This window comes from Lonchura striata, chromosome 4 (genome assembly GCF_050655825.1).
Source record: "Lonchura striata isolate lonStrDom1 chromosome 4, ASM5065582v1, whole genome shotgun sequence".
Taxonomy (NCBI): domain Eukaryota; kingdom Metazoa; phylum Chordata; class Aves; order Passeriformes; family Estrildidae; genus Lonchura; species Lonchura striata.
Genome location: NC_140706.1, coordinates 49,783,120 through 49,855,208, shown reverse-complemented (window position 1 = coordinate 49,855,208; position 72,089 = coordinate 49,783,120). Strand labels below are relative to the sequence as shown.

Here is a 72,089-nt window from a genome sequence, read left to right as displayed (position 1 = left end):
GAAAGAGATAAGAGGGGTGATTAAACCAGGAGTAGAAACAAAATTAAGGAATTGAAAGAATTTGATTTTAGATCTGGTAGAAAGAATTAGCCATGGGTTCAATGTGTCGAATTGCTGGATATGTGGGGATACCAGGACATCAGAAATATGGCCCTGGGAAGGAATCGCGCTCAGCCCTCAAGAAACTCTAAAACTGATGAAGAATCTAAATAGACACTGACAACCAGACATCCGAAACGAGGAAGAAGTTTGGAACTTAAAGTCCGAGGTAATCGGGGAAGAATGTATATGGAGAAGTGAACTGAAATTTCTTTCCTATGCAGGTGAACTGTCTTGTAAAAAGTATCTAACTGCTAATGATACCCATGAGTGGTGGATTCCCCAGAGTAAACATCTGTATTGGGCGCGAAAACAAAAATCTTATATACAAAGAGAATAACTGTGTAAGTGTCTAGCTAAAAAACCAAATCCATATCAAGATGAACCTAAGTCATCTAAGTTTTGGAATAAGACTGAAGTTAAAAACACCAGATCACTAAAATTCTGGAAAGCCCCAAAAGGATTGTTCTGGATTGCTCTGGAAAGATGGCATATGTGATGCTATCAAAAGACTAGAAAGGGAGTTGTACATTAGGTGTAATAAGACCGTCATTCTTTCTACTCCCAAAAGAGGACCATCAAGGTTTAGGGTTACCCCTCTATGATGAGTTAAAACGTAAAAAGAGAGATCTAAGTGGAGGAACACAGAGTTGGGGGGAGGAAGATGGCCCCCAGAGAGAATTATTGAAACCTATGGCCCTGCCACCTGGGCACAGGACGGTTCACGGGGGTATAGAACCCCCATTCATATGTTAAACAGAATTATAAGGTTACAAGCACTTCTAGAGATAATTTCTAATGAGACAACTTTAGTTCTAGACTTGTAATCAGTGCAGAGCCGCCAGATGAGGACTGCCATATATCAGAACGGGCTAGCCTTGGACTACCTGCTGGCTGAAGAAGGAGTGGTATGTGGAAAGTTTAATTCATCTGAATGCTGTAGAAAAACTGATGATCATGGGGACCTAATTAAAAATATAACCACCAGGATCAGAAAATATGCACATGTACCTGTGCAACGATGGACCCCATTAATAAAAGCTAATTGGTGGGATAACATCTGGAATAGAGAATGGTAGAAAAAGATGCTACTTATAGAGGGAGGGGCACTCATAAGTTTAATTTTCCTTCCTTGTTTAGTACCTTGTCTTATCAGAATGATTAACAATATTGTCCAGACTTCTCTTGAAAGGTTAACAGATGAAAAAATTATGGTGATGAAAGAAAACCAAGAAGAAAAGGAATAGAAAGTGCAAAAGAGATGTATGAGAAATACCAGAAGTTAAAAGAGTTTTACAGAAACTATGAAAGTCCAGTTTGATGAGTTAAGGTTGATGCAGGCTAAAGCTTGATCAAAGAATTAGAGGGGGGATTGCTATGAACAACAACAAAAAAAATTTAAACTTTTGGGGAATGTTGTTAACAATGTATGTATGAAAAGGGATGTTGTTGATACAAGTAACAAGTTATAATTGGATATGTAGTTAACAGGGTGTGGTGCAGGATTGGATGTTGTGGGTACAAAGTAAGGTTTTATTAAAACTCAATACTGTTGTGTATACTTAAAAGGGGACTGGAACCAGGCAGGAAATGCCAATCTTTGTGGAGGGGGGGCAGAGAAGCTTCTAGAAGTATAACATCGTAGAACACAGCCACAGCTTGGATTAAGACTGGAGGAGAGACCAACCACTAAGAAGCAAGAATCTCAAAATGATTGGCCAAGACGGCGCCAACTTATGGGGCCAGTCAGCAACAGAAAAAGAAATTTATCACAGCACGGATCCTGAGCGCCCCAATAAGGGAAGAAGAGGGAGACTTTAAAAGGCCTGGCGTGTGTGACACCCAGGTCTTTCCTTGGAGCTGGTATCCTTGGAAATGCCCCTAGGTATACAGTTACTAAGTTATTGAAACAGTCTACGGACTGGCCGGAGGCTTTGGCTTCCAGTTGTTCTTTCAGTAATAAACAGGCTTGCTTGTTTTTAATTAACTGGCCTGCTTTTTATTTCTTACTTTAAAGTTTTCATTGTAAGCCTGTCCATAACACCAGGAGCAAAGCAAAACTCCTCAGCCCTGTTGGGAAACTCTGGTAGAGGAGCATTGGACCCCTGAAAACGTCAAGACTTCAGAGACTTGAAATAATGAGCTGAATTGTTAGACTTTCCATAGTCTGGAAAAAAACCCAACAAATTTTGATTCTTTTTTAATGGCTGTTTATTAGGGTTAAAGTTCAAACACTCGGATAAGAGTTAAAAGAGCAACAGACTCATAGACCAGAAGGAGGAGGGTTAAGGAAGGGTTTAAATTTCTTTCTGACTTGGGGAGGTGTGGTGTGATGGGGTTTCTTTAGCCGCAGAAAGGCTCCAGTGATGCTCGGCTTGCTCAGGCTGAGGGCGCGGGAGGTGCAGCTCTGCCCCTGCTCTGCCCCTGCCCTGCCCCACGTGCGGAGCTGTGCCCAGCTGTGCCCAGCTGTGCCCAGCCCAGCAGGATGTGCCTGTGGAGCAGGGCCGGAGGAGCCGTAGGGAGGTGTGGGGGCCTGGAGCACCTGTCCCCTGGCCAGGCTGGGAGAGCCGGGGCTGTCCAGCCTGGGGAGCAGCCGGGAGCGGGGAGGCCTCACTGCGGCCTTGCGGTGCCCAAAGGGGGCAGAGAGCCATGGGGAAGGGGAAGGGCTTCAGACGAGAAGGGGAGATTGGGATCGGGTGTTTGGCAGAGCTGAGGGGGCGGTGAGACATTGGAACGGGCTGCCCAGAGAAGCTGTGGCTGCCCTGTCCATGGGCCGCTCCAGGCCGGGCTGGGCAGGGCCCTGAGCGCCCTGACCTGGGGGGCGGCAGCAGCAGCAGGCGATGGCTGAGCTGCCTCCATGGCCTTCTGGAACTCCGTGGGTGAGCACTGCGGCCATCAGCTCCCTGGGCATGGAACGTTGCCACCGGTTGCCAGGGGCACTCCTGGTTCCATGTTCTGTTGGCACGGAGTCTGTTGAGCCAGTTGAGGGATTCTCTGCTGCGCAGCAGACGCAGAGCACCCCTCTTCTCCATCCCACAAGGGATTAGAGAGCGATTTGCTGACTTTTGCGAGCCAAACTCTGGACTGACCGTACAGGTGAGTGCAGACAATTCTTGGAAAGGCTTCTGATGCTGAGGGGCTGGGCTGGGCTGCAGGATGGGCTGCAGGTGGGCTCAAGTACCAGAGTCATGGACTTCGCATCTAGCTTTGGACAGGAACTGGAGACTTGGGAATGGGAATCCTAGGGCATGGGAGTGTTCAAGAAAACTGGCAATCCAAATGGATAATCTCGCCTCTACTTTTCTGATAGGTTTGGAAGAGCAGTTTTCTGTCACGCCAAAAAATCTGCAGTGGGCTGCCAAAAGGAACCGAAGGGATTGATCACATCCCTGGCATTCCTTTTTTGGAGTTTGTCCCGCTTATTTTGGTGGTTGTTTTTGATCACAAAACACCATGAGCTCAGTAAGTACTTTGCAACTCAATGCAAATCTGATTCTTGAAACGTTTTCCAGGGTAGGTCTAGAAAGCATTTCAAGAGTTTGTAGCAAATGCAGAGGAACAGAAACCTTTGAAATCTTCATGTAACTTGATGTTCTGGAATTGGGAAGGTTTTGGATCTCTGTGGGTGTTAGCAGTAGTGCAGAAATGCTTACGGTGTGAGCAGCAACCTGCTGGAATTGGGAACTGGTGACCTCATTTTCAAGCCATTGGGACAGGCTCTTTCTCGGGGAGGCGGCTTGTCAGAGATCAGGGGTGCTGTCTTTTCCCTGATGTGATGTGCTCGGGTGGGAATGGCCCATAGCAGCATTTGGTGTGTATTCCAGCCTTTGCAGGAGTGTTTTCTGTATCCTTGTGTGCTGCCATTGGTGTTGCAAAGCCCAAGGGCCATGTTAATATTAGTGGCAGAGAAAATGCTAAGGCTTTGTTCCCTGTCAGCGTCAGCGAAAGCGCCGTGGAGGAGCAGTTGATTCCAGACCAGCTCGGAAACGGAGCCGGCTGCTGCCCTCCAGCGCAGGTGGAACTTCACAGACGGAGCCAACAGACCTTGAGGAAAGTGGCACACCTGCTTCTGAGCCTGGTAAGAACAGAAGCGGCTTCTGGAGGGTGGAAGACCATCTGGCCATGTGCTTTTGCCAGTTTCTAGGCCCTTTACTAGGGAGGAAGGGAAACCTTGGGATTGGGGAAGCTCCTGGTATGGCATCCCTAAACAGCAAGCCTTCTGAACACTGTTTTGGTTTGTTACTGAGATCATTATTGCTGCTGCTTGTTATTGCTGCTCTTAGTGGCTGCAAGTGGGAGTTGAGCTGTGTAGGAAAGGTCCTCCAGTGCTGCTCAAACACCTGAACGTGTGTCCTGATGAGCTGGCAGTCACTGCAGCTGCCACAGTGGAGGGTGGCAAGCTGAGTTTGAGATCTCCCAGGCTGGATGGAGATGAGGAAAACCTGTCATTAGCTCTGCCCCATCCTTCAAGGAACCAATCTACAGCATGGTGCCAGAAAATTAGTAATTGCTGTGGTTTGTTTGTTTGGTTTTTTCCACTGTGTGCTAAACATTCCCCTATATGAAATGAATCATCTGTTGATGTGAACCTCCTGTAATCTGTTGTCATCCAATAGAACCTGTGAGGAGCTCAGCTGCCCTTCAGCTTGTTTTGCACAGAGTCTGCCCTGCTCCCTGTGCACTGTTGAGGGCAAAGCTTGAGTGAAATGTCGGACACCTGAGGGCATGGAGAATCCAGCCACAGCTGTTCTACAGTGGCAGCCCATTGCATTGCTCTGCAAGCTCTGACCATGGTTCTCATGTTCTCTCTTTTCAGCTGTTGTAGAAGTCATAGACCTCACAGGTGAATCTTCTGAGCCTGAAGTCATAGATCTCACAGGTGAATCTTCTGAGCCTGAAGTCATAGATCTCACAGGTGACTCTTCTGAGCCTGAAGTCATAGATCTCACAGGTGACTCTTCTGAGCCTGAAGTCATAGATCTCACAGGTGAATCTTCTGAGCCTGAAGTCATAGATCTCACAGGTGACTCTTCTGAGCCTGAAGTCATAGATCTCACAGGTGAATCTTCTGAGCCTGAAGTCATAGATCTCACAGGTGACTCTTCTGAGCCTGAAGTCATAGATCTCACAGGTGACTCTTCTGAGCCTGAAGTCATAGATCTCACAGGTGAATCTTCTGAGCCTGAAGTCATAGATCTCACAGGTGACTCTTCTGAGCCTGAAGTCATAGATCTCACAGGTGAATCTTCTGAGCCTGAAGTCATCACTATCAGTGATGATGAGTCTTTTATGGTAAGTAATGCCTGGCACACTCCTCTCCATCTTGCATTCAAATTAATTTTCTTGCTTGTCTTCTGAAATCTTACTGAGTACCCTGGCCTCAAAGGTTGAATGATGGCTCTGATTGGCCACAGTTTAGTCAGCAGTTCCCAGCCAGCCACAAACACACTCATAAACACATCAGCATGGCTGAGAACTGCTTGAAGAGAGTGGGTGAGCAGCCTAAGGGTTGTTCCTTCTGTGGTTTAAAGGAGAGCACAGGAAGTCTTTGACTTCCCAAGGAAGAAGTGTTTTAGCTGCAACCTCAGTTTAAGGTACCTCTGTCACTGAGGTGTAAATGCAAATGTGGCTGACTGGGGTACACAATAATTTGGTTTCTTATTCCAATAAGTCTTTAAAAGGGTCACATTTGGTATTTTTTCATTTTCCCCTACTATTTGGTAAGAATATGCTTGGATCCAGCCCACAGTGCAGTGTATCTGCTCAAATTTGGGTTGCCACTGCTGCTGTGCAAAACAGAAACATGCAGCAAACATAGCACGGGAGTTATATCCTGACAGGGTTGTTCCTGAACCTTTGCAAACAAAAGGCCTCAAATTTTACAGCAGAATTTGCACGACCCAGCTCCACATGTACCAAATGCAAGGGCAGGGCTGGGTACAGGGTATTTCCCTCTTCAGCAGCTGTTCATATACATAATAAGTAGTGTTCAGGCTATCACAGGCGAAATTGCCAGTTTGGGGGAGAAAGAGAGAAAGAAATGGCTCCATCCCAAATCCAATTAGGGAACGGAAATAGGGACGCAGGAAGTACAGCGTTCAGGTGGTTCCTAAGTGGTGGTTCCATTTCTACCCCATTTCAGGACAAGCAGCAGAGCCAGCAGCAGCCACATCTTCCCAGAGCATCAGAGAATCCAGCCGAGCCACTGGCAAGGAATGATGAAGAGGAACCTAGAGCATATGATGGGTATGTGAGAGTGAAAGTGTCTATCAAAACTCTAATTTCAGAGAAGTGGTCAAAAGAGGTTTTAGCCAAGCTTTTGGGTTCCGCCTAACTCTGTGCAAATACTTCAGACCTGGCATCTAGTGGCCTGCCTGGAAGAGAATTAAAATAAGCCCAGCAAAATCCAGCAGAAACCTTTATTGTCTGTTTGTGAAGCCTTAGCTTCTTAGGAGCTGTCCATCTAACATCCAATGGAAGAGGATGGCTGGACACACCGTCCACAAAAAAATCTTGGAATGATTGTGTTTCTGGGCTGGGATGTTGCTTAATCAGAAGAGGGGATGTTTTAAGTACCAGTGTTTTCTCTGTTAGTAACCCTTGATGTCCAGTGAAATTAATGGCTGTTTTTTCTTGTGGTTCTCCTCTCTCTAGTTACTATCTATTTGATTTTGATCCTCCATATTGGTCAGATGAGGACTCAGAGGTGAGGATCCACATGTTCTTGTCCTTTGTGGTTTGTGGGAGGAAAAGGGACAAAAGGGGAGCTGTACAACTCAGTTGTTTTAGATGGGTGCTATGGGCAGCTGGCTGGAAGCACAGCCCTTGCTGGGAAGCTCCAACTTGCCCATCCCTCCAAGTCCCTTCTTGGTGATGTCTATAGAGGGAGAAATCCCTGCCAGGATGACACTGTCAGATCTCTGTGTTCTTTGTAGTTCTAGCAGGAAGTAGCAGATTTCACATAGTCCAAGTCCAGTTTGCCTGGATAGAGAAATAGAGTAGCAAACTGGAATTCTTTGCACACAAATTTCTGTTTTGGTTTCAATTCTTCAGCAGCTGTTCATCCAACATGAAGTGTTTAGGGCTGGGACTGCAGAAGTTGCCCTTTTTGGGGCTAACAAGCAAAAGAAAAGCTTCTAGCCCAAATCCAATCAGGGAACTGGTAGAGGGAAGTAGGATAGAGTTGTTTTGAGTGGTTCCTACTCTGTTTTCATTTTTAATCCACTGCAGTCCAGGGAGCAGAACCAGCAGGACTCACATCTTTCCAGATCACCAGAGAATTCAGCTGGTTCACTGACAACCCATGATGAAGAGGCACCAGGAGATAGCGGGTATGTGAGAGTAAAATACCTCTCTAAATTCTGATTCCTGATATATAGTAGGATCAGGTTTTTCCAAGCTTCTGGGTTCTTCTGAAATCTGTGCAGAATCTTCAGGCCAAGAGATAATGATGAGTATGTGACTGATGAAGTGTCTCTGCAAAGTGTAATTCCTGATATGCAGTAGACACAGGTTTTTTTTGCCAAATTGCTTGATTCTGTGTGATGAAATCTGATTTGAACCATAGTGGCCTGTCTAGAAGGGAACTAATGGAAAAAAAACCCAACAACAAAGCAAAATCCCAGAGAAACCTTTCTTCTCCATTTAGGAAGTCATTATTGAGTGTTTCTTAAATGATGGATTGCAATACACTGTAATGCTTGCAGTACATAAAAGTTCTTGCACTGGTGTGTTTCTGGGCTGGGATGTTGCTAAATCAGAATGAGGGGTTTATTTCTATTTTTGCAATTTTATGTCTTGGTAGCTCTCTTTGCACTGTGAAATTGACAGCTGCATATTCTTCTAGTTCTCTTAACTCTGATGAATGGCCAGATAGTTTTGAGAGTCCTCCGACATGGCAGGATGACATTACAGATGTAAGCATAATGTTCTTATCACATCCTCTTGTCCTTTCTGCTTTGTGGGAGGGGAGGAGTGGGAGCTCTGTCTCTGTCTCAGCTGCCACTCTGTCTCCTCAGATGTCCTAGGTGGGATGCCACATGCAGCTGGCTGGAAGCACAGCCCTTGTTGGGAAGCTCCAACTTGCCCATCCCTCCAAGTCCCTCCTTGGTGGTGTCCACAGAGGGAGAAGCCCTTGCCAGAATGGCACTGGCAGCTCTGTGTGTTCCTTATCGTTTTATAGCATTGAGTGACAGACTGCACATAGTCCAAGTCCAGTTTGCCTGGCGCCAGTAGAGCAGCAAACGGGAATTTTTTACTCCCAGATTTCTGTTGTGGCTTCCTTTCTTCAGTAGCTGTTCATCTAACAGGAAGTGTTAAGGTTATCATAGCAGAATTTGCCAGTTTTGGGAGAATGAGGGAAATAAAGAGCGCCAGGTCAAATCCAACTAGGGAACAGGAACAGGGGAGGAGGGTGTTCAGGGGCTCCTAAGCTGCCCCTGTTTGTACCCTGTTGCAGCAATGAGAGCAGAATCAGCAGCACCCACTTCTTTGCTTTTCAGGGCAGCAGCTCTTTGTGCTACTGCTTTGAATGCTCTTAGGCAAAGTTCGAGGGTGATGCCCTACCCTTGCTCCCCTCCTCTGCTGTAACTGCTTTCTGAGCTGGGGTTTGTGTGCAGCACCAGGGGGGCTCACCAAATCTAATTGTATCTTCTTTTCTCTCCCTTCCCATGTGCATCGATGGAAGCTTCTTGAAGGTGAGTTGATGTTTCACAGTAGGTAATGGACTTTTATCTAAAATGTGATAGCTAGTTTTGTTGTACTTTCCCAAGAAAGTTGAGCAGCAGGGATTGAAACTGCTCTTAGCAAAAGGCAAGGGACAGGGCTAAAGCCCCTGGCCTGTGTCTTAGAGAACGGATGCAATGTGTGTGCGGTGGCCTCTGTCAGTCACAGTGGGAAATCCCTGCAATAAAAGTTGTAGCTGAATACTTATGCAGAAGGAACTTTAATTTGGTAACACTTTCTGCAGTTTTGATTGATTAGTGATAATTAGTGTTACATGGACACTGGAGTTGCAGAAGTCATTGCTGCCTGCGGTTTCTGAGAGTTAAAAAGCATTTCTTGACCCTTTTGCTGTTACAGAGCAGGCCATTAAGAATGGTTCTCCCTGTGACTTGATCAATATGTTGCCCACAAAAATAGGATTGGTTACTGGGGTGTGACAGGTAAATAATCATACACTTGAGAGAGACATTGGTTGTTTATTTCAGTGTTTCACCAGTCTGGGTGCTCAGTGGTATTTCACAAATCAGACACAGCCACTATCAAAATAACTTCTATTATTTATAGATGTTATCAAACAAAGAAATTAGCATTACAAGTGACATGGTTATCTCCTTAGCTCGTATTCTGTCTTCTTTTGGTTAATGATTTTCTTACTTCTCACTTTAATTAGTCTACTCAGTCCATTGCTCAGTCTCCCTCTTCTTTTGGGCTGGGAGATTCTTGAGTTGCTGCTCCATGAGTTGGGGGCTGCAATCTCCCCCTGGCAGGAATTATTTTCTACCAGTCAGAGCTGCTTTCAGGAGAGTTGGGTTTCTTAGTTTCTTCCTTATCTTGGGAGTTGTGCCAGATGTCCTTTTGGCCCCTCAATTCTGCATTTTTTGCGTCCACTCTCAGTGGGCGTCCTTCTCCCCAAGCTTTGTTAACCCTTCCCCAAATCTGAGCTCCTTCAAGCATGTCAAGCCCTGAACCTTTACAAGGCAATTCTACCTACAAGGGATTTGTTTTTCTTGACCACTTAGAGCTTGTTTGTTAGTTGCTGTCTATTTAATGGAATAAATCTCCCTTGCAGGTGATTTGGTTTGAAAGTATAGAATGATCAAATATAGCAATACAAAGAGCATCCTTCCTTAAGAAATCTTTCACATATTCTACATTTTGCATAACATATAACTTCATTTTCAAATTATCTTAATTCAGGAGGATGCTAATGGCAATTTCTAAGGGGATACTGCTCCGAGTAATTTTATTGATTCCAGGGACTTTCCTTGAGAATCTCTTGGGTCATCTTTTTTAGCTGTGTGTAGGCTGAACAAAGCAAATATTTTATGTTGCTTTGTAGCAGAGTAGTCACAATGTCTGGAAGAGTCCAGTCAGTATTTGGGAAAGTAGTTTGTTTGAGATTGTTTTTAACCCAGCTGAATATTGTCCATTTAAAATAGGAACCATTGCTGACTATTTATATAACTTGTTTCAAAGGTAGCTCCAGGGAGAGAGAGAATAATAGATCTAACTTCTGAAAATTAAATTACAGTGTATGGACAGGAAAGGAGAAATGTTACGCTGAACAGCCAGGAACAGGTGGATGGCTCTGGTAATGGAACAGGAGCTAATGATGCACCTGTGGCTGACTCAGCCCCTGCAGAACAGGGAGCAGAGGAGGAGGACACTCAGAGTTCAGAGTATGTATGCCTCATGCCCCACCACACACAGAATTCTGTGCCTTCCTTTCTTTTCTGTGTAGGACTTAGTAATACTGCTATGCCTGATTTATCTTTGACGCCTTCCCTACTCTACTTATTTCCCTCCTTCTGCCATGTTGCAGGATGATCACATGATACTATTTGAATTTTGGGAGAAAAAAGCAGCCCAAAACAGATGTGCATCTTTGCATAGAGCCTTAGAGATGAGTGTTGGGGGTATGGCAAGGAATGGGGATTGGTCACAGGCCAAAGCTCAGTATTGCATTTGCTTTTTCTGACAAGCTGTAGTAGTGATGTTAGATATGGAAATGCTTCCATTGTAATCACTGGGGCTTGGCATCAGGGGGCCAGCAGGCAGCAGCTGGGCAAATTCCAACAAAAATTCCCTGCTGGAACGGTGCCAGCTGGTTGCCTTTCTCCTGGAGCTGGAGCCCTTCTTCCCAAGGTAGACTTGCACACAGGCAGTTGTGGAGGTCGTGCTTTTATGGCCAATGCTGGATGTCACAGGCCCTGATTTACTTGCTTCTGTGATGGAAATCTTGCAGTTCAAGTTGGGTGCCTGCACAGTAAAATTCCCATTCTGCAGGGGAACAGGAAAGTCCTGCTGTAGGAGCACTCCATCAGGATAAGAAAGATACAGTTCATTACACTGATTAATTTTAACCAAGTGTCTGTGTCACTAGGGAGGACAAAGAATATTATAATTATGGTATAAGGTTTTCAAAGTGTTTTTTTTGGGGTGGGGGAAAGACACTGCTTTGAGGCTTTAGGAAAGGCAATGTAGGAGATAACTTGAGTATGGAACTTTTAGGTGTCAGGTCTTAAACATGCCACCTAAAGGGCTTCTATGATTCTAAACCTTAATTTGGCATTTTGCCAATGAATTTGTAGATGCTTAAGTTTTGATTGTTAAGTCTGTAGGTGAACAAATCCCAACCCCTGGTTAATATAAAACAGGAATACTTTGTCCCTCCAGTCTCAAGCTTCTCAGTTACTGAATGTAACTGTTCTGTTTAGTTAAGGCCGAAATAGCTCAGTGCTGCAGCATTTAAAATTGACCAAAGGCTCCTTCCCAGGGCTGGATCTTGCCAGAGCTGTATTACTCTGTAGTTTAAAACTGGGTCCTGGAATGAATATTCTGGGGTGAATAATTCCCAGAGGACAGCTGATGCTGTAGTTACAAAGCTGTCACTGATGACCTGCTGGAAGTCAAGGTTGCCATACACAAACTGGCCCGTGCTAGACACTGCTGCTACTTCAAAGCCCAGAGCAGGGTGACTGACTGCACCATTCTCCCAGTGAAAACCAGGACATCCTTTCCCTCAGGGCAGGGGAGATGGGAGACCCAAAATCCTCATTAAATGCAGCAAACAGAGCCTTAAAGACAGCAGGGATCTTCAAAGGAAATGTGTCATGGCTAGTCAGTGCAGTTGTATGAATATGTGAGCTTTTACATATCAATAGCCACTGAAGTGTGGTTATATTAACAGCTGCATGCTCTTTCTAGTTTTGTTTCTTCTAGTGCACAGCAAGGAGTTGTTATTAGGTGTCCGATTTGCAGGGAATTTTACTCGGAGGTAAGGATCCACCCGTTGTTGTCCTTTCTGCTTTGTGGGAGGAGAAAGCCAGAAGTGGGGAGCTGCACAAGTCAGTTGGATGATGTGGGATGCTGTGGGCAGCTGGCTGGAAGCACAGCCCTTGCTGTGAAGCTCCACAAGTCACTTCTTGGTGAATGTAGAGGCAGAAGCCCTTGCCAAGATGGCACTGGCAGATCTGTGGGTCCCTTGTAATTCTAATTTTAGATGCTCAAAATAGAGCCTGATGCTAGTTGAGCAGCCAAATCAAATTCTTTCCTCGCAATAAATGTTGTGATTTTCTTTCTTCCAGTTTATTCAACGTGGACAACAGCTTGTGGCAACCCTGTGTGGCCATGTCTTCTGCAGTAGATGCCTCCCTATTGCCCTTGAGGCCGCTCACATGTGCCCAACCTGCTGGGTGGAACTGAATGCAGCAGTATATTTTCCCATTTATTTATGAGTGCTTCTCAGGAAAGACTGAGATGGATCTTGGACAATAGGCAGTGTAGAGGCTTGTTTCTTTATATATATAGTTCTTCCTCTATATAGTTTCATTTTTGCTGAATTCAATTTAAATAAAGTTTTGATTGATTTAAATATAGTCTGTCTGCTCTTCTGTGCTGGACTGTGCTGATTGTAGTTCTTGTGGCCAGTGTGTGTTGTACAGGGAAAAAGAAACACAGCCTGCTTGGGGTGAGAGGGATTCAATTTCTCAGGCCAGACTCTGGTGGACGCTTTGGGGAAAATGTCATGACTTTATTCCTCAGAAGATGGAAAGAGTAGCAGGTTGTGCACACATCGAAAGAAAGCAATGTTCTTTGACAATAACTGCTACATTAACAAACTGCTGCATTTAGTGCTGTAAGGTTTCATTAGAATTAGAATCTGGAGGCTTTCAAAGGAAGGTGTTTTTGAATGTCTGAAGTTGGTTACCATCTTTGAGCTGTTGGCAGTACAACTATGTTGTAGCTTCCTTCAATCACAGCAGTATAATCCTATGTTACACTGAAGAGGAATGCAACTGTCCAAAGATTTAGAAATTGGACATAAGAGAGGAAAGAAATGACTTATGTTATACAAAAGTAATAAAGAGGCACAGGCAGATCTCAGGTAAACAATGGGAGAGTAAATTCATTGTGCCACGAAAGAGAAAACTCAGATGACCAAACTGAACTGAGGTCCTCTGTGTGTTAAAAGTTGGTCATCTGTGTGGACATGAATCCTTAATTTTGGTTTTTCATCTTTGTCTTTATTGTATTATTTATCTGCTTCCTCAGTCATATTTCAAGATGTCCTAATATTGCCATATTTAGGTAGAGGTAGTAATAAACAAGGTTCAATGTAGCCCCTAATTTTTATGTGGCTTGGTCTTAATAAAAAAACGAAAACATTAGTATTAGCCTGATAAAGTGATTTTTTGATTTTTGTTTTTAATGAAACCTACTTGAGTTGTCAAAATTAAACTCAAAGATAATTCTTCAACAGACACAAATAAAATTATTTAATTACAAGACGGCCATAAATTTTAGACTGATGTTTTTTGGTTCTCATTTTTGCTAGACTTTTAGCTACTTGGTGGATGCAATGACAGTAAGCAGAAATGTCTTGTTAAATGATCTATATGTCTTTCTAAAAGCTATACTCCTAGGTGACATGCAATGCCACGTATTCTCATTAAAAGGAGCATTTAAGGAAACGATTTATGGTCAAGTAAATTTAAGTAATGAAATGGCACTCAGCTGATTTTATAATAGGTTTAAAGAGATGTTAGTATGGCTCAACACTATCAGCTGAGGCAATTTTCTTTTAAAATTTTGGTATAGGGTTAGGAATTAAAGCATTCCGTGTGTGTGTGTGTATATATATATATATATATATATAAATATATATATATATATATATATATATATAATTTTTAGAAGGTATTGATCTAGAAATGCACTGATTACCAAAAAGAAACTGAATAGTTAAAGCATTGGTTTCAGTTGTGGTGCATAGTTGTCAGCAGAAGGAAAAGCACATTTTCAGCTCATTTCATCATTGATCTGTAGGCATAGAAGAAATGGGGTATTTTGAGCTTTGAAGGCCAGACCAGAAAGACAGCATATTTGAATTGTTCATTTCTCATAATCGATGCTTTCGGATTCATACAAGGTGCTTAAATATTCATCTATTAAATGTATATTTGGAATTGCTTTAGTGTCTTTGCATTTTATATAAAGTATTAAATCTACTTTGGGATTCTTCAAAAAATGGAAAAGTCCCTACCCATTCTTCAACACCCAGCATGTTGTCAATTACCCAAAAGGATGAATTGCAAGAACAGAGAAACTTTTGTAAGAAATGAGCCACCTCATGTAGAGCCGGAGCTGAACATATCCTTGTGCTCTCCAGAGCCCCGGATCAATTTCCACCATTCTCCCCACACCCCAGAGCACCCAACAGGACCAGGGGCGGAGGAGCAGCCCTGAACCTGGCAGGGCTGAGATGGGTTCCCTGCTGCTCTCAGGAGCCACAGCCCTTCCTTCTGAACACAGGTCCCGAGGCAGAGTGGCTAGAAGGAAAAGTGAATACTAATTCTGCTTCTTCTGCTCTGTCACCTTCCGTAGTGGAGCAGGGCTTCAGGAGGAAGGTGTAATGAACAAAAAAAAAAAAAATTAAACTTTTGGGGAATGTTGTTAGCAATGTATGTATGAAAAGGGATGTTGTTGATACAAGTAACAAGTTATAATTGGATATGTAGTTAACAGGGTGTGGTTCAGGGTTGGATGTTGTGGGTACAAAGTAAGGTTTTATTAAAACTCAATAGTGTTGTGTATACTTAAAAGGGGACTGGAACCAGGCAGGAAATGCCAATCTTTGTGGAGGGGGGGCAGAGAAGCTTCTAGAAGTATAACATCGTAGAACACAGCCACAGCTTGGATTAAGACTGGAGGAGAGACCAACCACTAAGAAGCAAGAATCTCAAAATGATTGGCCAAGACGGCGCCAACTTATGGGGCCAGTCAGCAACAGAAAAAGAAATTTATCACAGCACGGATCCTGAGCGCCCCAATAAGGGAAGAAGAGGGAGACTTTAAAAGGCCTGGGGTGTGTGACACCCGGGTCTTTCCTTGGAGCTGGTATCCTTGGAAATGCCCCTAGGTATACAGTTACTAAGTTATTGAAACAGTCTACGGACTGGCCGGAGGCTTTGGCTTCCAGTTGTTCTTTCAGTAATAAACAGGCTTGCTTGTTTTTAATTAACTGGCCTGCTTTTTATTTCTTACTTTAAAGTTTTCATTGTAAGCCTGTCCATAACAACTGGGGCCTCGCCCTGGAGAGCCACACCCAGAGGCGGGTCTGGTGTAGGACTTGGATTTGGGAGGTGCACCCGGACGATTCCAGCTGACTGGATTCCTGAGGAGTACATTGGATCCACAGAGGGGCTGCTGTCTTGATCCTCAGGAACTCCTGGAAGCCTCAACAACTTAGAGTAGCCTTCCAGGCAGCGGGAGAGGTCCTCGCAGCACTTGGGTGAGCGGCACTTGGGTGAGTGTGCGAGGGGGATGGAGGGTATGGAAGGGTACACCCCGAATGGTGAGAGAGTGTGTGTGAGTGAGACGGGGCCGGCAGGCCAGACTCCCGGAGCGATAGTGGAAGGAAGCGAGAGGGCAGAGGACTGAGTGTGGTACCCTTGGGGCTCAGCCATCCCCAAGACCCCTGGGGTGGGCTGGATTGAGGGATTCGGTCCCAAGAGCACCCAGGGAACGCCTCGGAGTGAGGGGATACCCCTAAGAGGGCCACGGAGGGCTGAGTGCCCAGAGCTTCCCAGGGGTGGGTCTGGGAAGACCGTCCAAAGCCATTAAAGGTGACTCCCGTGGGTTCCCAGAAACCCAGTGCCTGGAAAGGTCCTTTGGAAGCAGGACCTCAGCGTCGGTGGTAGAAAATACTCCTAACCGGAGACCGACGATAGGGAGCCACCGGTTAGGGGAGTGTCCTCCTTTTTGGTAGGGGGGGATCGGAGTCCCGGACGAGGGGGGTAGGACCCCAATTCTCCGCACGGCCGGGCACGCGGGGCGGGCACGCACCTGGTCCTGCACGGGGTGGGCTGGGCAGGTGGATGCACCTGGTTTCGGCCACGCCAGGCAAGTTAGGGGGATCCTCCTGGCCTGGTGACTCGGAGCTGGGATCTCCTCCTACCCTGGCGAGCTCGGGTCAGGGAGAGGAGAACCTGCCTGCCGCAGGGAATTTGTTGTTTCCTTTTATGTGGTACTTCAGTTACATAGTTTTTACTTTTGAGTCCAGGACTACCTGGATGTAATTTATTGGTATCATTGCTTTTCTAGGTGCTGATTATTTGGGGATAGAAATGGTTATTGTTTAACTGTTTCAAGCTGAGTTAATTGTGTGTGTGTCGAAGGTCAGAGCACGGTGTAAGTGAGGTTCTGGGGTGAGGTGGTAGCCAAGAGTCCCCAGACCACTTACCGGACAGGGAGAATGAACTTAAAAAGCATTTTGTTAGAGAGAGAGTATATCTGTTTAGCGTACTGTTAGTTTGAAGGTAGAGGTATTAAAAATTATAAGTTGCTAAATTTTATGTTTGAGTTCAAGACTACTTGAACGCATTTAGTTGGTACAAGTTGGCTTTTGGAATATGTAGAAAGTTTAAGTCTTCATTTTGCAGCGAGTGGTGCTGGCAGCCGCGAGGCGCCGTTGGAGTGCGAGGCAGCGGCGGCTCAGAGGAGCCACTTTGCGGCCGGGCCTCCCTGGGAGGGGCCGCGGTGACGGGCGGGCATTGCCTGACGAGAAGGGGGCGGCCAAGGGGGCTAAGCCTGGCAGAGGGCCCTGGGGCTGCTTGCTAGCAGTGCTCCAGCTTGTGACCCTAATCATCAAGTTACAAGGAATGTAACCTATTTATTTATATGTGTGACTTGATTGCGATCGGAATCTTGTGGTCAGTTATAGCGAGTTATTTTATTCTTTTTGTTTCTATAGATTGTTTGTTTTATTGGATAATTTCATTACTTTTGTTTGTTGTATTAATTTCAATTACGAGAATGCCAATTTGGTATTTTGGATCATTACTAGTTATATTTAGTTTGATCTTTTTATTGTAATCTATTCAGATTGTTTGATTTAGTTGTTTCTGTTAGATTTATTTGGTACTTTAATAGTATAGTTTTATTTTGATTTTGCATTTTAATGGTTTTATTTCAGTTTATCAATTATTTTATTCAATTGTTTTACTAGACAAAAATTTGCCCAATTTAATTATTTAATTCCAATAATTCCATTTAATTATTTTATTTAAATTTGACAGTTGTGATTTCAATTAGTCTAATTCAATTATTCTCTTTCAATTGTACTAATTATTTCATTCTATTTCAATTATCTGAATTATTCTCATTTAAATCTGAACTAGGTTAAAGTTGCTATTTCAATTCCATTTGTTTTATTTTAATTGTTTTATTCTGATTTGTTTATTTCAATTGTTTTATTTTAATTGATTAATTATTTGATTGTTTCTATATAAATATATATATTCTATTTTTTATTTCAAATATATATTTTAATTGTTTTATTCCAATTGTTTTATTTCAATTTATTTCAATTGTTTTATTTCAATTCATGAATTAATTCAATTTTTGATATTAAAACAAAAACAAAACAAAAAATGATTCCAATTGTTTTATTCCAAATGTTTATTTTAATTGTTATGAAGAATTGTTTGTTTAAATTGTTTTATTTTAATTCATTTATTATCTTTATTAAGATTAATTATATAATTATTCAAAATTAGATCATCCTATTTTGTTCTGATAGTTTATTTCTAATAATTTTATTGAATTTTAGTAGTTTATTCCAGTTGTTTCTTTATTGCAATTGCACAATTTTAATTTCATAATTCTAATTAATTTCATTCTGATTGTTTTTCTTGAAATTCAATTATTTTATTTTAATTCTTTTATTTCAATTTTTTAAATTAAATGTCAACAGTTTTATTTTTGTTTGTTTTCAATCACTTGATCATTCCATCTGGTATTAATTACATTATTTTAGATTGTTAAATTCAATATTTTGGATAAAAGTTATTTTTGACCAATCAAGGTTCACATTGCTATATCAGTTTATTCAGTCAAGAGTAATTTCAATTGTCCTGTTTCACATAAGTGTAGATCCTTTCATTAGCTCATTTGACTTACTGCTTGCTAGGTTAGTTCGTTGTCCAGTTAATTTATAAAATGGGGCAGGGTACTAGTAAGAACTCCCGCAGGGGAGGGATTAAGAAGGGTAAGCTGAAAGAAATTCCACCCAGTAGCCCTTTAGGAGAAATGATTGAAAAGTGGGAAGGTGATGAGAAGTTTAAAGGATTATCTAAAATAAAGATGATACAATATTGTGTGGAAATATGGCCAAAAGAAGCTCTCCAGGAAGGGTCAGTTTACTGGCCTTGGTATGGTTCAAAGGACAGGTGGTTGTGTTTAGCTTTAAACAAATATGTGAATTTGAGGAAGAGTGTGAGTGAGGAAGAAACTAAGTATGCAAGTTGTTGGTTAGAAAGTGATACCCTGGAGGAAAAAACAAAAGGGTACAAAGTGTCAAAGGACATTAAGAATGTTAAAGACTCAAGGGAAAAGCCCGCAAGAAGGTGGGACCCTTTATCTTCCACCCTCTTCCCCTCCTGTTCCTCCGGCACCTCCTCTTGTCCAACCTGCTCCTTCAATACCTGCACCTGTCCAACCTACCCCTTCAGCCTCTCCGACTCCTCCCCATATTCTCTCCACACCATCAACAGGAAGTACATTAACAGCCCCAAGTCAGGTGGTTATAACCCCTGACTCCAGGATTAAGGTTTCGTCACATCCTCCAAACCTCCTCATAACCAGTGCTAACCAACCTCCTTCACAGAGTGTTGTCTTAACACCTCCAAGACACATAAATGAAACAAAGATTGAAGGGAGAGGGGGATTAGTAGCGAATAGTGATTGGCAGAATAGTGTGCAAGGAAATAAAGTTCAAGGTTGTAATTGTGGTAAAGCTGAAACAGCTAGTCCAATATCCCACCATTGTAACACTCGGTTTGAAACCAGTGTTGCTCAGGAGGAGAAAGGGCAGAAAGACTATTTCCCCTAAGGGAAGTTCCCATGGGAGGAGCCAATGGAATAGGGTTTGTGAATGCCCCATTGACAGCTTCCGAGGTGAGGAATTTTAAGAAAGAAACAAAGACCTTGGTAGAAGAATTGCACACCAGCTAGATCAATTCCTAGGTCCTAATATCTATACCTGGGAAGAATTAAATTCAATAATAGGAATTTTATTTTCTCCCGAGGAGATGCAGCTAATACAAATTGCAGGAATAAAAGTGTGGGAGAAATAAAATAGAACGGGCCACCCTGCAGATGTTCCCCCTGGGGAGGTTAAAATGCCCCTAACACCACCGGATTGGGACACAAATAATGAAGCAGGGCAGAAGAGTATGGGGGAGTATAGATCTTTGATCATAAAAGGAATCAGGAACGCAGTTCCGAGAGCAAACAATGTAAAGCTAACATTTGATAGCCATCAGGAAAAGGATCAGGCTCCAAGTGCGTGGTTAGCCCGGTTAAAAAGAAATTTTCAACTTTACTCCAGTGTGGATGCAGAAAGCCGGGAGGGAAAGGTACTCATTAGGGTACACTTTGTGGCGAGGCCTTGGGATGATATTAGAAAGAAACTGGAAAAGCTTGAAGATTGGCAGGAAAGGAGTTTAAATGAGCTATTAAAGGAAGCACAAAAGGTGTTTCTAAGGAGGAAGGAGGAGAAGGCGAAAATGAAGGCAAAAATCATGGTAGCAGTAGCAAGGGAAAGTCAGGGAAAGCCGGAAGAAACCCAAAAGGAGATAGAATGGCATAAGAGGGAGAGAAAACCAGACCAAAGAGGAGAATTTGAAAAACGAGAGTGATTTTATTGTGGTAACAGGGGTCATGTCAAGAAAAATTGTAAGCAGTTCATGAAAGACCAGAAGTTATACAGAGAAATTGAGATAGGAGTTGGAGAAGGAGAAGATTAGGGATGTCAGGGGCTCTGTTCTCTGAGGGCAGTAAAGGATTTAAAAGGGGAGCCCTTGATAAATTTAGAGGTTGGTCCTCAGAGAGAAGAATTTGAATTTTTAGTAGATACAGGAGCTGATAGGTCATGTGTTTTTAAGATGCCAGAAGGTAGTGTGTTGCTTCTCTTTGGACCACCACTTGTTGCTTTCGGTGGTCACTCGCCGCTGTCCCCCGTCCCTCCCCAGCCCCCCGGGACCCTCCGGCTATCTGTCCCCTTTGGGGCCGGGGTTTGCCGTGGTCCCGCTGCCCTGGGCTTACCAGGCAGCGGCTGGGTTAGCACGGTCCGAGCAGCAGCGTTGCCTCGGTCGCCGCTAGGATTCGAGATAAAGAGACCCAGAGAGACCAATGGTATGCTTGTCCAGAGAGATTGTATTGCTTGAACCATAGTAGGGACCAAAGGCCCCGGGCTATTGCCCAGATACAGTTTTATACAGCAAAAATTAAGATATAAGGTCTAAACAATAGAGACAGTGTTCAGCTAAGGCACATCAGAACCACCCCAGGGGCCAGGCCCAATGGGAACTGCTCAGGGGTGGAAAGAAGGGGGTTTACAGAGGAATGCTGAAGCAGGACGTTCCCGAAACAGTGGAGCATACATAAATGTATCTTTTCCCTCAGTTTACCATTCCCAAGGCCTTTCTAAAACAATGGGGCATACATGAATGTATCCTTTTCCTCAGTTTACCATTCCTAAGGCCTTTCTAAAACCTTCCTCCACACTACCATGCCAGCATGATAGCTACAATTCCCTCTTCTTTACTTAATAAGAAGAACAGTGCCTTGGGAGAAGGTAAAACTGTGGCTCTTAAACTGCAGTGTCTTTCTGCTTGTCATCTTCCCACCAATCGCTTTCTGTGGCGGCAGCAGCGATGAAAACCGGTGCGGAAGCCTTTGGCTTCGAGGTGATGACCTTGGAGACGATCCGCTTCAGAATCCCTGTTAGAGGGGAAATGCCGCGGGAGACAAGACTCATGATATCATGATCATCAAGTCTCAGTTTATTGTGACAGATTACACAGTTTATATATGTTTGTTAATTAGCTCATACATATTGCAAAAACCAAGCTCATGATTGGTTGCTATGTGACTTGTACTATTATCTTAAAACTATCTTTGTGAAAGATACATGCCTGTCTAGCTGGCCTTGCAGTTAGAACAGCTTAGTACTCCTTTGTTCTTCTCTATCTACTTCTACATACCAAGCAGTTTCAATATCCTGCTTTCTGCACATCATCTATTCTTCAGGGCCATGCGAACTTTGCAGCAGTCACGTAGCCCTCCCTATTTGGATTAATTTTACAGTATCATGTCCCTTGTCGTTCAACCATTCCTCTGTCAGGCTCTCTTCATATCCCCCGTTTTCCTTTTGTACAAGAAGGTGTGCATTCAGCATTTTCTGCAAAAGCTGCTGCATCAAGCCTTGCAAGCAAGTAAACACACAGGGCAAAACAAGCAAAAGTATCACAATTATGCTTAGAACTATTATGCTGTATTTGATAATGTCTCTTAACTATGGTCCGATCCCCAATCCTTTTAGCTATCTTTTTATATCTAATCTATCTTCTACCTTTAACTGTTGTGTTAGCTCGGTCAATTTTCTTATTTGCTTATGGATAGATGTAGAGTGATCAGATAAGTTCATACAGCACACTCCTTCAAATTCTTCAGAACTATGACCTTGGGCTAGAAGAAGTAAATTAGTGGTAGCTGCTCTGTTTTGCAGAACTGCATGACAGATACTACCTATATTTGTGGCAAGCTCACTTAACATTTTAGATGAAATATTAATTTATTTTTCTGTCCAGTAGGCTAGGATTTTTAATTGTGTGAGAGCTTGCACTGAAGCAACTCGTGGGGTGAAAAATGAGGTTAGTATTACAGAAGTGCACCCCACTTCATATTTCTCATGGTTTTGATTGTTCTGTTTAACATGAAAGGAACAAACTTAATTCTAAATACAAACTATATTTATGATAAACTTAATGTTATGCTTTTGATTATCTAATTGATTGTCCCTCTTTTTCTTTTGCCATTGAAAAGCAATGGTAAAATGAACAGAAAAATCACAGGCATTACTAAAACTCATTAAAACTTAGTAAAAAACGTCTATAACATAATTAAAAACACACCTATGAAAAAACCCAAAGTCTACAATCTTCTGTGGGTGAAACACAAATCTTTGCACAATCCACTTTTGCTGTGCATCCTCTGATTTACTTGTGGAGAGATTAGTGTTCTCTTGAAATTGATAAGTTTAACATTCTTCAATGAAATCTATCCAGATTCTGCACCTGCTAAAACACAAACAAACTCAACACTCCCCACAGGGACTGGAGGGTCCTCTCTCAATTCTGTTTCCTAAAATTTGCATGAAGAAATGGAAATATCAACATCTTTATAATAAACATGAAAAAACATCAAGAACAAAACAATGCATATAGTAAAGAAACTAACAACAAATAAAAATCAATTAGATAATACACAATTAATATTACATATAAAATCACAGTTACCAAGTGCTACACTATCAAATTGTCATCTCAGAGTCTGCAGCAGCTGATAAACCTTAAAACAACAGAGATTTGGATAAAACATGTCCGGATCATGTTTCTCCAAAACTCCTTTTGAGGCTCAGCTGCCTTATATGGTCAAATTGTCAAGCCAAAAGGACTTGAATACTTTTTGATGCAGAAAACACCTGGGTCAATCACACCATCCACGCAGAGCCAGAGCTTGGCCAGAGCTCAAACTCTAATTGGAGGATATGTTTTAACACATTATAAAACAAAAGTCCTAGAAATAACAGTTATAAGTAAAAAACCTTATTATTAAAAATTTATCAAACTATTAAATAATTGAACCTGTCTAAAATCTCTTTCAAGACAAAAATTCTCTAAATACAACAAACCCTTTCTTCAGAAATCTGAAAATTTGAAGTCTGAAATTTTGAATTAAAATTTGGATAATGAATTTTTAAAGGAAGATGAATTGCAGCTGCATAAAAGATTGGATAAAGAAAACACATGAGTAGTTAAAAAATCAAAAACACAGGATCCTGAAAAAATATCTTGTAATCAATCACCTAAAGAGACAATAAAACATATGAAAACTGACTGTAAATACTATAACAACACCTTAATACCTTAATACCTTAATAATAATTCTTATCACAAAAATCAGACAACTCGCATTTTATGATCAACCTATTAACAAGAAATGTTTAAAATAGTTTAAGACAATCCTTTTAAAGCACTCATATAACATTAGTAACAATCACTACTTATCATTACTTACAAAAACTTAACAATCACTATTTATCGTATTATCTATAAAACTTAAAAATCACTATTACTTATATTATTATCTATAAAAACCCAAAGACGGAGATTACAAACTCAATACTAAAATTCCATCAGATGACATTTTCTCAACTCTTTGTTTTCAGAGACATTTTTGGTAATTAAATCATTACTAAAATTTCTATCTTTATACAGTGATTTTTATCTATATCATATTTGAAATAACATTGATTCACATAATGTTCATCCTTCTTGGTATCTTGGAAAACACTCGGTCCTGCTGTACTTTTTCATTACGTCTCTGACTCTTGTAAGAAATTGGGAAGATGCTGTTGAAATTTTTGCTGTAGTGTCGCGATCCCGCCACCGGCGGCGCTGCTGCTCTCGGCGTTGTCGCTGCCATGGCAACCAGGACTGTGCCGCCATCTCCGCCGCCATTGCTGGGCGCTGCGGGGCGATGAGGGGCGGCGCCGCCTCGCTCCCGTCCTTGTTGTGTCACCTTGTGGATGGGAGAAGAGACACCCCCGCCACGGCCGCGCCCCGCCTGCTCCGGCTCCAGCGCGGCTGAGCCCCAGGAACGCCCCTCTCCCCCCTTGCGCTGCTGCTCGGCAACAAGGAGCCTTCCGTCTCTCGGCTGATGTCCGCTCCGCCCCGGGCTCGCCTCCGGCTCGGTGCTGGCCGGCCCCGCTCTGTCTGGCCCCGCGCCCGCTCCGTTCTACCTGATTCCCGTTCACAAAAAGTGAATTTGGGATCCCAGTCCCATTGCCATAAAGCAATTTGGATCTCAATTTCCAGCACCTCAATGCTACTAGTGTCTATGGGAGGTACAGGCATTTCAGAAGCAGAGATGGGAATGGGAAAATTTGTGAGAACCGGAGGGTTTGGTTCACTGGAGAGAAGCGAGGATTTACATTCCTTATTTTTCTCCAGAGCTGTCCGTATCACTTCCACCGCCCTCTTTTCTGCCTGACACATTAACAATTCGTTATCAACCACTCTCCAAAGTTTACTCATTTTCTTGCCCGGTTTATCCTCATCTAACACTAATTCCCACAACTTATCCCTATATCTTCTCCATTCTGAAAGTTTAGGAACACTATGGGGGTTAACGAAAAAGCCGTAAGACTCAGCATGATGCAATAGCGAAGGGAGATCCTTATCTAAGTCAATCCCCCTAATCTGCCTTTTTATAAGAGAAGCACTAAATAAATCATATGCTGCTTGCCTTTCCATGATTACGTCGGTACCGTTGCTGGCTCCTTCAGGCTTCGGCAGCACGTATCGGCTGAGCCCGCTTCTACGGTCACTCAGGGCGCGGAGAAGAGCGTTTTGCCTCTTCTCTTTATTTTCGCCGTCCTTCCAGCCGCAGGACCCGAACTCCAACGCAGCACCTCTCTCGCCTTAGGCTCGGATCAGGTCCCAGCTTTCGGGCGCCAGTTGTTAGAGGGAATGCCGCGGGAGACAAGACTCATGATATCATGATCATCAAGTCTCAGTTTATTGTGACAGATTACACAGTTTATATATGTTTGTTAATTAGCTCATACATATTGCAAAAACCAAGCTCATGATTGGTTGCTATGTGACTTGTACTATTATCTTAAAACTATCTTTGTGAAAGATACATGCCTGTCTAGCTGGCCTTGCAGTTAGAACAGCTTAGTACTCCTTTGTTCTTCTCTATCTACTTCTACATACCAAGCAGTTTCAATATCCTGCTTTCTGCACATCATCTATTCTTCAGGGCCATGCGAACTTTGCAGCAGTCACGTAGCCCTCCCTATTTGCATTAATTTTACAGTATCATGTCCCTTGTCGTTCAACCATTCCTCTGTCAGGCTCTCTTCAAATCCCAAATGCTAACAGAACTAAAAACAATGCAACTAGAAAGTAAAAGATGTCTTTTAAAAGAGACACTGCCGACCCAGAAAGATCCTAGTCTTTGAACAGAGTTTTAAACCAATCCTCATTTTCTTGCTTCATACTCCCAGTGAGGCTTCTCATTTTCTGAATGGACGAGTGGACACTCTGACTTTTAGATGACAGATCAAAACAACACAACCCATATAATTCTTTACATCCATGACCATGTGCCAACAGCAGGAAATCAATAGCTGTCCTATTTTGGAGGGTAGCCTTCCTGGTTATTTCCTCATCTTCTAGGAGGTCACTCAGGGCTGCTGATGTTAAATTTGCCTGCTTTGTCACCCAGCATTCTAGATTGCCTAATTCACTCAATGCTTTGGCTGCCGCAACCCATGGTAAAAACACAGAGACGGCAACTCTTTTGGATTTTGCCCAATGGTAAATTCCTGCATCACAATGTTCATCAAATTGACTTGCACTCCGCTTAGTAATCTTTTTCTCACCTTTTGCTTGCCCAATTGGAATTTGGGTCAGGTTGGGGGAAGCAAGGGTCAGATGCCCAAAAGTGCATGGACCTCCAATAAGACAAGAGGGGATTCCTGGGTATGCTCTGTCCCCACAGATAAGAAACATTCCCTTGTCCAGCTTGCGTGGACGGAAATCAGTGGTGGATGTAAATTTCAGCTTATAGACAGCTGTGCACCATTGACCTGCTCTGAATTCTACCTTGTCCTGTTTGACATGCTCATATAATTTTACTTCTTTGGTTGGGGAAAAATCAAATTGAATGCAGAATTCAGCTTTTGCAGAGCCTAGGAGTTTTAATTCCTGGGGCTCTCCCTCAGCAGTGGGCAAATGTGAGACCCATCCTTGCCACAAAATGAGGGGATTTCGCACTGGTGCTTTAACTTGTCCTGCACCTTTAGGTATTTTATTTTCGTTCACCTGCTTTTGCAAATGGACCAGATCAATTGGGAACTCATCCTCCTTACTTGGCACCCCTATTAAACATGTGGACATTGGATTTTCTGCTGAGGCAGTGGACAAACACATAAGATCTTGTTGCAAGGCTTGGGCTAGCGTGACCCACACATTTTTCTTGGGCTGTGGAACAATCCATGCATCCACCATGGAAGGGTAGATGACCATTCCCTGGAACTAAACGATGAGCAGGAATGTGGAAATTGACATTCTGCTAGTCTGAAAGAAAGATAAAATCATATAACAAAGTAAACTAACTCTGAAAAAGATACAATTTGCTCTGCCAGTATAAAGGAAAAATATTCCCCCCCCTCCCACTTTCCCCCCTTGTTGAGGAGGCCCTTCAGACCCTGGAGTCCTCGGGGTTGCTGCTGCTGTAGCAACCACCCTTTCCCGTGGTTTTATCACTGAGTCCTCTGTCCTCAGCACAGCTTTCCTGGTGCACTCCTCGATGAGCTGATCGAGTGTGGGGGGAGGCAATGATGGAAGAGCCAGGATGACTCGCTGACAGACTTCATTTGCATTTGTGGTGACAAGTTCTAATATAAGCTGGTCTTGGAACTCTGGATTTTGCACCCTTTTTTCCACAGAGGCTCGCACTCGATCCACAAAATCCAGGAATGGTTCTGCAACAGACTGCTTCAAAGCACTATAAGAAACAACAGGTTCTTTAGAAGGCATGTTAAAAAATGCACGTTCTGCTGCATCCCTGGACAGGTCCAACACTGCCCTGGGAATGCCTGCTGCTTGCTTTTCAGCTTGGCTCCAATCACCCTCACCCACTAGATGTTCTAAAGTGATTTCCTCATCCTCTGTATCTGTGGAATGACTTGGATTTTGCAGAATCTCTGGGAGGAGATGTCCTGCAAGCCTTTTCCAGGTTCTTTCCCACAATCTAAACTCAGACTGAGGGAGCAAGCAACTGAAAAGACGTTTCAAGTCAGCAGGGACATATGTTTTAGAGTTTAGAGTAGCTTTTAAAATGCTCTTAAAAAATTCACTTCTTTCCCCAAACTCACGCTTTGTTTTGCAAAGTTCCCTAATACTATCATACGAAAGGGGCTCCCATTTGGCGTTCTGTCCCCTGGCATTATAGATCACAGGGGTCAGGAACGCACGGTCGGTGTCTCTGACCAGTTCCCGGTTCCCCGCGCTGACAGTGTCGGTGCTGCCGTTGCCAGAGAGACCGGGAGAGGGAGAGGGAGGCGGGCCGGCTTGTGTGGGAGTGGCCGCAGCCGGCGGGGCCGTGTGGAGCGGGGCAGGGGGCAGGGGGTGGTGATGCAACTGCGAGGGGAGGAGCTGAGGGCTGAACCGGGGGCTGGAATGTGGGCTGGAATGTGGGCTGAACCATGGGCTGAACCGGGGGCTGGATCGCCGCAAGGGAGGAGGGGTTGGGATCGGGGACGGGCGAAGGAAGGGGTATGTGGGCTGGCACAGGGAGCACCGGGAGCACCGCGTGGCCGCCTCCATGTTTTGGTGGCTGCACGAGGGGGATGGGGGGTGCAAAGCATGGATTTTCAGCTGCGGGAGCGAAAGCAGGAGGCGGAGAAGGGTTAGAAACTAAATCTACATCTGCACGGTTAGTTTTTTCACCGCAGGGGGCGCGGGGAGACACAGGGGACGCAACAGGGCGCTTTTCTGCTCCCCGGGCGCACTGAGTGTCTGCACTCTCTTTCACAACATTGTAAATGAACAAAAACATTCTCATAAAACCTTCTTTCACTGAGGGATCTCCTGCCTTTGTCCTTTCACTCAGCACTGCACCCACACTCTTCCAAAATCGTCTTCTCTCACTACTTGCTCTGTTACCTCGGGAAAACTTACTGATAACCATCTGACAAACTCTTTCACAAGGCTCTTAGGAAATTTGACACCTGCACTCTGCAGGGGCTCCTGAACTTGCTTATAAATCTCTTTCTGCTGTGTAGTCAGCGTAACACCCATCGCTACCTTCACAGCAAATCTCAACCAATTACTGCAGCAAACCCCAAGTTCTAAAGCTACGACGGAGACTCCCGTCACACCTGCGCGCTGGCGTGTCCCCCCTCGGGCACAAGAGAGCCGATGTCTCCTGGCCGGGCCCCTGCCCCCCAGTACCGAGACTCACCCACTGCCGTCCTTTAGACACCGCTGCAGCAACGATTCCCGACTCCGCGGGCGGTTTTCCAGGTGTTGGGAGGTGCCGTCCGACCCGTGGAGACCGCGCCAGACAGAAATCGGCGTCTGTCTCCACGGCAACAGTCCCGCCGGGCTGTGTGGAGAGGCAAATGCCCCACCACCAGCGTGATCCAAGAGCTTCTCCCCGCGGAACTGACAGCCTGCGTGGCGGCTTATTCGCACCGCTCTCCGCTCTGTTGCTCGCGGTGACACTGCAAAGCATCTGGAAAAGCTCCTAGCCAGTGGGCTGTCCACGACGGCTGGGGCCTCGCTCGCTCAGACCAATGCAAAGCCCAACGTTGGTGCGCCGCTTGTTGCTTCTCTTTGGACTGCCACTTGTTGCTTTCGGGGGTTCCTTGCTGCTGTCCCCCATCCCTCCCCGGCCCCCCGGGACCCTCCGGCTAGCTGTCCCCTCTTGGGGCCGGGGTTTGCCGTGGTTCCGCTGCCCTGGGCTTACCGAGCAGCGGCTGGGTTAGCACGGTCCGAGCGGCAGCGTTGCCTCAGTCGCCGCTAGGATTCGAGATAAAGAGACCAAGAGAGACCAATGGTATGCTTGTCCAGAGAGGTTGTATTGCCTGAAGCATTGCAGGGACCAAAGGCCCCGGGCTATTGCCCAGATACAGTTTTATACAGCAAAATTAAGAGATACGGTCTAAACAATAGAGACAGTGTTCAGCTAAGGCACATCAGAACCACCCCAGGGGCCAGGTCCAATGGGAACTGCTCAGGGATGGGGAGAAGGGGGTTTACAGAGGAATGCTGAAGCGGGACTTTCCCGAAACAGTGGAGCATACATAAATGTATCTTTTCCCTCAGTTTACCATTCCCAAGGCCTTTCTAAAACAATGGGGCATACATGAATGTATCCTTTTCCTCAGTTTACCATTCCTAAGGCCTTTCTTAAACCTTCCTCCACGCTACCATGCCAGCATGATAGCTACAGTAGTGAACTTGGTAGAACAACTTGTAAAGTAAGAGGGGCAAGCAGTAGTCCATTTGAAGTACCCATAATTAAACAAGTAATAGTAAGAGGAAATTCAAGGGTAGGATGTGTTGATTTACTATTTATGCCTAATTTGAAGTGTAATTTACTCAGCCGTGATTTACAAATAAAGTTCTTTAGTTCCAAAAGAAGGGAAGATGGTAGCAACAATTATGAGATTAAATACCAAAGATGAGAAAGAAATAGATTCCCAGGTATGGGCAGAAGAAGGTGGTCGATGCTTATTAGATATACCGCCGATAAAGATAAAAATGAAACCCGAAATTACAACCATTCGAGTCCGTCAATACCCCATCTCAGCTGAAGGAAAACAGGGGTTAACTCCCATAATAAAAGGATTGATTCAAGATGGGACATTAGAGCCATGTATGTCACCCCATAATAGACCAATTTTACCAGTTAAAAAGTCAGATGGAACGTACCGATTAGTACAGGATCTAAGAGAAGTCAATAAGCAAACTGTAGCCAGATATCCAGTAGTGCCTGACCCTTACACACTGTTGAATAAAATACCACCAGAACATTCCTGGTTTAGTGTGATAGAACTTAAAGATGTGTTTTGGGCATGCCCATTAGCAGAGGAGAGTAGGGGGTGGTTTGCTTTTGAATGGTATGATGAGAACACAGGGAGAAAACAATTATATCAATGGACGCGATTGCCCCAAGGGTTTACTGAATCACCAAATCTGTTTGACAAGCATTGGAAGAATTATTAGAGCAATTTGAGTCAAAACAGAATACCCAGATTTTACAATATGTGGATGATCTATTCATTTTGGGGGAGCAAAAGGAAATAGTACGAGAACCTACCATAGAACTTTTAAATTTTCTGGGAAAAAAGGGCTTAAAAGTGTCAAGAGGAAAGCTCGAATTTGTAGAGCAAGAAGTAAAATATTTAGGACATCTAATTGGGAAAGGTTATAAGAAATTGGCAATGAGTAGAATTGAGGGAATCCTATCCTTGCCCTCCCCAAAAAAGAAAAGGGATGTAAGACAATTATTTGGCTTAGTTGGATACTGTAAATCCTGGATAGATGGACACACCAAGTTAGTTAAATTCTTATATGATAAATTGGTTGAGACCCAGACTTTTGAATGGACTGAAGAAGATGAAGGGAAATTAACAGAGTTAAAGGAAAGACTGATGAAAGCTCCAGGTTTAAGTTTGCCCAATTTGGAAAAACCTTTTGAACAGTTTGTAAATGTAGATGAAGGAATTGCTTATGGTGTATTAGTGCAAGAGTGGTGCGGAGAAAGGAAACCAATTGCTTATATGTCAGAATTGTTGGAACCTGTGGTGAGAGGCTGGCCCACCGGCCTACAGTCGGTGGCCGCTGCTGTGACTCTAATTGAGGAAAGCTATAAACTAACCTTTGGAGGTAGAATTAAGGTACATACCCCCCATGATATAACATTAATATTGAGCAAAAAAGCTAATCAATGGATTACGGACAGTCGATTACTTAAATATGAAATAGTACTAACTAATATTGATAGCATAGAACTTACAACTACAAAAGTGCAAAATCTTGCACAATTTTTATATGGAAAATCAGAAGGCCACCTTGAACATTGTTGTGAAGAATTAATGAATCTGCAGACTAAAGCAAGAGAAGAGCTACAAGAATTACCTTTATTAGAAGGGGAAGTGTTATTTATAGATGGCTCTTCTCGAACTGTAGAAGGGAAAAGGGTGTCCGGTTATGCAGTTATAGATGGGAAAACGATGAAAGTAATAGAAAAAGGAAAATTACCAACTAAATGGTCAGCTCAGTGCTGTGAATTGTATGCCCTATTAAGAGGCTTAATTTGGTAGAAATACAATAAAGGAACTATCTATACTGATTCCAAGTATGCTTACGGAGTTGTACACACATTCGGTAAGATTTGGGAAGAAAGAGGGTTTATAAACTCTAAAGGTAAAATGTTAATTCATGAAGAATTGATAAAGGAAATACTAAAAGCACTAAAAGATCCATTAGAAGTCACAGTAGTACATGTTAAAGGACATCAAAGGGGGACATCAATAGAAATGCAAGGAAACAATTTAGCGGATCAGACAGCAAAAGAGGCAGCTTTAGGAAAGGAAGAGTGGATATTTGAAATAGAAAAACTAAAAGAAATGGATGGGGAAGAAATTCCAGTATGCACAGAACAAGAGCAAAAAGAATTGCAAAAACAAGGGGGTGTGAGGGATGAATTGGGGAAATGGATAATGCCTGATGGGAGGCAAGTATTGAATAAAAACCTATCCTGTAAAATCCTAGAAATTCTGCATGCCTCTACACATTGGGGAACTCAAGCACTCTGTGATCACTTTTTAAGAACATATGTGTGCATTGGGGGTTTCGGGATAGCAAAAGCTGTAACAAAGGATTGTATGGCTTGTCAGAAAATAAATAACAAAATAATTAAGAAAGTACCTGTAGGGGGAAGAGAATTAGCTAAAAGACCTCTTCAGAACATACAAATTGACTTCACTGAATTTCCTCAAGTACAGAAGTTTAAACATTTATTAGTTATTATCAATCACCTTACCCATTGGCTAGAGGCTTTTCCAATAGTAAAAGCAACTGCAGAAACTGTTAGTAAAATTCTGCTAGAACAAATTATCCCACGTTATGGTATAGTGAATACAATAGATTCAGACAGAGGGCCTCATTTTACTGCTAGAATTTTACAAAATGTAATTGAAACACTTGGTATGACTTGCAAGTTGCATACTCCTTGGAGGCCCCAAAGCTCAGGAAGGGTAGAGCAAGCTAACCAGACCCTGAAAATTATACTTACCAAGTTAGTAGATGAAACAAAAATGAATTGGGTAAAATGCCTCCCTTTAGCCCTGATGAGAGTGAGAACAAAGCCTAGATCTGATATGGGTATTTCCCCTCACAAACTGATGTTTGGACTCCCATTTTTGATTACCTCACATTGTATGGGGACATATGAAGAAGGGGAAAAAGGTGTGAAAATTTACCTAAAAACAATTGCAAAAACATTAGAAGAGTTAAGGAGGAATGGATATTTCCCCCAAAGTACTGCCATTGATTTTAAAATCCATAAATACCAACCAGGAGATTGGGTATTAATTAGATCATGGAAAGAACAGCCATTAACCCCCAGATGGGAAGGCCCATACCAAGTTTTATTAACTACCGAAACTGCAATAAGAACTCAAGAAAAAGGGTGGACCCGTGTCACTAGGGTCAAAGGTTCAGTTTCTGCTCCCACAGGATAGACTATGGAAGACTCTACTAACACCAAGTAGCACCTCTTTTTTTATAAAACGTTGTTCTAACGTTGTAATCTATGAACTGTTATTTAAAGATATTATTTATAAACTTGTTATTTAATATCCTATTTAATCCAGTATTAGTGTTAAAGTTAAGATAAAGAGCTATTTAAATATTTATTGTAATATTTATTATTAAAGTGTTACTATTTAGAATATTTATTGACAGTTTTGGATAAAATGTTAATAGAAACTAATTGCACTTTCTGGTATTTCTCATTACAGAATCTGTGACAAGGAGTCTCCATAAGATAGAGCATTCTCCCACCATAGTAGCGATCTGACCCTAAAACGGGAAAAAAATAACAAGTCAACACACAAAAGAGTGGAGTAAGATGAGGATACCGGTAAGAATGTCAGCACAGGGGGCAAGCCCAGATCAGGTGACAGTACTCTTACCATCTGAGGCTGACCAAGGACCACGAGAGTCAAGAGAGTAACCTGTACTGCACCCCCATGGGTGCTGATAGCAATAGTGACTGCGAGTCTCCAGGAGAGCTCACCGAACTCCTGTGATAACTGCTATCATGCTATCTATACCGGGAATGCGCAGAGCGCAGTTCTCACATTCCACACTAATCTTAGCCCTGAGTGTGTTGACTTGTCACAATTACAAACCCGTGTAAAAGATGGAAAAACCTACTGGCTATTTGAAAATGAAGGGACCCATAAACAGAAACTAATGGAGGAATCCCCTACAAGGGAGAAATGGTTATGCACTGATAAGAAACCAGGGAATAAGGTCGTTAAAGGATTGGACTTAATACAAGAGAAAGAGATAAGAGGGGTGATTAAACCAGGAGTAGAAACAAAATTAAGGAATTGAAAGAATTTGATTTTAGATCTGGTAGAAAGAATTAGCCATGGGTTCAATGTGTCAAATTGCTGGATATGTGGGGATACCAGGACATCAGAAATATGGCCCTGGGAAGGAATCGCACTCAGCCCTCAAGAAACTCTAAAACTGATGAAGAATCTAAATAGACACTGACAACCAGACATCCGAAACGAGGAAGAAGTTTGGAACTTAAAGTCCGAGGTAATCGGGGAAGAATGTATATGGAGAAGGGAACTGAAATTTCTTTCCTATGCAGGTGAACTGTCTTGTAAAAAGTATCTAACTGCTAATGATACCCATGAGTGGTGGATTCCCAGAGTAAATATCTGCATTGGGCGCGAAAACAAAAATCTGGCTCAAGCTGTTCTTATATACAAAGAGAATAACTGTGTAAGTGTCTAGCTAAAAAACCAAATCCATATCAAGATGAACCTAAGTCATCTAAATTTTGGAATAAGACTGAAGTTAAAAACACCAGATCACTAAAATTCTGGAAAGCCCCAAAAGGATTGTTCTGGATTGTTCTGGAAAGATGGCATATGTGATGCTATCAAAAGACTAGAAAGGGAGTTGTACATTAGGTGTAATAAGACCGTCATTCTTTCTACTCCCAAAAGAGGACCATCAAGGTTTAGGGTTACCCCTCTATGATGAGTTAAAACGTAAAAAGAGAGATCTAAGTGGAGGAACACAGAGTTGGGGGGAGGAAGATGGCCCCCAGAGAGAATTATTGAAACCTATGGCCCTGCCACCTGGGCACAGGACGGTTCACGGGGGTATAGAACCCCCATTCATATGTTAAACAGAATTATAAGGTTACAAGCACTTCTAGAGATAATTTCTAATGAGACAACTTTAGTTCTAGACTTGTAATCAGTGCAGAGCCGCCAGATGAGGACTGCCATATATCAGAACGGGCTAGCCTTGGACTACCTGCTGGCCGAAGAAGGAGTGGTATGTGGAAAGTTTAATTCATCTGAATGCTGTAGAAAAACTGATGATCATGGGGACCTAATTAAAAATATAACCACCAGGATCAGAAAATATGCACATGTACCTGTGCAACGATGGACCCCATTAATAAAAGCTAATTGGTGGGATAACATCTGGAATAGAGAATGGTAGAAAAAGATGCTACTTATAGAGGGAGGGGCACTCATAAGTTTAATTTTCCTTCCTTGTTTAGTACCTTGTCTTATCAGAATGATTAACAATATTGTCCAGACTTATCTTGAAAGGTTAACAGATGAAAAAATTATGGTGATGAAAGAAAACCAAGAAGAAAAGGAATAGAAAGTGCAAAAGAGATGTATGAGAAATACCAGAAGTTAAAAGAGTTTTACAGAAACTATGAAAGTCCAGTTTGATGAGTTAAGGTTGATGCAGGCTAAAGCTTGATCAAAGAATTAGAGGGGGGATTGCTATGAACAACAAAAAAAAAAATTTAAACTTTTGGGGAATGTTGTTAACAATGTATGTATGAAAAGGGATGTTGTTGATACAAGTAACAAGTTATAATTGGATATGTAGTTAACAGGGTGTGGTGCAGGATTGGATGTTGTGGGTACAAAGTAAGGTTTTATTAAAACTCAATACTGTTGTGTATACTTAAAAGGGGACTGGAACCAGGCAGGAAATGCCAATCTTTGTGGAGGGGGGGCAGAGAAGCTTCCAGAAGTATAACATCGTAGAACACAGCCACAGCTTGGATTAAGACTGGAGGAGAGACCAACCACTAAGAAGCAAGAATCTCAAAATGATTGGCCAAGACGGCGCCAACTTATGGGGCCAGTCAGCAACAGAAAAAGAAACCTATTACAGCACGGATCCTGAGCGCCCCAATAAGGGAAGAAGAGAGAGACTTTAAAAGGCCTGGCGTGTGTGACACCCGGGTCTTTCCTTGGAGCTGGTATCCTTGGAAATGCCCCTAGGTATACAGTTACTAAGTTATTGAAACAGTCTCTGGACTGGCCGGAGGCTTTGGCTTCTAGTTGTTCTGTCAGTAATAAACAGGCTTGCTTGTTTTTAATTAACTGGCCTGCTTTTTATTTCTTTAAAGTTTTCATTGTAAGCCGGTCCATAACACCTGGAGCAAAGCAAAACTCCTCAGCCCTGTTGGGAAACTCTGGTAGAGGAGCATTGGAACCCTGAAAATGTCAAGACTTCAGAGACTTGAAATAATGAGCTGAATTGTTAGACTTTCCACAGTCTGGAAAAAAACCCAACAAATTTTGATTCTTTTTTAATGGCTGTTTATTAGGGTTAAAGTTCAAACACTCGGATAAGAGTTAAAACAGCAACAGACTCATAGACCAGAAGGAGGAGGGTTAAGGAAGGGTTTAAATTTCTTTCTGACTTGGGGAGGTGTGGTGTGATGGGGTTTCTTTAGCCGCAGAAAGGCTCCAGTGATGCTCGGCTTGCTCAGGCTGAGGGCGCGGGAGGTGCAGCTCTGCCCCTGCTCTGCCCCTGCCCTGCCCCACGTGCGGAGCTGTGCCCAGCTGTGCCCAGCTGTGCCCAGCCCAGCAGGATGTGCCTGTGGAGCAGGGCCGGAGGAGCCGTAGGGAGGTGTGGGGGCCTGGAGCACCTGTCCCCTGGCCAGGCTGGGAGAGCCGGGGCTGTCCAGCCTGGGGAGCAGCCGGGAGCGGGGAGGCCTCACTGCGGCCTTGCGGTGCCCAAAGGGGGCAGAGAGCCATGGGGAAGGGGAAGGGCTTCAGACGAGAAGGGGAGATTGGGATCGGGTGTTTGGCAGAGCTGAGGGGGCGGTGAGACATTGGAACGGGCTGCCCAGAGAAGCTGTGGCTGCCCTGTCCATGGGCCGCTCCAGGCCGGGCTGGGCAGGGCCCTGAGCGCCCTGACCTGGAGGGCGGCAGCAGCAGCAGGCGATGGCTGAGCTGCCTCCATGGCCTTCTGGAACTCCGTGGGTGAGCACTGCGGCCATCAGTTCCCTGGGCATGGAACGTTGCCACCGGTTGCCAGGGGCACTCCTGGTTCCATGTTCTGTTGGCACGGAGTCTGTTGAGCCAGTTGAGGGATTCTCTGCTGCGCAGCAGACGCAGAGCATCCCTCTTCTCCATCCCACAAGGGATTAGAGAGCGATTTGCTGACTTTTGCGAGCCAAACTCTGGACTGACCGTACAGGTGAGTGCAGACAATTCTTGGAAAGGCTTCTGATGCTGAGGGGCTGGGCTGGGCTGCAGGATGGGCTGCAGGTGGGCTCAAGTACCAGAGTCATGGACTTCGCCTCTAGCTTTGGACAGGAACTGGAGACTTGGGAATGGGAGTCTTAGGGCATGGGAGTGTTCAAGAAAACTGGCAATCCAAATGGATAATCTCGCCTCTACTTTTCTGATAGGTTTGGAAGAGCAGTTTTCTGTCACGCCAAAAAATCTGCAGTGGGCTGCCTAAAGGAACCGAAGGGATTGATAACATCCCTGACATTCCTTTTTTGGAGTTTGTCCCGCTTATTTTGGTGGTTGTTTTTGATCACAAAACACCATGAGCTCAGTAAGTATTTTGCAACTCAATGCAAATCTGATTCTTGAAACGTTTTCCAGGGTAGGTCTAGAAAGCATTTCAAGAGTTTGTAGCAAATGCAGAGGAACAGAAACCTTTGAAATCTTCATGTAACTTGATGTTCTGGAATTGGGAAGGTTTTGGATCTCTGTGGGTGTTAGCAGTAGTGCAGAAATGCTTATGGTGTGAGCAGCAACCTGCTGGAATTGGGAACTGGTGACCTCATTTTCAAGCCATTGGGACAGGCTCTTTCTCGGGGAGGTGGCTTGTCAGAGATCAGGGGTGCTGTCTTTTCCCTGATGTGATGTGCTCGGGTGGAAATGGCCCATAGCAGCATTTGGTGTGTATTCCAGCCTTTGCAGGAGTGTTTTCTGAATCCTTGTGTGCTGCCATTGGTGTTGTAAAGCCCAAGGGCCATGTTAATATTAGTGGCAGAGAAAATGCTAAGGCTTTGTTCCCTGCCAGCGTCAGCGAAAGCGCCGTGGAGGAGCAGTTGATTCCAGACCAGCTCGGAAACGGAGCCGGCTGCTGCCCTCCAGCGCAGGTGGAACTTCACAGACGGAGCCAACAGACCTTGAGGAAAGTGGCACACCTGCTTCTGAGCCCGGTAAGAACAGAAGCGGCTTCTGGAGGGTGGAAGACCATCTGGCCATGTGCTTTTGCCAGTTTCTAGGCCCTTTACTGGGGAGGAAGGGAAACCTTGGGATTGGGGAAGCTCCTGGTATGGCATCCCTAAACAGCAAGCCTTCTGAACATGGTTTTGGTTTGTGACTGAGATCATTATTGCTGCTGCTTGTTATTGCTGCTCTTAGTGGCTGCAAGTGGGAGATGAGCTGTGTAGGAGAGGTCCTCCAGTGCTGCTCAAACACCTGAACGTGTGTTCTGATGAGCTGGCAGTCACTGCAGCTGCCACAGTGGAGGGTGGCAAGCTGAGTTTGAGATCTCCCAAGCTGGATGGAGACGAGGAAAATCTGTCATTAGCTGTGACCAATCCTTCTGGGGAATATATACAGCATGATACTTTAAAATTAGGATCCCCTCTATGATTAGAGTTTTGGTGGGACTTTTTTTCCACTGTGTGCTAAACATTCCCCTATATGAAATGAATAATCTGTTGATGCGAACCTCCTGTTGTCGTCCAATAGAACTTGTGATGAGCACAGCTGCTCTTCCACTTGTTTTGCCCCTTAGCGGACAGGGCCAGCTGTGCTCCATATGCACTGTTGAGGGCAAAGCTTGAGTGAAATTTTGGACCTATTCTTGAAAAAAAAAAGACCTAAAGCACAGTAAATCCATCCTGAGCCTGTTCCACACTGTCAGCCTATTTCATTCCTCTGTAATCTCTGATCTGACTCTAATGTTCTCATTTTCAATTGGTGAAGAAGTTATAGATCTCACAGGTGAAGACACCATAGATCTCACAGGTGAAGATGAAGATGCCATAGATGTGGCAGGTGAAGAAGGCATACAGCTCAGACATGAAGACGCTATAGATGTGACAGGTGAAGAAGGCATACAGCTCAGATATGAAGATGCTGTAGATGTGGCAGGTGAAGAAGGCATACAGCTCAGACATAAAGATGCTGTAGATGTGGCAGGTGAAGAAGGCATACAGCTCAGATATGAAGACGCCGTAGATGTGGCAGGTGTAGAAGGCATACAACTCAGGTATGAAGATGCCGTAGATGTGCCATATGAAGAAGTCATACAGCTCAGATATCAAGACACCGTAGATGTGACAGGTGAAGAAGGCATACAGCTCAGATATCAAGATGCCATAGATGTGACAGGTGAAGAAGGCATACAGCTCAGATATCAAGACGCCATAGATGTGACAGGTGAAGAAGGCATACAGCTCAGATATGAAGATGCCATAGACGTGACAGGTGAAGAAGGCATGCAGCTCAGATATGAAAATGCCGTAGAGGTGACAGGTGAAGAAGGCATACAGCTCAGATATCAAGACTCCATAGATGTGACAGGTGAAGAAGGCATACAGCTCAGATATGAAGACGCTGTAGATGTGACAGGTGAAGAAGGCATACAGCTCAGATATGAAGACGCTGTAGATGTGGCAGGTGAAGAAGTCATACAGCTCAGATATCGAGACGACATAGATGTTACAGGTGTAGAAGGCATACAGCTCAGATATGAAGACGCCGTAGATGTGGCAGGTGTAGAAGGCATACAACTCAGGTATGAAGATGCCGTAGATGTGCCATATGAAGAAGGCATACAGCTCAGATATCAAGACACCGTAGATGTGACAGGTGAAGAAGGCATACAGCTCAGATATCAAGATGCCATAGATGTGACAGGTGAAGAAGGCATACAGCTCAGATATCAAGACGCCATAGATGTGACAGGTGAAGAAGGCATACAGCTCAGATATGAAGATGCCATAGATGTGGCAGGTGTAGAAGGCATACAGCTCAGATATGAAGATGCCATAGACGTGACAGGTGAAGAAGGCATGCAGCTCAGATATGAAAATGCCGTAGAGGTGACAGGTGAAGAAGGCATGCAGCTCAGATATCAAGACGCCATAGATGTGACAGGTGAAGAAGGCATACAGCTCAGATATGAAGACGCTGTAGATGTGACAGGTGAAGAAGGCATACAGCTCAGATATGAAGACGCTGTAGATGTGGCAGGTGAAGAAGTCATACAGCTCAGATATCGAGACGACATAGATGTTACAGGTGTAGAAGGCATACAGCTCAGATATCAAGATGCCATAGATGTGACAGGTGAAGAAGGCATACAGCTCAGATATGAAGATGCTGTAGATGTGACAGGTGAAGAAGGCATACAGCTCAGATATGAAGACGCTGTAGATGTGACAGGTGAAGAAGTCATACAGCTCAGATATGAAGATGCCGTAGATGTGCCATATGAAGAAGGCATACAGCTCAGATATCAAGACACCGTAGATGTGACAGGTGAAGAAGGCATACAGCTCAGATATCAAGATGCCATAGATGTGGCAGGTGAAGAAGGCATACAGCTCAGATATGAAGACGCCATAGATGTGGCAGGTGAAGAAGGCATACAGCTCAGATATCAAGACGCCATAGATGTGGCAGGTGTAGAAGGCATACAGCTCAGATATGAAGACGCCGTAGATGTGGCAGGTGAAGAAGGCATACAGCTCAGATATCAAGACACCGTAGATGTGACAGGTGAAGAAGGCATACAGCTCAGATATCAAGACGCCATAGATGTGACAGGTGAAGAAGGCATACAGCTCAGATATGAAGATGCCGTAGATGTGACAGGTGAAGAAGTCATACAGCTCAGATATGAAGACGCCATAGATGTGGCAGGTGAAGAAGTCATACAGCTCAGATATGAAGATGTTATACATCTCACAGGTGAATCTTCAGAGCCTGAAGTCATCAATATCATTGACGATGAGTCTCCTATGGTAAGTAGTGAATGGCACACTCTTCCCCATCTTGCATTCACATTAGTTTCTCTTGAGCTCCTAGGCCTGTCTTCTGGCATCTTACTATCTCTTTGAGTATCACTTTCAGAGAGTGTAATAATAATCTAAAAGAGCTTGTTGCTTCAGTAATTTATAGAAAAAATCAAGGGAGAGAACAGGAAGTCTTTGACTTCCCAAATAAGAAGTGTTTTTGCTGCAACATCAGTTTAAGGTGCTCTTGTCACTGAGGCACCAAGTGCAACTGCAGCTGACTGGGGTACAAACTAGGTGTATTTTTATTGCTCCAAGAAGTCTTTTAAAATGTCACTCTTTTTTTTCTTTTCATTTCCCCTGCTGTTTGAAAGAATAACCCTTGATCCAGATTGTGTAGTTTATTCCATCAGTTTTGGGGTGTTGCTGCTGCCGTGCAAAGCAGAATATGCAGCAGGCATAACATAAAGGGTACTTCCTGACAGAATTATTCTGAGCCTTTTCAAAGGAAAGGCCTCAAACTTTACAACAGAGCCTGCATGACCCAACTCCAGTTCCCAGAGATGGTTTTGGTTTGGGGTTCTTTCATTAGCAACTGTTAATCTAACACAAAATATCTTTGGATAACACAGCACATTTGCCAGTTTGGGGGTAAGAGAGGGAAAGAAACAGCTCCAGGCCTAAATGCAATTAGGAAACTGAAATGGGGAATCAGGAAGTACAGTGTTCAGGTGGTTCTAAGTGCATCTATGTCTACCCCATTGCAGGACAGGGAGCAGAGCCAGCAGCAGCTGAATCTTTCCAGAACATCAGATGAGCCACTGGCAAGGGAAGATGCAGAAGAACCAAGAGACATTGATGAGTATGTTACAGATAAATTGACTCTCTAAAATCTAATTTCTGATACATAGCAGGAGATTTTGCCAAGCTTTTGGGTTCTAGCTTGATTCTGTGCCAAAATTTCAGAATTGGAATAGAGTGGCCTGATGGAAAGAGAAACAATTTAAAAAAAAACAACAAAACAAACCAAAAAATCCAGTAGAGACCATTCCTCTCTGTGCATGAAGCCATTACATAATGTTTCTTCAGTATGGCTTGAAATGCTTGCAATATGTAAAAGCTCTGGGAATAATTGTACTGTTGGGCTGAGATATTGCTAAATCAAAATAGGGGATGTTTTAAGTACCGACATTTTCTTTAGTGGCAACCCTTGGTGCCCAGGAAATAAATGGCTCCATGTTGAAATGGCTGCATGTTCTTCTGGTTCTGCTCTCTCTAGTGATCGGCTACCATTTGATTTCGATCTTCCATATTGGTCAGATGAGGACTCAGAGGTGAGGATCCACATGTTCTTGTCCTTTGTGGTTTGTGGGAGGGAAAGGGACAAAAGGGCAGCTGCACAACTCAGTTGTTTTAGGTGGGTGACACGTGCAGCTGGCTGGAGGCACAGCCCTTGCTGGGAAGCTCCAACTTGCCCATCCCTCCAAGTCCTTTCTTGATGGTGTCCACAGAGGGAGAAGCCCTTGCCAGAATGGCACTGGCAGCTCTGTGTGTTCCTTATAGTTCTATAGCATTGAGTGACTGCACATAGTCCAAGTCCAGTTTGCTTGGTGCCAATAGAAGAGCAAACTGGAATTCTTTCCTTCCAATGCCTGTTGCAGTTTCCTTTCTTCAGCAGTGGTTCACCTTATACTGAGTGTTTATGGATATCACATTTGAATTTTCCCTTTTGAGGGAGAAAGAGGGAAATAAACAGCTCTAGGCCCAAATCCAGTTAGGGACCTGAAACAGGGGAGGAGGGTGTTCAGGGGGTTCCTAATCTGTCTCCATTTCTACCCCATTGCAGCACAGGGAGCAGAACCAGCAGTACCCACATGTTTCCAGTGCATCAGGGAATTCAGCTGATCTACTGGCAAGCAATGATGAAGAGGAACCAATAGATGTTGAAGGGTATGCAAGAGAGAAAATGTCTCTCTAAACTCTAATTTCTGATCTATGGTAAAACTGATTTTTTTACCAAGCTTTTGGGTTCTTCTTCATTCTGTGCAAAACACTTCAGACCTGGAATAAAGTGGTCTGTCTGGAAAAGTACTAATGAAAGAAAAAAAAAGAAAAAACCCAACCTGGAAAATCCATCAGAAACCTCTGTTCATAAAGTCATTTAGCCAGATGGCTTCACACATGCTGAAATTCTTGCAGTACATAAAATTTCTTGGGATGACTGTGTTGCTGGGATGGATATTGCAAAATCAGAATAAGGAATGTTTCAAAAACTGACAGTTTGTGTACTGGTAGCTCTTGGTTTGCAGTGAAATTAATGGCTGCATGTTCTTTTTGGTTCTGTTGTCTCTAGTGCATGGCCAGCAGGTCCTGCTAATCCTCTGGCTGAGGAGAATGAGGACTCAGAGGTGAGGATCCACATGTTGATTTATTCATCCAGCATGAAGTATTTAGGGCTGTGTCAGCAGAATTTGCTCTTTTGGGGGCAAATGAGGGAAAGAAACAGCTCCAGGCCAAATTAAATTAGGGAACTGAAACAAGGGAGCAGGGAGAAAGGTGTTCAGGTGGTTCCTAGATGCCTCCATTTCTATCTCACTGCAGGACTGGGAGCGCCCATATTTTTTCAGAACAGCAGAGAATTCAGCTGAGCTACCTGCAAGTGATGCTGGAGAGGAACCAAGAGATAATCAAGGGTATGGGAGAAAGAAACTGTTTCTCTGATTTCTGATATATGGTAAACCTAATGTTTTGCTAAGCTTTTGGGTTCTGCTTGATTCTGTGGCAAAACATCAGACCTGGAATACAGTGTCCTGCAGAGAAGTAATGTAAAAATCAAGCAGCAAAATCCAGTAGAAGCCATTCTTCTTTGTGCATGAAGAAATTATTAAATGTTAAATATGTTAAATAAGGCTTGAGATATACTGAAATGCTTGCAGTACATAAAAGCTCTGGGAATGATTGTGTTGTTGGGCTGGGATGTTGCTAAATCAGAATAGGGAATGTTTCAATTTCTGACAGCGTATGTGTTTCCGTAATCCTTGGTGCCCAATGAAGTTAATGTTGCATGTACTTCTGGTTCTGTTCTCTTTAGCAGATGGCTAGACAGTGTATATGTTGCTCGAGTTTGGATGCCTTATTACCCAGTGGTAAGGACCCAAACCTCTAGTCCAAGTCCAGTTAGGGAACTGAAACAGGGGAGCGTGGAGGAGGGTGTTCAGGTGGTTCCTAAATTGCCTCAATTTCTACTCCATTACAACAGTGCTGGAATTTGCAGCTACGGCCACAATTCTTCAGAGCAGAAGATAATTCAGTTGTGCTAGTGATGGGGAGCTATGAAGAGGAACAAAGTGATAATGATGAGTACGTACCAGAAAATATCTCTTCACAGCCTAATTTTGACTATATAGTAGAAACATTTTTTCCAAGCTTTTGGGGTCTGTTTGATTCTGAGGGAAAAAATTTGACTTGGCATATAGTAGCCTGTCTGGAAGAGAACCAACTAATTTGAGAAAAGCAAACACCAAAGTCAAGAGGAAATCTTACTTCTCTCTTCAACAATATTGAATACTTCTGAGAAAATGGCCTGAGTTGCACTGCAGTACATAAAAGTTTTTGGAATGATTGTGTTACTGGGCTGGGATGTTGCTAAATCAGATTACGGGATGTTTCAATCTCTTACAGTTTATGTATCAATAACCCTTGATGGACAGTGGAATTAATGGCTGCATGTTCTTTCTGGTCCTTTTCCCTCTAGGGCACAGCAAGCAGGTCCTGCCAGTCCGCCAACTAGTGAGGATGAGGACTCAGAGGTGGGGATCCACATGTTCTCATAATTTCTACTTTGTGGGAGGGGAGGGAATGGAGGGGAAGCTGCACAACTCAGTTGTTTTAGGTGGGTGACACAGGCAGCTCTTGCTGGGAAGCTCCAACTTGCCCATCCCTCCAAGTCCCTCCTTGGTGGTGTCCACAGAGGGAGAAGCCCTTGCCAGAATGGCACTGGCAGCTCTGTGTGTTCCTTATAGTTTTATAGCATTGAGTGACAGACTGCACATAGTCCAAGTCCAGTTTTCCTGGTGCCAATAGAAGAGCAAACTGGAATTCTTTGCTCCCAGATTTCTGTTGTGGCTTCCTTTCTTCAGCAGTGGTTCACCTTATACTGAGTGTTTATGGATATAACATTTGAATTTTCCCTTTTGAGGGAGAAAGAGGGAAATAAAGAGCGCCAGGTCAAATCCAACTAGGGAACAGGAACAGGGGAGGAGGGTGTTCAGGGGCTCCTAAGCTGCCCCTGTTTGTACCCTGTTGCAGCAATGAGAGCAGAATCAGCAGCACCCACTTCTTTGCTCTTCAGGGCAGTGGCTCTTTGTGCTACTGCTTTGAATGCTCTTAGGCAAAGTTCGAGGGTGATGCCCTACCCTTGCTCCCCTCCTCTGCTGTAACTGCTTTCTGAGCTGGGGTTTGTGTGCAGCACCAGGGGGGCTCACCAAATCTAATTGTATCTTCTTTTCTCTCCCTTCCCATGTGCATCGATGGAAGCTTCTTGAAGGTGAGTTGATGTTTCACAGTTGATAATGGAGTTGTCTTAAACATAACTGTTATTTTTGGGGTTCTTTTTTTTCTAATTTGTTTGCTTTTGTTTTGTTTTGTTTTCAAGAAACTCAAGAAGCAGGGATTGAAACTGCCTTTAGCAAAAAACAAAGGACTGTGCTTTAATAGACCAAGTGTGTTGGTTTGTAGAAGAGTAGTCACAAAGTCTGGAAGGGTTCATCCTTACTATTTGGGAAAGTAGTTTGTTTAGGATTGTTTTTAACTTGGCTGAACAGAGTCCATTTAAAATAGGAACCATTACTGACTATTTATATAACTTATTTCAAGGGTAGCTCCAGGGACAGAAAGAACAATAGATCTAACTTCTGAAAATTAAATTACAGTGTATGGACAGGAAAGGAGAAATGTTACGCTGAACAGCCAGGAACAGGTGGATGGCTCTGGTAATGGAACAGGAGCTAATGATGCACCTGTGGCTGACTCAGCCCCTGCAGAACAGGGAGCAGAGGAGGAGGACACTCAGAGTTCAGAGTATGTATGCCTCATGCCCCACCACACACAGAATTCTGTGCCTTCCTTTCTTTTCTGTGTAGGACTTAGTAATACTGCTATGCCTGATTTATCTTTGACGCCTTCCCTACTCTACTTATTTCCCTCCTTCTGCCATGTTGCAGGATGATCACATGATACTATTTGAATTTTGGGAGAAAAAAGCAGCCCAAAACAGATGTGCATCTTTGCATAGAGCCTTAGAGATGAGTGTGGGGGTATGGCAAGGAATGGGGATTGGTCACAGGCCAAAGCTCAGTATTGCATTTGCTTTTTCTGACAAGCTGTAGTAGTGATGTTAGATATGGAAATGCTTCCATTGTAATCACTGGGGCTTGGCATCAGGGGGCCAGCAGGCAGCAGCTGGGCAAATTCCAACAAAAATTCCCTGCTGGAACGGTGCCAGCTGGTTGCCTTTCTCCTGGAGCTGGAGCCCTTCTTCCCAAGGTAGACTTGCACACAGGCAGTTGTGGAGGTCGTGCTTTTATGGCCAATGCTGGATGTCACAGGCCCTGATTTACTTGCTTCTGTGATGGAAATCTTGCAGTTCAAGTTGGGTGCCTGCACAGTAAAATTCCCATTCTGCAGGGGAACAGGAAAGTCCTGCTGTAGGAGCACTCCATCAGGATAAGAAAGATACAGTTCATTACACTGATTAATTTTAACCAAGTGTCTGTGTCACTAGGGAGGACAAAGAATATTATAATTATGGTATAAGGTTTTCAAATTGGTTTTTTTGGGGTGGGGAAAAGACACAGCTTTGAGGCTTTAGGAAAGGCAATGTAGGAGATAACTTGAGTATGGAACTTTTAGGTGTCAGGTCTTAAACATGCCACCTAAAGGGCTTCTACGATTCTAAACCTTAATTTGGCATTTTGCCAATGAATTTGTAGATACTTAAGTTTTGATTGTTAAGTCTGTAGGTGAACAAATCCCAACCCCTGGTTAATATAAAACAGGAATACTTTGTCCCTCCAGTCTCAAGCTTCTCAATTACTGAATGTAACTGTTCTGTTTAGTTAAGGCCAAAATAGCTCAGTGCTGCAGCATTTAAAATTGACCAAAGGCTCCTTCCCAGGGTTGGATCTTGCCAGAGCTGTATTACTCTGTAGTTTAAAACTGGGACCTAGAATGAATATTCTGGGGTGAATAATTCCCAGAGGACAGCTGATGCTGTAGTTACAAAGCTGTCACTGATGACCTGCTGGAAGTCAAGGTTGCCATACACAAACTGGCCAGTGCTAGAGACTGCTGCTACTTCAAAGCCCAGAGCAGGGTGACTGACTGCACCATTCTCCCAGTGAAAACCAGGACATCCTTTCCCTCAGGGCAGGGGAGATGGGAGACCCGAAATCCTCATTAAATGCAGCAAACAGAGCCTTAAAGACAGCAGGGATCTTCAAAGGAAATGTGTCATGGCTAGTCAGTGCAGTTGTATGAATATGTGAGCTTTTATATATCAATAACCACTGAAGTGTGGTCATATTAACAGCTGCATGTTCTTTCTAGTTCTGTTTCCTCTAGTGCACAGCAAGGAGTTGTTGTTAGGTGTCCAATTTGCATGGAATTTTACTCGGAGGTAAGGATCCACCCGTTGTTGTCCTTTCTGCTTTGTGGGAGGAGAAAGCCAGAAGTGGGGAGCTGCACAAGTCAGTCGGATGATGTGGGATGCTGTGGGCAGCTGGCTGGAAGCACAGCCCTTGCTGTGAAGCTCCACAAGTCACTTCTTGGTGAATGTAGAGGCAGAAGCCCTTGCCAAGATGGCACTGGCAGATCTGTGGGTCCCTTGTAATTCTAACTGATTCCATATGTTCAAAGTCTCATTTGCCTGGTGCCAATAGGGCAGCAGACTCAAATTCTTTCCTCACAATAAATGTTGTGATTTTCTTTCTTCCAGTTTACTCAACGTGGACGACAGCTTGTGGCAACCCTGTGTGGCCATGTCTTCTGCAGTAGATGCCTCCCGATTGCCCTGGAGGCCGCTCACATGTGCCCAACCTGCAGAATGGAACTTACTCCAGAACTATACCATACCATTTATTTATGAGTGCTTCTGCTTCTCAGGACAGACTGAGATAGATCTTGGACAATAGGCAGTGTAGAGACTTGTTTCTTTATGTATATAGTTCTTCCTCTATATAGTTTCATTTTTGCTGAATTCAATTTAAATAAAGTTTTGATTGATTTAAATATAGTCTGTCTGCTCTTCTGTGCTGGACTGTACTGATTGTAGTTCTTGTGGCCAGTGTGTGTTGTACAGGGAAAAAGAAACACAGCCTGCTTGGGGTGAGAGGGATTCAATTTCTCAGGCCAGACTCTGGTGGACGCTTTGGGGAAAATGTCATGACTTTATTCCTCAGAAGATGGAAAGAGTAGCAGGTTGTGCACACATCGAAAGAAAGCAATGTTCTTTGACAATAACTGCTACATTAACAAACTGCTGCATTTAGTGCTGTAAGGTTTCATTAGAATTAGAATCTGGAGGCTTTCAAAGGAAGGTGTTTTTGAATGTCTGAAGTTGGTTACCATCTTTGAGCTGTTGGCAGTACAACTATGTTGTAGCTTCCTTCAATCACAGCAGTATAATCCTATGTTACACTGAAGAGGAATGCAACTGTCCAAAGATTTAGAAATTGGACATAAGAGAGGAAAGAAAATTACTTCTGTTATACAAAAGTAATAAAGAGGCACAGGCAGATCTCAGGTAAACAATGGGAGAGTAAATTCATTGTGTCATGAAACAGAAAACTCAGATGACCAAACTGAACTGAGGTCCTCTGTGTGCTAAAAGTTGGTCATCTGTGTGGACATGAATCCTTAATTTTGGTTTTTCATTTTTGTCTTTATTGTATTATTTATCTGCTTCCTCAGTCATATTTCAAGATGTCCTAATATTGCCATATTTAGGTAGAGGTAGTAATAAACAAGGTTCAATGTAGCCCCTAATTTTTATGTGGCTTGGTCTTAATAAAAAAATGAAAACATTAGTATTAGCCTGATAAAGTGATTTTTTGATTTTTGTTTTTAATGAAACCTACTTGAGTTGTCAAAATTAAACTCAAAGATAATTCTTCAACAGACACAAATAAAATTATTTAATTACAAGACGGCCATAAATTTTAGACTGATGTTTTTTGGTTCTCATTTTTGCTAGACTTTTAGCTACTTGGTGGATGCAATGACAGTAAGCAGAAATGTCTTGTTAAATTATCTATATGTCTTTCTAAAAGCTATACTCCTAGGTGACATGCAATGCCACGTATTCTCATTAAAAGGAGCATTTAAGGAAACGATTTATGGTCAAGTAAATTTAAGTAATGAAATGGCACTCAGCTGATTTTATAATAGGTTTAAAGAGATGTTAGTATGGCTCAACACTATCAGCTGAGGCAATTTTCTTTTAAAATTTTGGTATAGGGTTAGGAATTAAAGCATTCCGTGTGTGTATATATATATCTATATATAATTTTTAGAAAGTATTGATCTAGGAAAGCACTGATTACCAAAAAGAAACTGAATAGTTAAAGCATTGGTTTCAGTTGTGGTGCATAGTTGTCAGCAGAAGGAAAAGCACATTTTCAGCTCATTTCATCATTGATCTGTAGGCATAGAAGAAATGGGGTATTTTGAGCTTTGAAGGCCAGACCAGAAAGACAGCACATTTGAATTGTTCATTTCTCATAATCGGTGCTTTCGGATTCATACAAGGTGCTTAAATATTCATCTATTAAATGTATATTTGGAATTGCTTTAGTGTCTTTGCATTTTATATAAAGTATTAAATCTACTTTGGGATTCTTCAAAAAATGGAAAAGTCCCTACCCATTCTTCAACACCCAGCATGTTGTCAATTACCCAAAAGGATGAATTGCAATAACAGAGAAACTTTTGTAAGAAATGAGCCTCCTCATGTAGAGCCGGAGCTGAACATATCCTTGTGCTCTCCAGAGCCCCGGATCAATTTCCACCATTCTCCCCACACCCCAGAGCACCCAACAGGACCAGGGGCGGAGGAGCAGCCCTGAACCTGGCAGGGCTGAGATGGGTTCCCTGCTGCTCTCAGGAGCCACAGCCCTTCCTTCTGAACACAGGTCCCGAGGCAGAGTGGCTAGAAGGAAAAGTGAATACTAATTCTGCTTCTTCTGCTCTGTCACCTTCCGTAGTGGAGCAGGGCTTCAGGAGGAAGGTGTAATGAACAAAAAAAAAAAAAATTAAACTTTTGGGGAATGTTGTTAACAATGTATGTATGAAAAGGGATGTTGTTGATACAAGTAACAAGTTATAATTGGATATATAGTTAACAGGGTGTGGTGCAGGATTGGATGTTGTGGGTACAAAGTAAGGTTTTATTAAAACTCAATACTGTTGTGTATACTTAAAAGGGGACTGGAACCAGGCAGGAAATGCCAATCTGTGTAGTGGGGGCAGAGAAGCTCCTAGAAGTATAACATCGTAGAACACAGCCACAGCTTGGATTAAGACTGGAGGAGAGACCAACCACTAAGAAGCAAGAATCTCAAAATGATTGGCCAAGACGGCGCCAACTTATGGGGCCAGTCAGCAACAGAAAAAGAAACCTATTACAGCACGGATCCTGAGCGCCCCAATAAGGGAAGAAGAGAGAGACTTTAAAAGGCCTGGCGTGTGTGACACCCGGGTCTTTCCTTGGAGCTGGTATCCTTAGAAATGCCCCTAGGTATACAGTTACTAAGTTATTGAAACAGTCTCTGGACTGGCCAGAGGCTTTGGCTTCCAGTTGTTCTGTCGGTAATAAACAGGCTTGCTTGTTTTTAATTAACCAGCCTGCTTTTTATTTCTTACTTTAAAGTTTTTGTTGTAAGCCTGTCCATAACAACTGGGGCATCGCCCTGGAGAGCCACACCCAGAGGCGGGTCTGGTGTAGGACTTGGATTTGGGAGGTGCACCCGGACGATTCCAGCTGACTGGATTCTTGAGGAGTACATTGGATCCACAGAGGGGCTGCTGGCTTGATCCTCAGGAACTCCTGGAAGCCTCAACAACTTAGAGTAGCCTTCCAGGCAGCGGGAGAGGTCCTCGCAGCACTTGGGTGAGCGGCACCTGGGTGAGTGTGCGAGGGGGATGGAGGGTATGGAAGGGTACACCCCGAATGGTGAGAGAGTGTGTGTGAGTGAGACGGGGCCGGCAGGCCAGACCCCCGGAGCGATAGTGGAAGGAAGCGAGAGGGCAGAGGACTGAGTGTGGTACCCTTGGGGCTCAGCCATCCCCAAGACCCCTGGGGTGGGCTGGATTGAGGGATTCGGTCCCAAGAGCACCCAGGGAATGCCTCAGAGTGAGGGGATACCCCTAAGAGGGCCACGGAGGGCTGAGTGCCCAGAGCTTCCCAGGGGTGGGTCTGGGAAGACCGTCCAAAGCCATTAAAGGTGACTTCCGTGGGTTCCCAGAAACCCAGTGCCTGGAAAGGTCCTTTGGAAGCAGGACCTCAGCGTCGGTGGTAGAAAATACTCCTAACCGGAGACCGACGATAGGGAGCCACCGGTTAGGGGAGTGTCCTCCTTTTTGGTAGGGGGGGATCGGAGTCCCGGCCGAGGGGGGTAGGACCCCAATTCTCTGCACGGCGGGCACGCGGGGCGGGCACGCACCTGGTCCTGCACGGGGTGGGCTGGGCAGGTGGACGCACCTGGTTTCGGCCACGCCAGGCAAGTTAGGGGGATCCTCCTGGCCTGGTGACTCGGAGCTGGGATCTCCTCCTAGCTTGGCAAGCTAGGGTCAGGGAATTTGTTGTTTCCTTTTATGTGGTACTTCAGTTACATAGTTTTTACTTTTGAGTCCAGGACTACCTGGATGTAATTTATTGGTATCATTGCTTTTCTAGGTGCTGATTATTTGGGGATAGAAATGGTTATTGTTTAACTGTTTCAAGCTGAGTTAATTGTGTGTGTGTCGAAGGTCAGAGCACGGTGTAAGTGAGGTTCTGGGGTGAGGTGGTAGCCAAGAGTCCCCAGACCACTTACCGGACAGGGAGAATGAACTTAAAAAGCATTTCGTTAGAGAGAGAGTATATCTGTTTAGTGTACTGTTAGTTTGAAGGTAGAGGTATTAAAAATTATAAGTTGCTAAATTTTATGTTTGAGTTCAAGACTACTTGAACGCATTTAGTTGGTACAAGTTGGCTTTTGGAATAAGTAGAAAGTTTAAGTCTTCATTTTGCAGCGAGTGGTGCTGGCAGCCGCGAGGCGCCGTTGGAGTGCGAGGCAGCGGCGGCTCAGAGGAGCCACTTTGCGGCCGGGCCTCCCTGGGAGGGGCCGCGGTGACGGGCGGGCATTGCCTGACGAGAAGGGGGCGGCCAAGGGGGCTGAGCCTGGCAGAGGGCCCTGGGGCTGCTTGCTAGCAGTGCTCCAGCTTGTGACCCTAATCATCAAGTTACAAGGAATGTAACCTATTTATTTATATGTGTGACTTGATTGCGATCGGAATCTTGTGGTCAGTTATAGCGAGTTATTTTATTCTTTTTGTTTCTATAGATTGTTTGTTTTATTGGATCATTTCATTACTTTTGTTTGTTGTATTAATTTCAATTACGAGAATGCCAATTTGGTATTTTGGATCATTACTAGTTATATTTAGTTTGATCTTTTTATTGTAATCTATTCAGATTGTTTGATTTAGTTGTTTCTGTTAGATTTATTTGGTACTTTAATAGTATAGTTTTATTTTGATTTTGCATTTTAATGGTTTTATTTCAGTTTATCAATTATTTTATTCAATTGTTTTACTAGACAAAAATTTGCCCAATTTAATTATTTAATTCCAATAATTCCATTTAATTATTTTATTTAAATTTGACAGTTGTGATTTCAATTAGTCTAATTCAATTATTCTCTTTCAATTGTACTAATTATTTCATTCTATTTCAATTATCTGAATTATTCTCATTTAAATCTGAACTAGGTTAAAGTTGCTATTTCAATTCCATTTGTTTTATTTTAATTGTTTTATTCTGATTTGTTTATTTCAATTGTTTTATTTTAATTGATTAATTATTTGATTGTTTCTATATAAATATATATATTCTATTTTTTATTTCAAATATATATTTCAATTGTTTTATTCCAATTGTTTTATTTCAATTTATTTCAATTGTTTTATTTCAATTCATGAATTAATTCAATTTTTGATATTAAAACAAAAACAAAACAAAAAATGATTCCAATTGTTTTATTCCAAATGTTTATTTTAATTGTTATGAAGAATTGTTTGTTTAAATTGTTTTATTTTAATTCATTTATTATCTTTATTAAGATTAATTATATAATTATTCAAAATTAGATCATCCTATTTTGTTCTGATAGTTTATTTCTAATAATTTTATTGAATTTTAGTAGTTTATTCCAGTTGTTTCTTTATTGCAATTGCACAATTTTAATTTCATAATTCTAATTAATTTCATTCTGATTGTTTTTATTGAAATTCAATTATTTTATTTTAATTCTTTTATTTCAATTTTTTAAATTAAATGTCAACAGTTTTATTTTTGTTTGTTTTCAATCACTTGATCATTCCATCTGGTATTAATTACATTATTTTAGATTGTTAAATTCAATATTTTGGATAAAAGTTATTTTTGACCAATCAAGGTTCACATTGCTATATCAGTTTATTCAGTCAAGAGTAATTTCAATTGTCCTGTTTCACATAAGTGTAGATCCTTTCATTAGCTCATTTGACTTACTGCTTGCTAGGTTAGTTCGTTGTCCAGTTAATTTATAAAATGGGGCAGGGTACTAGTAAGAACTCCCGCAGGGGAGGGATTAAGAAGGGTAAGCTGAAAGAAATTCCACCCAGTAGCCCTTTAGGAGAAATGATTGAAAAGTGGGAAGGTGATGAGAAGTTTAAAGGATTATCTAAAATAAAGATGATACAATATTGTGTGGAAATATGGCCAAAAGAAGCTCTCCAGGAAGGGTCAGTTTACTGGCCTTGGTATGGTTCAAAGGACAGGTGGTTGTGTTTAGCTTTAAACAAATATGTGAATTTGAGGAAGAGTGTGAGTGAGGAAGAAACTAAGTATGCAAGTTGTTGGTTAGAAAGTGATACCCTGGAGGAAAAAGCAAAAGGGTACAAAGTGTCAAAGGACATTAAGAATGTTAAAGACTCAAGGGAAAAGCCCGCAAGAAGGTGGGACCCTTTATCTTCCACCCTCTTCCCCTCCTGTTCCTCCGGCACCTCCTCTTGTCCAACCTGCTCCTTCAATACCTGCACCTGTCCAACCTACCCCTTCAGCCTCTCCGACTCCTCCCCATATTCTCTCCACACCATCAACAGGAAGTACATTAACAGCCCCAAGTCAGGTGGTTATAACCCCTGACTCCAGGATTAAGGTTTCGTCACATCCTCCAAACCTCCTCATAACCAGTGCTAACCAACCTCCTTCACAGAGTGTTGTCTTAACACCTCCAAGACACATAAATGAAACAAAGATTGAAGGGAGAGGGGGATTAGTAGCGAATAGTGATTGGCAGAATAGTGTGCAAGGAAATAAAGTTCAAGGTTGTAATTGTGGTAAAGCTGAAACAGCTAGTCCAATATCCCACCATTGTAACACTCGGTTTAAAACCAGTGTTGCTCAGGAGGAGAAAGGGCAGAAAGACTATTTCCCCTAAGGGAAGTTCCCATGGGAGGAGCCAATGGAATAGGATTTGTGAATGCCCCATTGACAGCTTCCGAGGTGAGGAATTTTAAGAAAGAAACAAAGACCTTGGTAGAAGAATTGCACACCAGCTAGATCAATTCCTAGGTCCTAATATCTATACCTGGGAAGAATTAAATTCAATAATAGGAATTTTATTTTCTCCCGAGGAGATGCAGCTAATACAAATTGCAGGAATAAAAGTGTGGGAGAAAGAAAATAGAACGGGCCACCCTGCAGATGTTCCCCCTGGGGAGGTTAAAATGCCCCTAACACCACCGGATTGGGACACAAATAATGAAGCAGGGCAGAAGAGTATGGGGGAGTATAGATCTTTGATCATAAAAGGAATCAGGAACGCAGTTCCGAGAGCAAACAATGTAAAGCTAACATTTGATAGCCATCAGGAAAAGGATCAGGCTCCAAGTGCGTGGTTAGCCCGGTTAAAAAGAAATTTTCAACTTTACTCCAGTGTGGATGCAGAAAGCCGGGAGGGAAAGGTACTCATTAGGGTACACTTTGTGGCGAGGCCTTGGGATGATATTAGAAAGAAACTGGAAAAGCTTGAAGAATGGCAGGAAAGGAGTTTAAATGAGCTATTAAAGGAAGCACAAAAGGTGTTTCTAAGGAGGAAGGAGGAGAAGGCGAAAATGAAGGCAAAAATCATGGTAGCAGTAGCAAGGGAAAGTCAGGGAAAGCCGGAAGAAACCCAAAAGGAGATAGAATGGCATAAGAGGGAGAGAAAACCAGACCAAAGAGGAGAATTTGAAAAACGAGAGTGATTTTATTGTGGTAACAGGGGTCATGTCAAGAAAAATTGTAAGCAGTTCATAAAAGACCAGAAGTTATACAGAGAAATTGAGATAGGAGTTGGAGAAGGAGAAGATTAGGGATGTCAGGGGCTCTATTCTCTGAGGGCAGTAAAGGATTTAAAAGGGGAGCCCTTGATAAATTTAGAGGTTGGTCCTCAGAGAGAAGAATTTGAATTTTTAGTAGATACAGGAGCTGATAGGTCATGTGTTTTTAAGATGCCAGAAGGTAGTGTGTTGCTTCTCTTTGGACCACCACTTGTTGCTTTCGGTGGTCACTCGCCGCTGTCCCCTGTCCCTCCCCGGCCCCCCGGGACCCTCCGGCTAGCTGTCCCCTCTGGGGCTGGGGTTTGCCGTGGTCCCGCTGCCCTGGGCTTACCAGGCAGCGGCTGGGTTAGCACGGTCCGAGCAGCAGCGTTGCCTCGGTCGCCGCTAGGATTCGAGATAAAGAGACCCAGAGAGACCAATGGTATGCTTGTCCAGAGAGATTGTATTGCGTGAAGCGTTGCTGGGACCAAAAGGCCACGGGCTATTGCCCAGATACAGTTTTATACAGCAAAATTAAGATATAAGGTCTAAACACTAGAGACAGTGTTCAGCTAAGGCACATCAGAACCACCCCAGGGGCCAGGTCCAATGGGAACTGCTCAGGGGTGGAAAGAAGGGGGTTTACAGAGGAATGCTGAAGCAGGACGTTCCCGAAACAGTGGAGCATACATAAATGTATCTTTTCCCTCAGTTTACCATTCCCAAGGCCTTTCTAAAACAATGGGGCATACATGAATGTATCCTTTTCCTCAGTTTACCATTCCTAAGGCCTTTCTAAAACCTTCCTCCACACTACCATGCCAGCATGATAGCTACAATTCCCTCTTCTTTACTTAATAAGAAGAACAGTGCCTTGGGAGAAGGTAAAACTGTGGCTCTTAAACTGCAGTGTCTTTCTGCTTGTCATCTTCCCACCAATCGCTTTCCGTGGCGGCAGCAGCGATGAAAACTGGTGCGGAAGCCTTTGGCTTCGAGGTGATGACCTTGGAGACGATCCGCTTCAGAATCCCAAATGCTAACAGAACTAAAAACAATGCAACTAGAAAGTAAAAGATGTCTTTTAAAAGAGACACTGCCAACCCAGAAAGATCCTAGTCTTTGAACAGAGTTTTAAACCAATCCTCATTTTCTTGCTTCATACTCCCAGTGAGGCTTCTCATTTTCTGAATGGACGAGTGGACACTCTGACTTTTAGATGACAGATCAAAACAACACAACCCATCAAATTCTTTACATCCATGACCATGTGCCCACAGCAGGAAATCAATAGCTGTCCTATTTTGGAGGGTAGCCTTCCTGGTTATTTCCTCATCTTCTAGGAGGTCACTCAGGGCTGCTGATGTTAAATTTGCCTGCTTTGTCACCCAGCATTCTAGATTGCCTAATTCACTCAATGCTTTGGCTGCCGCAACCCATGGTAAAAACACAGAGACGGCAACTCTTTTGGATTTTGCCCAATGGTAAATTCCTGCATCACAATGTTCATCAAATTGACTTGCACTCCGCTTAGTAATCTTTTTCTCACCTTTTGCTTGCCCAATTGGAATTTGGGTCATGTTGGGGGAAGCAAGGGTCAGATGCCCAAAAGTGCATGGACCTCCAATAAGACGAGAGGGGATTCCTGGGTATGCTCTGTCCCCACAGATAAGAAACATTCCCTTGTCCAGCTTGTGTGGACGGAAATCAGTGGTGGATGTAAATTTCAGCTTATAGACAGCTGTGCACCATTGACCTGCTCTGAATTCTACCTTGTACTGTTTGACATGCTCATATAATTTTACTTCTTTGGTTGGGGAAAAATCAAATTGAATGCAGAATTCAGCTTTTGCAGAGCCTAGGAGTTCTAATTCCTGGGGCTCTCCCTCAGCAGTGGGCAAATGTGAGACCCATCCTTGCCACAAAATGAGGGGATTTCGCACTGGTGCTTTAACTTGTCCTGCACCTTTAGGTATTTTATTTTCGTTCACCTGCTTTTGCAAATGGACCAGATCAATTGGGAACTCATCCTCCTTACTTGGCACCCCTATTAAACATGTGGACATTGGATTTTCTGCTGAGGCAGTGGGCAAACACATAAGATCTTGTTGCAAGGCTTGGGCTAGCGTGACCCACACATTTTTCTTGGGCTGTGGAACAATCCATGCATCCACCATGGAAGGGTAGATGACCATTCCCTGGAACTAAACTATGAGCAGGAATGTGGAAATTGAGATTCTGCTACTCTGAAAGAAAGATAAAATCATATAACAAAGTAAACTAACTCTGAAAAAGATACAATTTGCTCTGCCAGTATAAAGGAAAATGATTCCCCCCCTCCCACTTTCCCCCCTTGTTGAGGAGGCCCTTCAGACCCTGGAGTCCTCGGGGTTGCTGCTGCTGTAGCAACCACCCTTTCCCGTGGTTTTATCACTGAGTCCTCTGTCCTCAGCACAGCTTTCCTGGTGCACTCCTCGATGAGCTGATCGAGTGTGGGGGGAGGCGATGATGGAAGAGCCAGGATGACTCGCTGACAGACTTCATTTGCATTTGTGGTGACAAGTTCTAATATAAGCTGGTCTTGGAACTCTGGATTTTGCACCCTTTTTTCCACAGAGGCTCGCACTCGATCCACAAAATCCATGAATGGTTCTGCAACAGACTGCTTCAAAGCACTATAAGAAACAACAGGTTCTTTAGAAGGCATGTTAAAAAATGCACGTTCTGCTGCATCCCTGGACAGGTCCAACACTGCCCTGGGAATGCCTGCTGCTTGCTTTTCAGCTTGGCTCCAATCACCCTCACCCACTAGATGTTCTAAAGTGATTTCCTCATCCTCTGTATCTGTGGAATGACTTGGATTTTGCAGAATCTCTGGGAGGAGATGTCCTGCAAGCCTTCTCCAGGTTCTTTCCCACAATCTAAACTCAGACTGAGGGAGCAAGCAACTGAAAAGATGTTTCAAGTCAGCAGGGACATATGTTTTAGAGCTTAGAGTAGCTTTTAAAATGCTCTTAAAAAAATCACTTCTTTCCCCAAACTCACGCTTTGTTTTGCAAAGTTCCCTAATACTATCATACGAAAGGGGCTCCCATTTGGCGTTCTGTCCCCTGGCATTATAGATCACAGGGGTCAGGAACGCACGGTCGGTGTCTCTGACCAGTTCCCGGTTCCCCGCGCTGACAGTGTTGGTGCTGCCGTTGCCAGAGAGACCGGGAGAGGGAGAGGGAGGCGGGCCGGCTTGTGTGGGAGTGGCCGCAGCCGGCGGGGCCGTGTGGAGCGGGGCAGGGGGCAGGGGGTGGTGATGCAACTGCGAGGGGAGGAGCTGAGGGCTGAACCGGGGGCTGGAATGTGGGATGAAATGTGGGCTGAACCATGGGCTGAACCGGGGGCTGGATCGCCGCAAGGGAGGAGGGGTTGGGATCGGGGACGGGCGAAGGAAGGGGTATGTGGGCTGGCACAGGGAGCACCGGGAGCACCGCGTGGCCGCCTCCATGTTTTGGTGGCTGCACGAGGGGGATGGGGGGTGCAAAGCATGGATTTTCAGCTGCGGGAGCGAAAGCAGGAGGCGGAGAAGGGTTAGAAACTAAATCTACATCTGCACGGTTAGTTTTTTCACCGCAGGGGGCGCGGGGAGACACAGGGGACGCAACAGGGCGCTTTTCTGCTCCCCGGGCGCACTGAGTGTCTGCACTCTCTTTCACAACATTGTAAATGAACAAAAACATTCTCATAAAACCTTCTTTCACTGAGGGATCTCCTGCCTTTGTCCTTTCACTCAGCACTGCACCCACACTCTTCCAAAATCGTCTTCTCTCACTACTTGCTCTGTTACCTCGGGAAAACTTACTGATAACCATCTGACAAACTCTTTCACAAGGCTCTTAGGAAATTTGACACCTGCACTCTGCAGGGGCTCCTGAACTTGCTTATAAATCTCTTTCTGCTGTGTAGTCAGCGTAACACCCATCGCTACCTTCACAGCAAATCTCAACCAATTACTGCAGCAAACCCCAAGTTCTAAAGCTACGACGGAGACTCCCGTCACACCTGCGCGCTGGCGTGTCCCCCCTCGGGCACAAGAGAGCCGATGTCTCCTGGCCGGGCCCCTGCCCCCCAGTACCGAGACTCACCCACTGCCGTCCTTTAGACACCGCTGCAGCAACGATTCCCGACTCCGTGGGCGGTTTTCCAGGTGTTGGGAGGTGCCGTCCGACCCGTGGAGACCGCGCCAGACAGAAATCGGCGTCTGTCTCCACGGCAACAGTCCCGCTGGGCTGTGTGGAGAGGCAAATGCCCCACAACCAGCGTGATCCAAGAGCTTCTCCCCGCGGAACTGACAGCCTGCGTGGCGGCTTATTCGCACCGCTCTCCGCTCTGTTGCTCGCGGTGACACTGCAAAGCATCTGGAAAAGCTCCTAGCCAGTGGGCTGTCCACGACGGCTGGGGCCTCGCTCGCTCAGACCAATGCAAAGCCCAACGTTGGTGCGCCGCTTGTTGCTTCTCTTTGGACTGCCACTTGTTGCTTTCGGGGGTTCCTTGCTGCTGTCCCCCGTCCCTCCCCGGCCCCCCGGGACCCTCCGGCTAGCTGTCCCCTCTTGGGGCCGGGGTTTGCCGTGGTTCCGCTGCCCTGGGCTTACCGAGCAGCGGCTGGGTTAGCACGGTCCGAGCGGCAGCGTTGCCTCAGTCGCCGCTAGGATTCGAGATAAAGAGACCAAGAGAGACCAATGGTATGCTTGTCCAGAGAGGTTGTATTGCCTGAAGCATTGCAGGGACCAAAGGCCCCGGGCTATTGCCCAGATACAGTTTTATACAGCAAAATTAAGAGATACGGTCTAAACAATAGAGACAGTGTTCAGCTAAGGCACATCAGAACCACCCCAGGGGCCAGGTCCAATGGGAACTGCTCAGGGGTGGGGAGAAGGGGGTTTACAGAGGAATGCTGAAGCGGGACTTTCCCGAAACAGTGGAGCATACATAAATGTATCTTTTCCCTCAGTTTACCATTCCCAAGGCCTTTCTAAAACAATGGGGCATACATGAATGTATCCTTTTCCTCAGTTTACCGTTCCTAAGGCCTTTCTTAAACCTTCCTCCACGCTACCATGCCAGCATGATAGCTACAGTAGTGAACTTGGTAGAACAACTTGTAAAGTAAGAGGGGCAAGCAGTAGTCCATTTGAAGTACCCATAATTAAACAAGTAATAGTAAGAGGAAATTCAAGGGTAGGATGTGTTGATTTACTATTTATGCCTAATTTGAAGTGTAATTTACTCAGCCGTGATTTACAAATAAAGTTCTTTAGTTCCAAAAGAAGGGAAGATGGTAGCAACAATTATGAGATTAAATACCAAAGATGAGAAAGAAATAGATTCCCAGGTATGGGCAGAAGAAGGTGGTCGATGCTTATTAGATATACCGCCGATAAAGATAAAAATGAAACCCGAAATTACAACCATTCGAGTCCGTCAATACCCCATCTCAGCTGAAGGAAAACAGGGGTTAACTCCCATAATAAAAGGATTGATTCAAGATGGGACATTAGAGCCATGTATGTCACCCCATAATAGACCAATTTTACCAGTTAAAAAGTCAGATGGAACGTACCGATTAGTACAGGATCTAAGAGAAGTCAATAAGCAAACTGTAGCCAGATATCCAGTAGTGCCTGACCCTTACACACTGTTGAATAAAATACCACCAGAACATTCCTGGTTTAGTGTGATAGAACTTAAAGATGTGTTTTGGGCATGCCCATTAGCAGAGGAGAGTAGGGGGTGGTTTGCTTTTGAATGGTATGATGAGAACACAGGGAGAAAACAATTATATCAATGGACGCGATTGCCCCAAGGGTTTACTGAATCACCAAATCTGTTTGACAAGCATTGGAAGAATTATTAGAGCAATTTGAGTCAAAACAGAATACCCAGATTTTACAATATGTGGATGATCTATTCATTTTGGGGGAGCAAAAGGAAATAGTACGAGAACCTACCATAGAACTTTTAAATTTTCTGGGAAAAAAGGGCTTAAAAGTGTCAAGAGGAAAGCTCAAATTTGTAGAGCAAGAAGTAAAATATTTAGGACATCTAATTGGGAAAGGTTATAAGAAATTGGCAATGAGTAGAATTGAGGGAATCCTATCCTTGCCCTCCCCAAAAAAGAAAAGGGATGTAAGACAATTATTTGGCTTAGTTGGATACTGTAAATCCTGGATAGATGGACACACCAAGTTAGTTAAATTCTTATATGATAAATTGGTTGAGACCCAGACTTTTGAATGGACTGAAGAAGATGAAGGGAAATTAACAGAGTTAAAGGAAAGACTGATGAAAGCTCCAGGTTTAAGTTTGCCCAATTTGGAAAAACCTTTTGAACAGTTTGTAAATGTAGATGAAGGAATTGCTTATGGTGTATTAGTGCAAGAGTGGTGCGGAGAAAGGAAACCAATTGCTTATATGTCAGAATTGTTGGAACCTGTGGTGAGAGGCTGGCCCACCTGCCTACAGTCGGTGGCCGCTGCTGTGACTCTAATTGAGGAAAGCTATAAACTAACCTTTGGAGGTAGAATTAAGGTACATACCCCCCATGATATAACATTAATATTGAGCAAAAAAGCTAATCAATGGATTACGGACAGTCGATTACTTAAATATGAAATAGTACTAACTAATATTGATAGCATAGAACTTACAACTACAAAAGTGCAAAATCTTGCACAATTTTTATATGGAAAATCAGAAGGCCACCTTGAACATTGTTGTGAAGAATTAATGAATCTGCAGACTAAAGCAAGAGAAGAGCTACAAGAATTACCTTTATTAGAAGGGGAAGTGTTATTTATAGATGGCTCTTCTCGAACTGTAGAAGGGAAAAGGGTGTCCGGTTATGCAGTTATAGATGGGAAAACGATGAAAGTAATAGAAAAAGGAAAATTACCAACTAAATGGTCAGCTCAGTGCTGTGAATTGTATGCCCTATTAAGAGGCTTAATTTGGTAGAAATACAATAAAGGAACTATCTATACTGATTCCAAGTATGCTTACGGAGTTGTACACACATTCGGTAAGATTTGGGAAGAAAGAGGGTTTATAAACTCTAAAGGTAAAATGTTAATTCATGAAGAATTGATAAAGGAAATACTAAAAGCACTAAAAGATCCATTAGAAGTCACAGTAGTACATGTTAAAGGACATCAAAGGGGGACATCAATAGAAATGCAAGGAAACAATTTAGCGGATCAGACAGCAAAAGAGGCAGCTTTAGGAAAGGAAGAGTGGATATTTGAAATAGAAAAACTAAAAGAAATGGATGGGGAAGAAATTCCAGTATGCACAGAACAAGAGCAAAAAGAATTGCAGAAACAAGGGGGTGTGAGGGATGAATTGGGGAAATGGATAATGCCTGATGGGAGGCAAGTATTGAATAAAAACCTATCCTGTAAAATCCTAGAAATTCTGCATGCCTCTACACATTGGGGAACTCAAGCACTCTGTGATCACTTTTTCAGAACATATGTGTGCATTGGGGGTTTTGGGATAGCAAAAGCTGTATCAAAGTATTGTATGGCTTGTCAGAAAATAAATAACAAAATAATTAAGAAAGTACCTGTAGGGGGAAGAGAATTAGCTAAAAGACCTCTTCAGAACATACAAATTGACTTCACTGAATTTCCTCAAGTACAGAAGTTTAAACATTTATTAGTTATTATCAATCACCTTACCCATTGGCTAGAGGCTTTTCCAATAGTAAAAGCAACTGCAGAAACTGTTAGTAAAATTCTGCTAGAACAAATTATCCCACGTTATGGTATAGTGAATACAATAGATTCAGACAGAGGGCCTCATTTTACTGCTAGAATTTTACAAAATGTAATTGAAACACTTGGTATGACTTGCAAGTTGCATACTCCTTGGAGGCCCCAAAGCTCAGGAAGGGTAGAGCAAGCTAACCAGACCCTGAAAATTATACTTACCAAGTTAGTAGATGAAACAAAAATGAATTGGGTAAAATGCCTCCCTTTAGCCCTGATGAGAGTGAGAACAAAGCCTAGATCTGATATGGGTATTTCCCCTCACAAACTGATGTTTGGACTCCCATTTTTGATTACCTCACATTGTATGGGGACATATGAAGAAGGGGAAAAAGGTGTGAAAATTTACCTAAAAACAATTGCAAAAACATTAGAAGAGTTAAGGAGGAATGGATATTTCCCCCAAAGTACTGCCATTGATTTTAAAATCCATAAATACCAACCAGGAGATTGGGTATTAATTAGATCATGGAAAGAACAGCCATTAACCCCCAGATGGGAAGGCCCATACCAAGTTTTATTAACTACCGAAACTGCAATAAGAACTCAAGAAAAAGGGTGGACCCGTGTCACTAGGGTCAAAGGTTCAGTTTCTGCTCCCACAGGATAGACTATGGAAGACTCTACTAACACCAAGTAGCACCTCTTTTTTTATAAAACGTTGTTCTAACGTTGTAATCTATGAACTGTTATTTAAAGATATTATTTATAAACTTGTTATTTAATATCCTATTTAATCCAGTATTAGTGTTAAAGTTAAGATAAAGAGCTATTTAAATATTTATTGTAATATTTATTATTAAAGTGTTACTATTTAGAATATTTATTGACAGTTTTGGATAAAATGTTAATAGAAACTAATTGCACTTTCTGGTATTTCTCATTACAGAATCTGTGACAAGGAGTCTCCATAAGATAGAGCATTCTCCCACCATAGTAGCGATCTGACCCTAAAACGGGAAAAAAATAACAAGTCAACACACAAAAGAGTGGAGTAAGATGAGGATACCGGTAAGAATGTCAGCACAGGGGGCAAGCCCAGATCAGGTGACAGTACTCTTACCATCTGAGGCTGACCAAGGACCACGAGAGTCAAGAGAGTAACCTGTACTGCACCCCCATGGGTGCTGATAGCAATAGTGACTGCGAGTCTCCAGGAGAGCTCACCGAACTCCTGTGATAACTGCTATCATGCTATCTATACCGGGAATGCGCAGAGCGCAGTTCTCACATTCCACACTAATCTTAACCCTGAGTGTGTTGACTTGTCACAATTACAAACCCGTGTAAAAGATGGAAAAACCTACTGGCTATTTGAAAATGAAGGGACCCATAAACAGAAACTAATGGGGGAATCCCCTACAAGGGAGAAATGGTTATGCACTGATAAGAAAATAGGGAATAGGGTCGTTAAAGGATTGGACTTAATACAAGAGAAAGAGATAAGAGGGGTGATTAAACCAGGAGTAGAAACAAAATTAAGGAATTGAAAGAATTTGATTTTAGATCTGGTAGAAAGAATTAGCCATGGGTTCAATGTGTCGAATTGCTGGATATGTGGGGATACCAGGACATCAGAAATATGGCCCTGGGAAGGAATCGCGCTCAGCCCTCAAGAAACTCTAAAACTGATGAAGAATCTAAATAGACACTGACAACCAGACATCCGAAACGAGGAAGAAGTTTGGAACTTAAAGTCCGAGGTAATCGGGGAAGAATGTATATGGAGAAGGGAACTGAAATTTCTTTCCTATGCAGGTGAACTGTCTTGTAAAAAGTATCTAACTGCTAATGATACCCATGAGTGGTGGATTCCCCAGAGTAAACATCTGTATTGGGCGCGAAAACAAAAATCTTATATACAAAGAGAATAACTGTGTAAGTGTCTAGCTAAAAAACCAAATCCATATCAAGATGAACCTAAGTCATCTAAGTTTTGGAATAAGACTGAAGTTAAAAACACCAGATCACTAAAATTCTGGAAAGCCCCAAAAGGATTGTTCTGGATTGCTCTGGAAAGATGGCATATGTGATGCTATCAAAAGACTAGAAAGGGAGTTGTACATTAGGTGTAATAAGACCGTCATTCTTTCTACTCCCAAAAGAGGACCATCAAGGTTTAGGGTTACCCCTCTATGATGAGTTAAAACGTAAAAAGAGAGATCTAAGTGGAGGAACACAGAGTTGGGGGGAGGAAGATGGCCCCCAGAGAGAATTATTGAAACCTATGGCCCTGCCACCTGGGCACAGGACGGTTCACGGGGGTATAGAACCCCCATTCATATGTTAAACAGAATTATAAGGTTACAAGCACTTCTAGAGATAATTTCTAATGAGACAACTTTAGTTCTAGACTTGTAATCAGTGCAGAGCCGCCAGATGAGGACTGCCATATATCAGAACGGGCTAGCCTTGGACTACCTGCTGGCCGAAGAAGGAGTGGTATGTGGAAAGTTTAATTCATCTGAATGCTGTAGAAAAACTGATGATCATGGGGACCTAATTAAAAATATAACCACCAGGATCAGAAAATATGCACATGTACCTGTGCAACGATGGACCCCATTAATAAAAGCTAATTGGTGGGATAACATCTGGAATAGAGAATGGTAGAAAAAGATGCTACTTATAGAGGGAGGGGCACTCATAAGTTTAATTTTCCTTCCTTGTTTAGTACCTTGTCTTATCAGAATGATTAACAATATTGTCCAGACTTCTCTTGAAAGGTTAACAGATGAAAAAATTATGGTGATGAAAGAAAACCAAGAAGAAAAGGAATAGAAAGTGCAAAAGAGATGTATGAGAAATACCAGAAGTTAAAAGAGTTTTACAGAAACGATGAAAGTCCAGTTTGATGAGTTAAGGTTGATGCAGGCTAAAGCTTGATCAAAGAATTAGAGGGGGGATTGCTATGAACAACAACAAAAAAAATTTAAACTTTTGGGGAATGTTGTTAACAATGTATGTATGAAAAGGGATGTTGTTGATACAAGTAACAAGTTATAATTGGATATGTAGTTAACAGGGTGTGGTGCAGGATTGGATGTTGTGGGTACAAAGTAAGGTTTTATTAAAACTCAATACTGTTGTGTATACTTAAAAGGGGACTGGAACCAGGCAGGAAATGCCAATCTTTGTGGAGGGGGGGCAGAGAAGCTTCTAGAAGTATAACATCGTAGAACACAGCCACAGCTTGGATTAAGACTGGAGGAGAGACCAACCACTAAGAAGCAAGAATCTCAAAATGATTGGCCAAGACGGCGCCAACTTATGGGGCCAGTCAGCAACAGAAAAAGAAATTTATCACAGCACGGATCCTGAGCGCCCCAATAAGGGAAGAAGAGGGAGACTTTAAAAGGCCTGGCGTGTGTGACACCCAGGTCTTTCCTTGGAGCTGGTATCCTTGGAAATGCCCCTAGGTATACAGTTACTAAGTTATTGAAACAGTCTACGGACTGGCCGGAGGCTTTGGCTTCCAGTTGTTCTTTCAGTAATAAACAGGCTTGCTTGTTTTTAATTAACTGGCCTGCTTTTTATTTCTTACTTTAAAGTTTTCATTGTAAGCCTGTCCATAACACCAGGAGCAAAGCAAAACTCCTCAGCCCTGTTGGGAAACTCTGGTAGAGGAGCATTGGAACCCTGAAAATGTCAAGACTTCAGAGACTTGAAATAATGAGCTGAATTGTTAGACTTTCCATAGTCTGGAAAAAAACCCAACAAATTTTGATTCTTTTTTAATGGCTGTTTATTAGGGTTAAAGTTCAAACACTCGGATAAGAGTTAAAAGAGCAACAGACTCATAGACCAGAAGGAGGAGGGTTAAGGAAGGGTTTAAATTTCTTTCTGACTTGGGGAGGTGTGGTGTGATGGGGTTTCTTTAGCCGCAGAAAGGCTCCAGTGATGCTCGGCTTGCTCAGGCTGAGGGCGCGGGAGGTGCAGCTCTGCCCCTGCTCTGCCCCTGCCCTGCCCCACGTGCGGAGCTGTGCCCAGCTGTGCCCAGCTGTGCCCAGCCCAGCAGGATGTGCCTGTGGAGCAGGGCCGGAGGAGCCGTAGGGAGGTGTGGGGGCCTGGAGCACCTGTCCCCTGGCCAGGCTGGGAGAGCCGGGGCTGTCCCGCCTGGGGAGCAGCCGGGAGCGGGGAGGCCTCACTGCGGCCTTGCGGTGCCCAAAGGGGGCAGAGAGCCATGGGGAAGGGGAAGGGCTTCAGACGAGAAGGGGAGATTGGGATCGGGTGTTTGGCAGAGCTGAGGGGGCGGTGAGACATTGGAACGGGCTGCCCAGAGAAGCTGTGGCTGCCCTGTCCATGGGCCGCTCCAGGCCGGGCTGGGCAGGGCCCTGAGCGCCCTGACCTGGGGGGCGGCAGCAGCAGCAGGCGATGGCTGAGCTGCCTCCATGGCCTTCTGGAACTCCGTGGGTGAGCACTGCGGCCATCAGCTCCCTGGGCATGGAACGTTGCCACCGGTTGCCAGGGGCACTCCTGGTTCCATGTTCTGTTGGCACGGAGTCTGTTGAGCCAGTTGAGGGATTCTCTGCTGCGCAGCAGACGCAGAGCATCCCTCTTCTCCATCCCACAAGGGATTAGAGAGCGATTTGCTGACTTTTGCGAGCCAAACTCTGGACTGACCGTACAGGTGAGTGCAGACAATTCTTGGAAAGGCTTCTGATGCTGAGGGGCTGGGCTGGGCTGCAGGATGGGCTGCAGGTGGGCTCAAGTACCAGAGTCATGGACTTCGCCTCTAGCTTTGGACAGGAACTGGAGACTTGGGAATGGGAATCCTAGGGCATGGGAGTGTTCAAGAAAACTGGCAATCCAAATGGATAATCTCGCCTCTACTTTTCTGATAGGTTTGGAAGAGCAGTTTTCTGTCACGCCAAAAAATCTGCAGTGGGCTGCCAAAAGGAAGCGAAGGGATTGATCACATCCCTGGCATTCCTTTTTTGGAGTTTGTCCCGCTTATTTTGGTGGTTGTTTTTGATCACAAAACACCATGAGCTCAGTAAGTACTTTGCAACTCAATGCAAATCTGATTCTTGAAACGTTTTCCAGGGTAGGTCTAGAAAGCATTTCAAGAGTTTGTAGCAAATGCAGAGGAACAGAAACCTTTGAAAACTTCATGTAACTTGATGTTCTGGAATTGGGAAGGTTTTGGATCTCTGTGGGTGTTAGCAGTAGTGCAGAAATGCTTACGGTGTGAGCAGCAACCTGCTGGAATTGGGAACTGGTGACCTCATTTTCAAGCCATTGGGACAGGCTCTTTCTCGGGGAGGCGGCTTGTCAGAGATCAGGGGTGCTGTCTTTTCCCTGATGTGATGTGCTCGGGTGGGAATGGCCCATAGCAGCATTTGGTGTGTATTCCAGCCTTTGCAGGAGTGTTTTCTGTGTCCTTGTGTGCTGTCATTAGTGTTGCAAAGCCCAAGAGCCATGTTAATATTAGTGGCAGAGAAAATGCTAAGGCTTTGTTCCCTGTCAGCGTCAGCGAAAGCGCCGTGGAGGAGCAGTTGATTCCAGACCAGCTCGGAAACGGAGCCGGCTGCTGCCCTCCAGCGCAGGTGGAACTTCACAGACGGAGCCAACAGACCTTGAGGAAAGTGGCACACCTGCTTCTGAGCCTGGTAAGAACAGAAGCGGCTTCTGGAGGGTGGAAGACCATCTGGCCATGTGCTTTTGCCAGTTTCTAGGCCCTTTACTAGGGAGGAAGGGAAACCTTGGGATTGGGGAAGCTCCTGGTATGGCATCCCTAAACAGCAAGCCTTCTGAACACTGTTTTGGTTTGTTACTGAGATCATTATTGCTGCTGCTTGTTATTGCTGCTCTTAGTGGCTGCAAGTGGGAGTTGAGCTGTGTAGGAAAGGTCCTCCAGTGCTGCTCAAACACCTGAACGTGTGTCCTGATGAGCTGGCAGTCACTGCAGCTGCCACAGTGGAGGGTGGCAAGCTGAGTTTGAGATCTCCCAGGCTGGATGGAGATGAGGAAAACCTGTCATTAGCTCTGCCCCATCCTTCAAGGAACCAATCTACAGCATGGTGCCAGAAAATTAGTAATTGCTGTGGTTTGTTTGTTTGGTTTTTTCCACTGTGTGCTAAACATTCCCCTATATGAAATGAATCATCTGTTGATGTGAACCTCCTGTAATCTGTAGTCATCCAATAGAACCTGTGAGGAGCTCAGCTGCCCTTCAGCTTGTTTTGCACAGAGTCTGCCCTGCTCCCTGTGCACTGTTGAGGGCAAAGCTTGAGTGAAATGTCGGACACCTGAGGGCATGGAGAATCCAGCCACAGCTGTTCTACAGTGGCAGCCCATTGCATTGCTCTGCAAGCTCTGACCATGGTTCTCATGTTCTCTCTTTTCAGCTGTTGTAGAAGTCATAGACCTCACAGGTGAATCTTCTGAGCCTGAAGTCATAGATCTCACAGGTGAATCTTCTGAGCCTGAAGTCATAGATCTCACAGGTGACTCTTCTGAGCCTGAAGTCATAGATCTCACAGGTGAATCTTCTGAGCCTGAAGTCATAGATCTCACAGGTGACTCTTCTGAGCCTGAAGTCATAGATCTCACAGGTGAATCTTCTGAGCCTGAAGTCATAGATCTCACAGGTGAATCTTCTGAGCCTGAAGTCATAGATCTCACAGGTGACTCTTCTGAGCCTGAAGTCATAGATCTCACAGGTGAATCTTCTGAGCCTGAAGTCATAGATCTCACAGGTGACTCTTCTGAGCCTGAAGTCATAGATCTCACAGGTGAATCTTCTGAGCCTGAAGTCATCACTATCAGTGATGATGAGTCTTTTATGGTAAGTAATGCCTGGCACACTCCTCTCCATCTTGCATTCAAATTAATTTTCTTGCTTGTCTTCTGAAATCTTACTGAGTACCCTGGCCTCAAAGGTTGAATGATGGCTCTGATTGGCCACAGTTTAGTCAGCAGTTCCCAGCCAGCCACAAACACACTCATAAACACATCAGCATGGCTGAGAACTGCTTGAAGAGAGTGGGTGAGCAGCCTAAGGGTTGTTCCTTCTGTGGTTTAAAGGAGAGCACAGGAAGTCTTTGACTTCCCAAGGAAGAAGTGTTTTAGCTGCAACCTCAGTTTAAGGTACCTCTGTCACTGAGGTGTAAATGCAAATGTGGCTGACTGGGGTACACAATAATTTGGTTTCTTATTCCAATAAGTCTTTAAAAGGGTCACATTTGGTATTTTTTCATTTTCCCCTACTATTTGGTAAGAATATGCTTGGATCCAGCCCACAGTGCAGTGTATCTGCTCAAATTTGGGTTGCCACTGCTGCTGTGCAAAACAGAAACATGCAGCAAACATAGCACGGGAGTTATATCCTGACAGGGTTGTTCCTGAACCTTTGCAAACAAAAGGCCTCAAATTTTACAGCAGAATTTGCACGACCCAGCTCCACATGTACCAAATGCAAGGGCAGGGCTGGGTACAGGGTATTTCCCTCTTCAGCAGCTGTTCATATACATAATAAGTAGTGTTCAGGCTATCACAGGCGAAATTGCCAGTTTGGGGGAGAAAGAGAGAAAGAAATGGCTCCATCCCAAATCCAATTAGGGAACGGAAATAGGGACGCAGGAAGTACAGCGTTCAGGTGGTTCCTAAGTGGTGGTTCCATTTCTACCCCATTTCAGGACAAGCAGCAGAGCCAGCAGCAGCCACATCTTCCCAGAGCATCAGAGAATCCAGCCGAGCCACTGGCAAGGAATGATGAAGAGGAACCTAGAGCATATGATGGGTATGTGAGAGTGAAAGTGTCTATCAAAACTCTAATTTCAGAGAAGTGGTCAAAAGAGGTTTTAGCCAAGCTTTTGGGTTCCGCCTAACTCTGTGCAAATACTTCAGACCTGGCATCTAGTGGCCTGCCTGGAAGAGAATTAAAATAAGCCCAGCAAAATCCAGCAGAAACCTTTATTGTCTGTTTGTGAAGCCTTAGCTTCTTAGGAGCTGTCCATCTAACATCCAATGGAAGAGGATGGCTGGACACACCGTCCACAAAAAAATCTTGGAATGATTGTGTTTCTGGGCTGGGATGTTGCTTAATCAGAAGAGGGGATGTTTTAAGTACCAGTGTTTTCTCTGTTAGTAACCCTTGATGTCCAGTGAAATTAATGGCTGTTTTTTCTTGTGGTTCTCCTCTCTCTAGTTACTATCTATTTGATTTTGATCCTCCATATTGGTCAGATGAGGACTCAGAGGTGAGGATCCACATGTTCTTGTCCTTTGTGGTTTGTGGGAGGAAAAGGGACAAAAGGGGAGCTGTACAACTCAGTTGTTTTAGATGGGTGCTATGGGCAGCTGGCTGGAAGCACAGCCCTTGCTGGGAAGCTCCAACTTGCCCATCCCTCCAAGTCCCTTCTTGGTGATGTCTATAGAGGGAGAAATCCCTGCCAGGATGACACTGTCAGATCTCTGTGTTCTTTGTATTTCTAGCAGGAAGTAGCAGATTTCACATAGTCCAAGTCCAGTTTGCCTGGATAGAGAAATAGAGTAGCAAACTGGAATTCTTTGCACACAAATTTCTGTTTTGGTTTCAATTCTTCAGCAGCTGTTCATCCAACATGAAGTGTTTAGGGCTGGGACTGCAGAAGTTGCCCTTTTTGGGGCTAACAAGCAAAAGAAAAGCTTCTAGCCCAAATCCAATCAGGGAACTGGTAGAGGGAAGTAGGATAGAGTTGTTTTGAGTGGTTCCTACTCTGTTTTCATTTTTAATCCACTGCAGTCCAGGGAGCAGAACCAGCAGGACTCACATCTTTCCAGATCACCAGAGAATTCAGCTGGTTCACTGACAACCCATGATGAAGAGGCACCAGGAGATAGCGGGTATGTGAGAGTAAAATACCTCTCTAAATTCTGATTCCTGATATATAGTAGGATCAGGTTTTTCCAAGCTTCTGGGTTCTTCTGAAATCTGTGCAGAATCTTCAGGCCAAGAGATAATGATGAGTATGTGACTGATGAAGTGTCTCTGCAAAGTGTAATTCCTGATATGCAGTAGACACAGGTTTTTTTTGCCAAATTGCTTGATTCTGTGTGATGAAATCTGATTTGAACCATAGTGGCCTGTCTAGAAGGGAACTAATGGAAAAAAAAACCCAACAACAAAGCAAAATCCCAGAGAAACCTTTCTTC

The 72,089-nt window shown here is 43.8% G+C and overlaps 2 long non-coding RNA genes across 2 annotated transcripts; one reads left to right on the top strand and one right to left on the bottom strand.

Annotated features, from left to right (window-relative positions):
• Positions 1-24,939: 24,939 nt before the first annotated feature.
• On the bottom strand, positions 24,940-28,986 carry LOC146767630 (uncharacterized). The gene is made up of 2 exons (XR_014954870.1): positions 28,426-28,986; positions 24,940-26,967 (listed from the first exon to the last, which is right to left on the bottom strand). It is a non-coding gene; the product is annotated as an uncharacterized LOC146767630 (long non-coding RNA).
• An 11,444-nt stretch (positions 28,987-40,430) lies between these two features.
• LOC146767629 (uncharacterized) lies at positions 40,431-44,406 on the top strand. The gene is made up of 6 exons (XR_014954869.1): positions 40,431-40,548; positions 41,307-42,489; positions 42,893-42,947; positions 43,141-43,232; positions 43,799-43,899; positions 44,294-44,406. It is a non-coding gene; the product is annotated as an uncharacterized LOC146767629 (long non-coding RNA).
• Positions 44,407-72,089: the final 27,683 nt, after the last annotated feature.